Below are 72,089 nucleotides of genomic sequence, written 5' to 3'. Positions count from 1 at the left end.
CAAGATTTTATTAATGACAGACAACGTTGAAATTGGTCGGTAGTTCGATCTATTGAGAAATGCTCGAGTTATAAGCGTTCCAAATCTTGCATTTTTTCCTACTTGTTCAGTGCCTAGATTTCCATTTCACCCCCCTATATCTTCCGGTTAGACGTAGTCCTACGTCAAAACGTGACCTGTTTTCTGATTGGCACCCTTAATGAAAGACGTGGTTCTACGTCAAAAATAACATCTTTAATAAGTTTCATTGCAACATTTCACGTATTCGATCCTAAACGTTGCTGAATGTATTCGGTTGAATGACAAACACTAGAATTACCTTAGCTGTTAGCTGAAAAATACGCCCTGAGGCAATCGATAGTGTAATTTTTCCGAAACCTTCTGATCCGTCTACTGATCAATTAGTCACCCATATTTTGTATTCCGATTGAGTCAGAATTACCAGAACGGATCTTGTTCAGTCCACCGCTCAGTGCATTGCACTGAAGGGTCGAGCGACATGATGGCGGAGGAAGGAAAGCAACAAGAGGACAACGAGCGCAAGGATACGATCAAAAGGAAGGATACAAATACCAACATACGCCCCACCCGTGGGGAGAGTGTATGCGAGTCCAAGCATCCTACACTGCGTGCAGGGAGAAAGACTTGAGTTTCAACCGCCGCCTTGGAAAGAAGTTATGTTTATCTGCTGAACTCATAGAATCAAAGAGCTAATAAAAGAAAGTTTAATGTATAATCTTGTAAATGTTGTGTAAATATAAAATGTGTAAAAAGAATTAAGTGACTTATTTGCTATCAACCGATTAGTCCCTCATTCAGTCCGTGGTGTAGTTGTGTTTGGGAATTGGTCCATTACAGGACCAAAGAGGTATGGAATTTTCCATACCTCACATTGCACGCGGCACTGAGCCGCTCGGAATCATTCCGTGGAAGCGCACTCTTCTAAGTAGCTTAACTGCTACTTTGGTTGAGATTTCCACATTCGTTGATCTTGCGTGTCAGCCGCATGGGCGGCTGTGGAAATTTGGATCGAACACGCACAGACATGATCGCAGCAAAATACAGTCCACTGCTTGGTGAAACACCAGATCTCAATTTTGCATTCTGTAATCCGTGGACTCAATTCCAATCGAGTTATGAAAATGTAGCAACCTTTCCACGCTTTTAAAACAAAAATTAGCTCTGCCGTATCAAATATGTGTTCTATGTAACAGAGTATCTATAAAATAAAATCATATTCACATATATACAGTTTTTATTCAAGATTTTTCTCTACATGCACACATTCTTTGCATGTGGGGAAAAATCTTGAATGAAAACTGTATATATGTGAATATGATTTTATTTTATGGATAAAGTTTTAACAGATTTGCAAGGAAATTTATAGATAAATAGTTATGTTAGTGTGAGGACCATGTCTTCCAAGTATTTGAATACTTTGAATAATACTTGCACAACTCAATTGAATGTGAGTCAAACGGATTACAGAATGCAAAATTTCTGTCCGTTCGAGTGATATGTTTTTTTTATTTGATTTTTTTTACATTTCACATTTTACATTTTTTACATACATTGAATTGAGAAAATGATTTTTTTTAATAATTTTTATCGGTCTATAGCACTCCATTCTTCTTTATGTCATAAATCTGCTCCCTAAATATCCGTTTGATATTCATCAAATAATGGACCATCATCATACATGGGTTTGGGAAGGTACCAATTGAAATGCTTGGTTGCACTGATATTTCTAAATTGCTCCGCAAGGATAGAGCGCTGCGACGTTTTTCTTCTTAAGAGAACACAAGAGTCACGAACGTTTCACGCTTTTAATCGAATGGCAATTTCCGGCACCATGAACATCAAACACATTTTTGATCAAATCGTTTCATTCGTTCTATCACAGTCACATTCGATTAATTTTATAGATCGTTAAACATTCAAACATACTTACGATACATTAGTTATTTTTTATTTAACAACTAAAATGTGCACTAGATAAAAAATTTAATGACAAAGTGTTGTCAGTTGGTTATCGAGGCCAAAAGGAATCATATTAACTATTAATTATTTGTTTTCATTTGTTTTATATTATTTTTTTAGAATAAACCATGAAGTGGATTAATTTATGCCATACCCTAAAAGTGCTCGTTTAGGAACAAAGACAATTTTTGTTTTTCCAAAAAAATAAATCAACAATACAGAAATAGCAAAATAGTCTACTAATTACCTACTTTTACGTAGTATTGACTAGAATACCGGAAAGTTTGAAAAAAAAATTTATATAAAAACACTATGATATCGAATGGGGCTGGTTTGTTTCGCTCCCATCACTGTACAGGGTAACTTCGATATAACGTCACTTGATAACGTACATTTTACCTCGATATAACATACACATTTTCAATGTGTAGAAATTCACTTCAGAATCGATACTTAGAGTATCATTAACAATCCTGTTAATTAAAATAATCCTGTCAGTCTTACAGTTTCATAGAGGTCATTTAGTAACCTTTGGGCATTGGAATTTTCAGAAAAATAATATCGTGTTTTGCATGTTTTACAATATGTGTACACTCGTATTATTGATTTGTTGTTAAATTGTTATTTCAAAATTCAACGCCAATATTTTGTTTCATTGTTAGATGTTGGTAGCACTGCATTGTTTATGATATATTGATTTAAGTTCAATATTGATATGAAATGTTTTCAATGAAAATGGCTTCGAAGGACAGTTGTTCTTTGGATCGTTTTTTTAGAAATTTACAGTGCAGAGAAACTACGAACAAGTGATGGAGCCATATTTATAAGTTTTTCCTCCCGACTCCACCAACCGATCCTCATTACAAGAAGGCTGAAGAGCATTGCGAATGAAATTAACCAACTGGATATACAGGGGAGGTTATGTTTCCATTTATCATTTCTACGAATTGGTTTGCAGACTTCAATCTAACATTCTCAAAGAAAACTGTTTTACTTTTTTTTATTTGATAAATGGAATTGATTTTAATTTCAAGGTGTTTTTTTAAATTTATTTTTTGGTTATTTATCCATTTACCTTCAATCAACTGTATGAAGAAAAAATGACGAGAAAAGTTGGCTTCACCTACTAGTTCAATTTTATCACCATCATTTACTAACCATACTCAAACAACAACAAAATAAAGTAATCTAAGCCATATTTTTGAATTATTTGTTACGCTTCGATATAACGTACAATTTTGAAAGTGAAATGCACGTTATATCGAAGTTTCCTTGTATATCGCTTTCTTTAAAAAAAAAGTTTCACCTTTTCAGAATACACTACACTATTTTACACTATCCATGAAAACATAAGGCAAAGTTGCCTACTATTTCAATTCCTCATCCATAAAGTTTAAATGAAGGTTGGCGAGCTGGGGCGAAATCCCTCGTTTATGAATGATCATGCGTGCGTCAATCGGCATGGCAACCGCAGTGCAACACTCAGTCAGAAGCTGACAAGTAGATGATATTTTTGACGTGCAGTGGACCACTTTCGCCAACATTCTCTTGACCTTTTGCCCAACCGCTCGGCGCTGACGGTGCGTTTTTGATCTGTTCGTAGCGAATCTGGATCATCAAGGCCCCGCTACTAGCCCAGTGTGCGTACTCTCCGAAACCTGCGTAATCGTACAGACCTCAACCTGATGCTCATCTCAACAAACAATGTTTATGTAATTTTGTTGTTCTCTTGCGTTTTTCTCCTGATTTCTTTCTCTGGCTCAGGGTACATGCAGGGTCATACGAAACAAGCCACACAGGACCTGGTGCTATTGCGCACAAAAAGATTACTATGCCTCAATAAAAATTTAATGTACATTATTTGCGATTACACTCCGCACACCGACCCGGTCATGTCAGGGCAAAATTATGCCGGCGTTATGTTGCCCCACCGGGTCGAATACTATATGTCCACATAGGGTGAGTACGAGCGTCCAAAACGGAGGCTCGTTGTTTTCGTTTTATAAAGACATTATAAATTTCTGGAACTTTTTTTTTCTCTCGCACTTGCACCACGAAAGGTCAGCGCCAAAATTTCTCGTTCAGTGCAAAGGTAATGCAATAAAAGTAAACAGAGCATAGTTGAGCTGATCGAATGGCGGCACGCAGTCCGAGGTTCAATCATCACTAAGCGTGAACATAGCCAGTTTAGAAATTATGGCTAATGCGCGATAAGAAAACTAAATCATTCGATTGCTATATCCATATCGGTAAACCGTAGCTAAGTGTAGTAATAGAGTTATTAGGCATTAAACGATCGATTTCAGAAGAAACACTTTCAAATTCAATATCGATATGGAAGAAAAAACACTTGTAAATCAGGTACAATATGTATTGATTATCACGAATAACAACCTGATTCGAAATCCTAAATCTTGTCAACCTTGGAATACAATCAAGGAAATTGGCACAAAGAGAAATTCTCAATTTGATTGAATTCAGTTCATTTTAAAAATATTACTAATCGATTAGTAAGAAAAAGCTGTTTTACATGTCACCAGAACACATATCATCTTTTCAAAATTATTCTATCAGGTATACTGCGACCAAAATTCGTATAGACCAATTGATATCCTGCAGCCTATAATTACTGATAAAAATAATTCATCCTCATTTAGTCAAATGAATTAGAAAGGAACAATTGGCTTTCAGATACGCTGTTTGGGTTAAGAAGAAGCAAAGGAACGAATGATTGTGTAGCGTTACTTCCGTCTCGAATGCAAAACATAGGGGTAGTGAGGGCAAATCGGTCATGGGGGGCAAAGTGGTCACCAGCTTGTTTGATAGTATAACTATTGACTATTGACAACGTATTGATAGTCACCTTATGTTTGAAAAATTCAATGACTTTTAAGTCACCCTGTACTTCAGTAGTACTGTCACATGTCAAAATATAAATAAAAACAGAAATTGCTCTCACGATAGCCATTCGGTCGTAGTTCTGTGCGGATGGTATCTAAGGAATTTCTCGTGAAATTTAATTTATTCAATCTGAAATGTTGGACAAACCATCAGTTTGAACGACTGTTACCATATTCTAGGAGAGGTGAACACACATTTTGTTCTTCTTCTTGAATGGCGTTAACGTTCCCTGTGGAACTTTTGCCGTCTCAACATATGCATTAACTAGCGTCATTCATTAATACTTAGTTGAGATTTCTTAAGCTAAATAACACGCCTTGAATGTATTCCGAGGGACAAGCTCTAGAATACGCGTGACCACAGTGCAAGTCGAAGGAAATTTCTTTGACGAAAAATCCTCCGGCCAGAACGAGAATCGAACCCGAACACCCGGCATGATAATGTGAGACGCTAACCACTCGGCCACGGGTGCACTAGTTCTAGCATATTTGCACTAGTAGCATATTTTGTTCAATCTTAGCGATTAATTAGCATAGAAATTAGTTTGATGTTTGGGGACAAAGTGGTCATAGGTGCCTAACGACTTACAATGTTCTATTTACTAAAGCTAATATACCATCACATTCTGCTCTTGAAGAGGTTCCTTTTGTGGCTTTGACCCTGGAAAAATATGCTACCCCAACTAAACCAAGCCTCATTTTGCGGAACGTTATGTGTTTCTTTCAACGTTTTTGTATGCGTCAGAAAATTTAAATTGAGACTCTAGGTGAATAGACCAAGTTTATATACATACATGTAAATATCGAATATGATTTGAACAAATTTGGACGAAAAAACGCATAAATCTATCACATTTAGCTTAATATGTGCAAGTGACCACTTTGCCCCCACTTTACCACCAAGCAAAAAAAAAGATCGATTTTTAAACTTTTTTTTCTAATGATGAAAAATGTACTATTTTGAATTTTATTAAAGAATTATATTAAAAGCCGAATGCTATCTTGAACAACAATGCGTTGAACTATAATATTCTAAGAAAAACGGGAATTGTAGCGGTATGTGGACGCTGGAAATGGGCATATCCCTTAGGGTGACCACTATACTAAAGGGTATGTCACATCAAATTGCATCACGGAAAAACGCTGTAGAAATTCGCCCAGTAGACCGATCCTTTTGAAAATTTTAGACAGTAAAATAAAAACTATTAAACAACTTTTGGCATTTTCTTTTTATTCATACTTCGAGCCCAAGCCCGTATGCTCGCACCTTCCTCTTTACTACGTCCATAAGGTTCTGTACAACGTCAGGTTGTAGTTTTTTTTTGAACAGAAATCCATTTTCTCTTGAAGTCCGCCTCCGATTTGACAACTTTTGGGTTCTTCCGGAGGGCCTGCTTCATAATCGCCCAATATTTCTCTATTGGGCGAAGCTCCGGCGCGTTGGACGGGTTTATTTCCTTTGGCACGAAGGTGACCTCGTTGGCTTCGTACCACTCCAACACGTCCTTTGAATAGTGGCACGAAGTGAGATCCGGCCAGAAGATGGTCGGGCCCTCGTGCTGCTTCAATAGTGGTAGTAAACGCTTCTGTAGGCACTCCTAAGGTAAACCTGCCCGTTTACCGTGCCGGTCATCACGAAGGGGGCGCTCCGCTTTCCGCAAGACCAGATCGCTTGCCACACCATGTACTTTTTGGCAAACTTGGATAGTTTCTGCTTGCGAATCTCCTCCGGAACGCTGAATTTGTCCTCTGCGGAGAAGAACAAAAGGCCCGGCAGCTGACGAAAGTCCGCTTTGACGTAGGTTTCGTCGTCCATTACCAGGCAATGCGGCTTCGTCAGCATTTCGGTGTACAGCTTCCGGGCTCGCGTCTTCCCCACCATGTTTTGCCTTTCGTCGCGGTTAGGAGCCTTCTGAACCTTGTATGTACGCAGGCCCTCCCGCTGCTTGGTCCGCTGGACGAATGAACTTGACAAATTCAGCTTATTGGCGACATCCCGGACCGAACTTCTCGGATCACGTCTAAACTGCTTAACTACGCGCTTGTGATCTTTTTCACTGACGGAGCATCCATTTTTGCCGTTCTTCACCTTCCGGTCGATGGTTAGGTTCTCGAAGTATCGTTTTAGTACTCTGCTGACCGTGGATTGGACGATTCCCAGCATCTTACCGATGTCCCGATGTGACAACTCCGGATTCTGAGTGCACAGGATTAATTCACGACGCTCTTTTTCGTTCGACGACATTTTTCCAAATTTACGAAAAATTGACAGTGAAGCATGGCCAACGTGATCTATACACTCTTATCTGATTATAAGCGAAAGCTGAAGATATAGTTCCTAAAAATTAAATTTCTACAGCGTTTTTTCCGTGATGCAATTTGATGTGACACACCCTTTATCACGAATAACAACCTGATTCGAAATCCTAAATCTTGTCAACCTTGGAATACAATCAAGGAAATTGGCACAAAGAGAAATTCTCAATTTGATTGAATTCAGTTCATTTTATAAATATTACTATTCGATTAGTAAGAAAAAGCTGTTTTACATGTCACCAGAACACATATCATCTTTTCAAAATTATTCTATCAGGTATACTGCGACCAAAATTCGTATAGACCAATTGATATCCTGCAGCCGATAATTACTGATGAAAATAATTCATCCTCATTTAGTCAAATGAATTTGAAACGAACAATTGGCTTTCAGATACGCTGTTTGGGTTAAGAAGAAGCAAAGTAACGAATGATTGTGTAGCGTTACTTCCGTCTCGAATGCAAAACATAGGGGTAGTGAGGGCAAATCGGTCATGGGGGGCAAAGTGGTCACCAGCTTGTTTGATAGTATAACTATTGACTATTGACAACGTATTGATAGTCACCTTATGTTTGAAAAATTCAATGACTTTTAAGTCACCCTGTACTTCAGTAGTACTGTCACATGTCAAAATATAAATAAAAACAGAAATTGCTCTCACGATAGCCATTCGGCCGTAGTTCTGTGCGCATGGTATCTAAGGAATTTCTCGTGAAATTTAATTTATTCAATCTGAAATGTTGGACAAATCATCAGTTTGAACGACTGTTACCATATTCTAGGAGAGGTGAACACATATTTTGTTCTTCTTCTTGAATGGCGTTAACGTTCCCTGTGGAACTTTCGCCGTCTCAACATATGCATTAACTAGCGTCATTCATTAAAACTTAGTTGAGATTTCTTAAGCCAAATAACACGCCTTGAATGTATTCCGAGGGACAAGCTCTAGAATACGCGTGACCACAGTGCAAGTCGAAGGAAATTTCTTTGACGAAAAATCCTCCGGCTAGAACGGGAATCGAACCCGAACCCTCGGCATGATAATGTGAAACGCTAACCACTCGGCCACGGGTGCACTAGTTCTAGCATATTTGCACTAGTAGCATATTTTGTTCAATCTTAGCGATTAATTAGCATAGAAATTAGTTTGATGTTTGGGGACAAAGTGGTCATAGGTGCCTAAAGACTTACAATGTTCTATTTACTAAAGCTAATATACCATTACATTCTGCTCTTGAAGAGGTTCCTTTTGTGGCTTTGACCCTGGAAAAATATGCTACCCCAACTAAACCAAGCCTCATTTTGCGGAACGTTATGTGTTTCTTTCAACGTTTTTGTATGCGTCAGAAAATTTAAATTGAGACTCTAGGTGAATATACCAAGTTTATATACATACATGTAAATATCGAATATGATTTGAACAAATTTGGACGAAAAAACGCATAAATCTATCACATTTAGCTTAATATGTGCAAGTGACCACTTTGCCCCCACTTTACCTCCAAGCAAAAAAAAAGATCGATTTTTAAACTTTTTTTTTCTAATGATGAAAAATGTACTATTTTGAATTTTTATAGTAAAAGCCGAATGCTATCTTGAACAACAATGCGTTGAACTATAATATTCTAAGAAAAACGGGAATTGTAGCGGTATGTGGACGCTGGAAATGGGCATATCCCTTAGGGTGACCACTATACCCCCACTTCCCCTATACTCGCAAAGATCAAATGGATTCGACTTTCCTTTATGTCAAAGGGCATTTGATTTTGTTTCCGTTGAAATATGATAAGATATACTTCATAATCGTGGAGTCTCGCCAACTCTATGTTTTGGTCATGGAAACCCGGCATCTCACGACTATGTTATATGGGTCATCCAAAAGGAGTCGTGCACAAATTACGTAACGCGAGTAGGGGGAGGGAGGGGAGTCTAGATTTATTTACTTGATGTGACATAGGGGGGAGGGAAGTAGCGGTGATCGTTACGTAACAAAATTCCATTTTTATTCCTAAATATATTCACGCACTCCTATATGCTTGAGAAGCTAGCCTTCGATTCTGGGACCGAATAGGTGTGTTTCCTGAGACAAAAGGATAAAGTACGTGTTGTAATGGTCAGTAAGCAGGCACCGAATAATGCATTTAGAATATCGCGTTAATCTACCTGATCGTGATTTTGTCCAAGGCGCCTAGAAGTATATCCTAAGGTGGGCCAACTTGCTAAAACAACTCTTCAGCCATCTTGGAAGTCTACTGTGTTTTGTTTGTAAACAAAACACAATACGCTAGTGCCGAAGCTCGCTCGTGATCAGTCTGTCTCTTTCACGCTACAAGCAAATAATTCCCCTTCTGCTTTCTTCCGTACTGTTTTCATATACCGCTCCCCTAACCAACTTAGTGACGAAACGGCCTCACCTTAGGATATACTTCTAGGCGCCTTGATTTTGTCTTGGCTGCTAAACATAAGCTTGTTCCGGCTGTTGTCGTAGAATGCAAAATAAAGCTAGGGCACCTCGGTAATGCTGAAGCAGTTCAATACAGTGGTCCAATGTACATTGTATTTCGTTCTGAAAGGCATTGTTCTTCGAACGCATTTTTTCATGGGCTCGATTTTCAAAGTGTGTGCGAGTTGCCTGAATTCGAAATTATTCGGTATCAAGGCATAATCAAGCCAGTAATCTTAATTAATGTGAATGAAGAACCAAACGATAACCCCCGTTCCAAGAAGGCCATAGATATTTTCGATTTATCATATCAATCAATTGAATATTGATACAATATCAGTTTCTACAGATGCTCCAGCACACAGTGTTTCCAACTGAGTTGAACGTCGGATTCCCGGGTGTTAGCAGGTTCAATACTTCCTCATGATCGTGAGGAATCTCACTTGGATGAAAAACTCAAAACAAGGGACCCGGAACGGGAAACAAAACATTTTGAGTATGCAGGGAATCGTTAGCTGATGTGTGGAACAACCCGTCAAAGCAGAATATATTGTGTCCCCATTCGATGAAGCGGAATTAGTAGGATATTAAGTCGAGTGGTTTGCTCGTCACGTACAGACATCCCAAGACCTTTTGTAAGTAGTGAAGTGTAACGACAGGAACAGTATTGAACGAAAGTTTAGTTACTTTTGTGTATATCAAAACATCAAAACACTAGATGTTTTGAAAGTACCAATTCCAACAGATGTGAGCAAAAAATTTTCGTCTCAGTTTGTTCGCAATTCTATGAACTTGTCGGAAGTCACTACTTACATATGAAAAACTTCCGTATGAACATTTGATTCCGACCTGGGCAGATTTTGATTTTGTTACGTTGATATTCCAATTACTTTAGAAGAGCTACAAAATTTTCAAACGACGTTGACTTTGTGTACAGATTAGCGACCGCACATTTTGGGGCAAACTTGAACGCTTCATTTGTTTGGATTCCACGAATGAGATCGTTTCCTTCGATGTGGATGAGACGAAGGCGAGGCATCGGAGGCCTTGTTAGATTCTTGGGAAACCAAGGATTTAACCTTTCAAGTGTAGAAAACACTGGTTATTTCGTGATCCATCCGTAACAGACGAAACGCGAAATACGAGAAATCTCGTGTGCGGTCCGCAATGTGTTAAGGGGGAGGAGGGTTTGTCTTGCGTTGCTTGCGTTACGTAATTTCTGTACGACGCCTAAGGTTCATATATGAGGCCTCCATTATTTTTAAGTTAATGACATCGATAATTATCTTTCGGGACACTGTGAACCATTCAACAACTTTCAAAAAGGAGAAATGTAATGATTTCCATAGGGGTTCTGTCTTTTTTACGGATCTGCCGGAAACTAGTCCCCATCAGCCAGACTCAAATTGACTTGAGACAAAATAAAATTCTTCATCTTAATCTCAAGAAAATAAATTTTATTTCAAGGTGAACTGATTACAAGTATTTTAGTCTGATAAATAAATGATACAAAAAGTATGTAAAGGAAAAAATTGTAAACGATTGTTTCAACGATTAAAAAAATTGTTATTAACACTAAACCTACCGATTTTTCATGAATAGCTATTCCTACCACAGCGGGTCAAATGACCCTCTATAATTAGTTAGTGAACAATGGCTCTATTTATTAGCTTTTGTTGAGAAACGTGACATACCATATTTCCCCTGTATATTTCGACATTCTGGGATAACAATTATAAGCAAAATATTGAAATTACAATTTTTGACACGCAAAATAGCACTGTAGCTTAGAATGGTTACTGTTAGCTCGCTTGGATAGTCAGCAACACAATTAATTCTGATCATTCACGATCATTCACAAATACAACAAAATATATAAAGCAATATCAAAAAATGTGTAATGCAATGGTTTTGTATCACAACCACACATACAAATCTTTGTGATATTATATAAATGTTCGCAAGGGTCAAATGACCCGTTGCGGTAGTTAGGCCAGATTACATATATTTCTAAGTAAAAAAAACAAGAAAGGAGTAAACACTCGAAAATACATTCGATGTATGTTTTGGGAAAAGTAGTGTAGGCAAATGATGTTGTGACGATGTAATTTGCAAGAAAATTTTGACTAAAAGTTGAAAAAGGGTCATTTGACCCCTCATGGTAGGTTTAGTGTTAATGATATCGTTAAAAATAATGATTTTGGCATTCACTATATGTTTCAAAATCCATCATCATATTTATAAGGTTTCCAATTGATCTGGTTGTACAATCATTTGAAACATGTTACATACCACTATGATTAAAGGTGGTTTTAGTTTTAAGTGCTTACAAACATATACCTTATAATGTATACAGTAGGGCAAAGAATTTTTAAAGGTTTTTTGAGTACCTTAAAAAATTCTAGATATTATAAGATGCCAAAATTGACGGGTTCGGAACAAACAGCGCGGACTTCCCATCGAAAGATTTCCATGGCGAAACTCTATCCGACCCACTCCCTTACTTCAAAAATTCCAGGAAACCGCATGTCTCAACATACAACATTGAAGCAGAAGGAAGCGAACAATGATGTAAATCAATCTTATACAGCCGTTCCATGTCAAACCGATATAGTGGTTCTCAGATTTTCGTCAAAAGTGGTAATTTTGTTCTTTATCGCAAAGCATTAGACCCGTATTTTTTATTTTTTCCTTAGGGAGACCATTTTCATTTTAGGGTGGTCCGAAAAATCAACATTTTCCTCTTTTTCCGAAAATGACTTTTTTGAAAAACTCATAACTTCATAACTCATAACTTGGATTTCGTTTTCATAATTATTGATTGTATTTGTTTTTTATGGTTTTCGTGGTCTCGGGACCAAGAGCGCTATATTTTTTTATATTTTTTCTTGAAAGTTGAGGATTTTCAGCATATCCAAAAATCAGAGAGGCGTTTTTTTTCGTTTTGAAGTTATGATTTTTTAAACTTAACCGATGGTCCCTATTTCCAGAAATGAAATATTCATAACTTTTGAGATACTGGACCGCTTCAAATAGTCTACATAACAAATTGAAGCCATAATCTTCATCGAAAAAATATTACACAGGCAAAAAAAAATTGTTTTTTGGATTTTGTTTTCATGATTATTGATAGTATTTGTTTTTTATACTTTACATGGTTTCGGGACCAAGAGGGCTATATTTTTTATATTTTTTCTTGAAAGCTGAGATTTTTTTACATAACAAAATTTACATTATAAGATAGGCGTTTATTTTCGTTTTTGAGTTATATTTTTTCAAAGTTTAGCTGTGGACCCGTATTTTTTTATTTTTTCGTTAGGGTGACCATTTCCATTTTAGAGAGGTCCGCAAAATCATTTTTATCATCTTTTTCCCAAAAATGATTTTTTCAAAAATTCATAACTTTTGTATCACTGAACCGATTGAGATCGACATATCAAATTGAAGCTTCAGTTTGAATTGTCGATCATCTGAATCGGTCCAGTAGTTCAGAAGTTATGAATTTTTGTAATGGAAAAATGTGAAAAATTTGTTTTTTCGAACCATCGGTTAACTTTGGAAAATCATATGTTACAAATAAAACAAAAAATAGCATCTCTGATATTGAGATATGTTATGTAAAAAAATCCTCAGCTTTAAAAAAATATATATAAAAAAACATAGCGTCCTCTAGTCCAAAGCCATGAATACAACAAAAAACGACTACAATCAATAATAACGAAAACAAAATTAGTTTTTTTGCCGTTTCAATATTTTTTAATAAGGCTAAGTTCGTTGGCTTAAATTTAATATGTCGATCATCTAAATCGGTTCAGTAGTTCAAAAGTTTTGAATTTTTGAAAAAAGTCATTTTTGGGAAAAAGATAAAAAAAGTTCTCTGACCACCCTAAAATGGAAATGGGCACCCTAAAATAAACTGCAGCGTGCCCGAGCGGTCTTGTGCACTTTCTTTCTCTAATAAATAAAAAAAATACTCTTTTCTTTCTGTTCGAGAGGCACAACCGTCCACGTCCCTGGCTGACGATCGACTCTTCGACTTTATTTTTCTCTCTTATCCTAATCCTTCACTGAGGATGTACATCTCTCTAAAAACTAAAACTATGATATTTGCTACCTTCTCCAGTTTTGGAATTTTCCATTAGTATGGAAAATTTCAACAATCCTATTCGAAAATCGTTAGTTGGATTTTCCCCTATCTCTGGTTGGAATCTTTCCCATTAAAATAATCAATTCTTATTAAACTTTATCTTAAGGCTTCTGTCGTAAAAATCTACCTCGGTAGAGCAATACCCGCCTGTCGTTATGAGAAGCACTGCAAAACCAAAACATATGGGTCTAACGTTTTGCGATAGAGTACAAAATTACCACTTTTGACGAAAATCTGAGAACCACTATATCGGTTTGACATGGAATGGCTGTATAGGGGAAGTGGGGGCATAGTGGTCACCCTAAGGAATATGCCCATTTCCAGCGTCCACATACCGCTTCGATTCCCGTTTCTCGAAGAATATTTTAGTTCAACTCATTGTTGTTCAACATAGCATTCGGCTTTTACTATAAAAATTCAAAATAGTACATTTTTCATCAGTAGAAAAAAAAGTGAAAATTAAACTTTTTTTCCTTAGGGGTAACGTGGTCACCTAGTGGGGGCAAAGTGGTCACTCACACATGTCAAGCTAAATGGGATAGATTTAGGCGTTTTTTTCGTCAGGATTTGTTCAAAACATTTTTAATATAGTAGGTACATGTTTGATATAAGCTTGGCCTATTCACCTAGAGTCTCAATTTAAATTTTCTCATGCATACAAAAACCTAATAAGAAAAACATTACGTTCCGTATAATGAGGCTTGGTTTAGTGGTTAGTAGCATATTTTTTCAGTGTCAAAGCCACAAAAAGAACCTCTTCTATATCAGCTTTAGTAAACAAAACATAGTAAGTCGTTATTCACCTATGACCAATTTGCTCCCATTTGTTCAAATAAATTTCTATGTTAATTAATCGCTGAGATTAAACAAAATATCTGTTCACCTCTCCTAGAATATGTGAACAGTCGTCCAAACTGATGATTTGTCCAACATATCAGAATGAATAAACTAAATTCAACGAGTTTTCATGATTATTGATAGTATTTGTTTTTTATACTTTACATGGTTTCGGGACCAAGAGGGCTAAATTTTTTTATATTTTTTCTTGAAAGCTGAGATTTTTTTACATAACAAAATTTACATTATAAGATAGGCGTTTATTTTCGTTTTTGAGTTATATTTTTTCAAAGTTTAGCTGTGGACCCGTATTTTTTTATTTTTTCGTTAGTGTGACCATTTCCATTTTAGAGAGGTCCGCAAAATCATTTTTATCATCTTTTTCCCAAAAATGATTTTTTCAAAAATTCATAACTTTTGTATCACTGAACCGATTGAGATCGACATATCAAATTGAAGCTTCAGTTTGAATTGTCGATCATCTGAATCGGTCCAGTAGTTCAGAAGTTATGAATTTTTGTAATGGAAAAATGTGAAAAATTTGTTTTTTCGAACCATCGGTTAACTTTGGAAAATCATATGTTACAAATAAAACAAAAAATAGCATCTCTGATATTGAGATATGTTATGTAAAAAAATCCTCAGCTTTAAAAAAATATATATAAAAAAACATAGCGTCCTCTAGTCCAAAGCCATGAATACAACAAAAAACGACTACAATCAATAATAACGAAAACAAAATTAGTTTTTTTGCCGTTTCAATATTTTTTAATAAGGCTAAGTTCGTTGGCTTAAATTTAATATGTCGATCATCTAAATCGGTTCAGTAGTTCAGAAGTTTTGAATTTTTGAAAAAAGTCATTTTTGGGAAAAAGATAAAAAAAGTTCTCTGACCACCCTAAAATGGAAATGGGCACCCTAAAATAAACTGCAGCGTGCCCGAGCGGTCTTGGGCACTTTCTTTCTCTAATAAATAAAAAAAATACTTTTTTCTTTCTGTTCGAGAGGCACAACCGTCCACGTCCCTGGCTGACGATCGACTCTTCGACTTTATTTTTCTCTCTTATCCTAATCCTTCACTGAGGATGTACATCTCTCTAAAAAACTAAAACTATGATATTTGCTACCTTCTCCAGTTTTGGAATTTTCCATTAGTATGGAAAATTTCAACAATCCTATTCGAAAGTCGTTAGTTGGATTTTCCCCTATCTCTGGTTGGAATCTTTCCCATTAAAATAATCAATTCTTATTAAACTTTATCTTAAGGCTTCTGTCGTAAAAATCTACCTCGGGAGAGCAATACCCGCCTGTCGTTATGAGAAGCACTGCAAAACCAAAACATATGGGTCTAACGTTTTGCGATAGAGTACAAAATTACCACTTTTGACGAAAATCTGAGAACCACTATATCGGTTTGACATGGAATGGCTGTATAGGGGAAGTGGGGGCATAGTGGTCACCCTAAGGAATATGCCCATTTCCAGCGTCCACATACCGCTTCGATTCCCGTTTCTCGAAGAATATTTTAGTTCAACTCATTGTTGTTCAACATAGCATTCGGCTTTTACTATAAAAATTCAAAATAGTACATTTTTCATCAGTAGAAAAAAAAAGTGAAAATTAAACTTTTTTTTTCCTTAGAGGTAAAGTGGTCACCTAGTGGGGGCAAAGTGGTCACTCACACATGTCAAGCTAAATGGGATAGATTTAGGCGTTTTTTTCGTCAGGATTTGTTCAAAACATTTTTAATATAGTAGGTACATGTTTGATATAAGCTTGGCCTATTCACCTAGAGTCTCAATTTAAATTTTCTCATGCATACAAAAACCTAATAAGAAAAACATTACGTTCCGTATAATGAGGCTTGGTTTAGTGGTTAGTAGCATATTTTTTCAGTGTCAAAGCCACAAAAAGAACCTCTTCTATATCAGCTTTAGTAAACAAAACATAGTAAGTCGTTATTAACCTATGACCAATTTGCTCCCATTTGCTCAAATAAATTTCTATGTTAATTAATCGCTGAGATTAAACAAAATATCTGTTCACCTCTCCTAGAATATGTGAACAGTCGTCCAAACTGATGATTTGTCCAACATATCAGAATGAATAAACTAAATTCAACGAGAAATTCCTTAAATACCATTGCCACGGAACAACGGCCGAATTGCAATCGAGAGAGCAATTTATGTTTTTATTTATCATTTGACATGCAACAGCTCTACTGGAGTACAGGGTGACTAAAAAGACATTAAATTCATCAAACATAAGGTGAATATCAATACGGCATCTATAGTCAATAGTTATACTACCAAACAAGCAGCTGACCACTTTGCCCCCAGTGACCAATTTGCCCCCACTACCCCTATATATATATATTAGGGTGGCAGCGAAAATGGTCATGTCAAATTTCAAAAACCGACCATGTACATTTTGTTTATTGGCCCAAAAAATGACCTGAGCAAAGTTTCAGCTCAATCGGATATGATTTAGGGGTGCCTCAAAGCGCTCAATGTTTTGATTTTTTGATACTCGAAAATCTTCCGAGGAGCAAATTTGGAAAATCGAAAAAAAAATTTCGATGCCAAATGAATTAAAAATGCATAAAACGTCGAGATCTGGTGTTATGCCGAAGAAAAATTTTTGGTCGAAAATCGATTTTTTGGAACTTAGCCTGAGTGGCAAAAAAATCAAAACTTTGAGTGCTTTGAGTCCCAAAAGGTCGACTTTCGGCCAAATTTTTTTCGAGATGAGCCGAGTAAAGCGACGTTGCCGCCGTTTTGACCGTCTCGAGTTTCCGTGCTTCCGCAGAAGAAACGTTAGCGTTAAGCTTAGTCCTAATTATGGTTTGTTCCTTCAGAAATACAAGGCAACTTCTGCTGTTTGAGCATTGGCCGTTGCTTCTGGAATTCCTACAGAACAAATCATTTTCGCAATTCCCGATCACTGAGTGCTTTTGCGAGTACTTCCAGCAAATCGCTTCTTTCTTGCACTTGCCAGCGATATGCCCGAAATGGTAGCAAAATTGTGTTGGTTTAGGGATATATTTTATTTTAATGACTAGAAAACCCAATCTAGCACTTTCAGGCAGTATTGTCGTGTTGAACGTCAGAATTAGTAGATGAGTGTTCACAACTACTTCCCCAACTTTTTTGTAACCCTCTTTACTTTAACGACTTGTGATTTTAATTCTCTCTCCCGACATATGTCGGATCACGACAGAAAACCAACCTCCATGACGTATTCAGGGTAGGATGGAATGAACAATTAACCTCCGTATTATCGATGGGTTTACCAATTTTCGCAAGCTTTTCTGCTTGATTCCTGTTGGAAACTTCAACGATGTATTTCCGCCCACGAACACAGGTCCTGGGCTCCGATACTCTTTGAAGTGGGCCACTGATTTACTAATCGTGAAGGGGTTCCGAGGATGCTGCTCCCCATTCTTGGCTTCTAGGACCAGAAAGGTATTACCGCCCACCGCACTTCTCTGTATCCTTTGGGGATATATTGTCTTCTTCTTTTTTAAATTTTAATAGTAGCACCAGGGCTCCGTATAGTCATAGTCAACTGAGGATAGTCAGCTGACTATCTGACTGACTATATCCGTATTCAGTTAGTAATGACTTTTGGCTTCTTCACGCAGTTTCTCCGCCAAAACGACTAAACAGTCAGTCGGGTGTTTAGACGCTATCTCCTTCTACCGACTCGACTATATCATTTCATTCTTCCCAGTCAAATTGTGCTCATTGCATTTTGAAGTGACTTCCCCCAAAACGAATTCGTTCCCCTCTTTCTCTCTCTCCCATGTACGTGTGCATGCATCGATGTTTGAGTTTATCGCGGTTTGACATAGGCTACAGGTGAGCTAGATTTTTTTGTAGCGTACACGAAAACTACTCACACGTATAAAATAGCGTGCAGTGTGTGTGCGCTATTTTGCACGCTATTTACTAATACTAACGCGAGGACCTTTATAGCACATTTGATAAATGTCTAAGTTCGTTGGTTTGAATTCACGATGGGTAGACATTAAACCGTCCATTAATGGGGTAACTTTTTTTTTGCATCAGAAATCATGTTTTCGTTCCTCTTTATATGGACGTAAAAATAAGATTGCGAACGCGGCTATAAAATTAGTGCCAGGGGAAAATGGAAGTGAGGATTGAAGTCAGTTGAATGAAGAAGCAGATTTGTATTCAATAGTCGCGTCAGTTAAAATAACCTAAGATAAGATCAGACAATAGGGGGTCTTTTACGGACCAAATTTCTGTCAGATACGGACCAAATTTCTGTCAGTCGTTCTGATTTCTGATTGGTCGATTTCGATAAATTTTGTAAACAAAGTCGATTTTTCCAGTGTTGCCAATAAAAATAAATTACGTTGGGTTTGTATTGAATTTAGAAAAAAAATGAATTTAATTGATATTACGATACTTAGTTTAGAGGAAATGTGAAGGAATTGTATACACGTTTTACCTAATTATTTTGTTACTATATTTTGATTGAATTGAAAAATTTATATATATATATATATATATATATATATATATATATATATATATATATATATATATATACATCCATTTCATGTCAAACCGATATAGTGCTCCTCAGATTTCCATGAAAAGTGGTAGTTTCTTTCTTTATTGCAAAATATTAGACCCGTATTTTTTATTTTTTCGTTAGGGTGACCTTTTCTTATTTTAGGGTGGTCCGAAAAATCATTTTTTTCAACTTTTTCCTAAAAGTGCCTTTTTTAAAAATTCATAACTTTTGAATCACTGAACCGATTTAGATGATCGATATATCAAATTGAAGCCAATTAATATTTTTTGGAAAAATATTAGGCTTGCCAAGAAATCGAATTTTGTTTTCGTAACTATTGATTGTAGTTGTTTTTTGTTATTTTTATGTTTTTTGTTTTTATGTTTTTATATTTTATGTTTTTTCTTGAAAGCTGAGGATTTATTACATAACATATCTCGATATCAGAAAGGCTTTTTTGTGTTTTTGAGTGACTTTTCAAAGTTAACCGGTCGTCCGTAAAATCATTTTTCCACTCTTATCCAAAAATAATTTTTTGCAAAAATTTATTACATTTGAACTACTGAACTGATTGAGATGATCGACATATTAAATTGAAGCCAATAAGCCAATCTTTTTTGAAAAAATATCACACTTACCGGAAAGATAGGATTCTAGTCGCATAGGTCTAGTCTAGTCACATAAGAATATTGAACGAAGACTTAAAACATGTTAAATTTACAAAATAATGACTCTAAAACGAAAAAAACACCTCTCTAGAACCCTCTTTCCAAGTTCAATACTTTTTTCAATATTTTTTCTATTAAAAATCTACCTCATTGGCTTCAATTAGATTTATTGATCATCTGAATCGGTTCAGAGGTTCAAAAGTTATGATTTTTTGAAAAAGTCATTTTTGGGAAAAAGTGGAAAAAATGAGTTTTCGGACAACACTAAAATGGAAATGGACATAAGTTTAGTTTAATAATAATCTATTTGGTTTCTGATACTAATATATTTTATTTCTACCATGCCATGCTCCTGCTATCAAATTTTCGTTTCCTTGTTTTTTTGTTTTCTCCGCTTTTTAAACGAAAAGATATAAATTTTTTTATAATGTCATTCCTTGTTTTTTCACAATGGAATAAAGTGGATGGCAAAACATACATTTCTCCTGCCATTTTCTTCGGCAAATCAGCTTCGTTAGGTTCCAAATGCGATTTCATATTTCGGAATAGAATTTCCATTGCTAAGAAGAAATTAAAAGTCTCATCATTCACTATGCAAATGGGAGAGTTAGAAGCTGTAGCTCGCAAATATGAAAAAAGAGACGGTTGATACAATCTAGGTTGTGTTTTGCTGACTACCAATCTCTTGTTACACTGCTGACATGTTCTTTCCCGCTGAATAATTTTTTTGATGATGAAACCAGCTATATAGAACAACGAATTTTGTTCTGTTCTGTCGAGAAAAGTTTTCGCTTCATCGACGGTGTACTCATAGTCGAATTCAATATTCATATCATCCACATTATCACTAGAATTAGATGAAGCTGAAATTCGATATGATGTCGATGCTGCTTCATTGTCCATCAATTTCTGGGCTGAACATTCTTCACGCCGCTTTGATAGCAAATCTATCAATCCAATAAGATGTTGTTGTGTATCGGCTGTATACGAAGCATTCGGTACTACGGTCATGTATTGCGAAAGAGTCACAATTTTCAAGTTATTGCTGAATTGCAATGGAGTTGGGCGTCGTTGCTTTGCACGAATCAATGAGAAAAGACTCTCCAGACAATCTTGGACGAACCGCGATGTAAATATTTGTGGGTGTCCTTCATGCAAAAGCCGATCTGTCAACCTCACAATTGCATTCGTGCAAACGATTACACTTGTTTGCCATGGTTTCCAATGTCCGTGTCCTACTTGGAGATCATACATTAACCGCACCATGGTCTTCAGATGAGCGATATCCTCGTCATATTTCATAGGATCATTCAAACAAAATACTTTTTCTTCTGCCCTATTATTGATAAGCTCGAACCATCGAGCAAAGTCTTCTATGAAGCATGCGGTAGTAAGAAGCTCCGGTAATTCTCGTATTTCCGCATGAAACTTCAATGCTGCAGCCACCGTCCTGTTGCAATATTTTGTTGCGTTGCATACTTTCATTTTATCTATTGAAGATGTTCTGTTGTCAAAGCACACATCCGAGGCCGTTAGTCTGTGACAAAGCCGCAACGTGTTGTTTATTTCGGAGTTCACGATTGTGGTTAAATGGTCCCGATGAACAATATTGGATGTTTTTTTCACGAACATACCAATCCGGAACTTTCAGGTAGACATTGTTCAACCAGCCATGTACTGTATTTTTAAATACGTGTACGGGATCGGGTATGATCTCTGGCATTCTGTTCTCAGCGTTTGGATGAGGTATCGCAGCATTTAATGTCTCATTTTTGCGACGAATATCGATCCCCAAATCCTTCCACATGCGCTGGTTTTCGGACCCGGAATCTGTTGTTATAAAATGGACACGCAAACTGATTCCCTCTGCTCTTGAAACTGCAGACAATACAGCATTCTTCAAAAACTCTTTTTGTATAGAGTTGCCGGTGTACTCGAAAGCAACCACCTGTTTCCAGCGCGCTGCGATTCCAACTAGCATGAATACCAAAGCTTTACAGGCTAAAGTTTGGGACATAGGAAGCGTTGTTGTTCCAACAAACTGCTTCGTATTTTGGCAAAACTCATTTGCCTCGTCTATGCTCATTTCGTCTAGAACCAATCCGCAGTCCTTTTCATCAACCGACATTGTGGAGACTTTATGTTGTAGCAGCTCGAATATATCTTCAAGAATACCTACAAAATATCATTTCATATATTAACATGCGATGAGACATATGATTATAATTACATACCAGGACTGAAACGAACTCCTTCAATTTGGCGTAGTAGAGTCCTCGTGGATGGGAACGGGAAGCCTTTTTGAATAAGCTTGTCGTATCCACCTTGACATGCAAACCGAATTTGTAAATTTTCCGTAATCGTTTCATTGGACCAACGTTTCACTTTTTTAACCTCTCCTGTTAATAGCTTAATTTGATCTTCTCTGAAAAGCTTCTTCAAGGGTTGTTTTCCACGAATTCTCGAGGTCAGATATCCGCATTTTTTCTTCCATTGTTTTACAATTCTATTAACGGTTACATCAATATAAAATATTAGAAAATAACATATTTTTTGACACACTACCTTTTCAGCTTGGAAATTTGATGTTTCAAACGAAATATTTCTTCCTGTAGTTGTTTATCTCCTTCATATACGTCAACCAAATCATAATTGTTCTCAATACTTTGTATCTCTTCCCATTCCTCATTCGCGGATGCAGCTAAGGTCGGAATTTTCGTAACTCCATTTTCATTGTATTTCCCATCAACAAAATGAGCCTGTATATATACTAGTATTAGGATATGTTTTAGAATTAGTTTTTAATACTTACGCTACATATTCTTGTGCTTGATTTGATTTCAAAGAATGGAACTTCTAATTCACTGTTCACGCAAAATCGAATCCATTCTTTCCGAATATTTTTGTCTTGAGGGAACCGATAAAATTTATACTCAGGATGAGTATCCGTCCTTCGCTCACAATTTAAGGCTTTACACTTCATTTTTATTTTTGAATTACGTTTTGTATGAATAAAATGGCTTCCTAACGTTGTTTTGGTTGTATTCCTGCTCATATAATAAGATAGAATGTTTTGGTTCAGACAATGAGAATCTACATAACGCTGTAACGGTTGTCAGATTAGATTTATTTGCTAAAAAAAATCCCAAATTTGTTTTTGAAACGATTATATTATAGATATGGGTATTTAAAAGACTTATTTTATCTTTTTAAAGCATATTTTTGAGATTGTCTATTTGAAAATATGCAATAATCATTGAATTCGCACCAACCAAATGTTACGATTCATTAAAATAGAAATTTGAAAAATCCGATATTTTATAATATTTGGCAGCTCTGGCATCTTCATGTCATGGCTTCGTTTTTGGACGACGAAGAAGAGTAAGAAGCCAGTTGTCTGGTCTTGTCTTAGAAAATAACCACTGACTGGACTAGTTCATCAGTCATCCTCGCTAGTCAATTCATGTTCTAGTCAAGCCACTTTTTGTTGGCGGCGACTGCCGAAGCAGTTCTAGTCGAAGCAAGCTACGAAGAGTAGAGTCGGTCTTCATTTTTCACCTCCGAAGATTTCGGGCCCTGAGTAGCACTCACAAATAATTGTTTTTTAAAGTTGCTAGGGAAACAACGGTCAGCTGTGCCAGAGCCCTGCGGTAGCACAGTGAGGGCAGCATTACTGCAAGGGTGACCTGGTACCCCATAGATACCGCTCACGACTTCATACCTATATCGCCCTTCATTTGCATCCCAGACTAAGAATATAACGGTCCTCTATGTCAGGGCACTGCTGTGACAAAGTGAGGGCACAGTGATACTGTGAAAGTTGCTCTGGCCCCATCGATCGTGGATATAGCCGATCCGGTTTTTATCACATCCGTTCCCTTCTGGGCAAGACCGACGATGCCTGAGCAGCAGAGAATCACCCCAAATGAACGGCTGAAGGTACAGTCAAAACACATCTTCCCGACAAAGCACTACGACGTGGTCATTATGGATGACGAAACCTACTTATCACTGACGCCGGACCTTAAATCAACCCATTATCAAGAGGAGAAGGACTGATTTAAGATAAACGTTGTACCGAAGATACCAACGTCCCCCAGCTGCGACAAATAGAAAAAAAGTTGGAAGATCAACACCATTGATTTCATGGCCAAAACGGAGAAGCAGCTAACAATGCCACAAAAAAATTGAAGAACATGCCGACATTCATCTTTTGATCGGTCATGACTAAGTTTCCGACCAACGGCCGTACTTTGTGTAATATTTGTGTCAGATAGTTGCTGAAATTTGTTGAAGTTTATCTTTATTTTCACTTTTATGTACGACCTGTGGTTTATTAACGCACCAACGTAAAAACGACCAGCAAAAAAACCATAATTGACCCGAAACACCGAAAAATAAGCGAAAGCTTGAATTAAATTAAAAACAACCCAGAACATCATCATTACATAATGATGTGAAAAATCGATCATTTTCATACACATTTTCGCCGAGGTATGTACCCGTCCCATCATTAGCGGCACCGTAGTTTCATGGTTCGCGTTTTGGGGATTTTATTTTGTTATGTACAGCCCCGGGAAAACGGGCACAACATACTGCCCGATACGAATCACGATCTTGATTCGGGAGATCGCGATTGGTTACGCTGTCGACCTCGAGTCAACCCTTACGAGCTTATTTCCGAAGATCCCCAACGCCAAGGCCTTTCCGGGCCCACGGATGCGCGCACCGCATCACACGAATCATTTATCACGTTTCAGCAGACAGAAAGGTGCGCTCGCTGCCAGAGGTGCAGGCAATGAGATCTTAAAAATGCGATCAAATTTGTACCCTATAAAGATGAACGTTGGACAGGGTAAAAAATAAACCAAGGCATGCAGCCAAGAAATATTGAATGATATGTCAATAAATTTATGATAGTTTATCGGTTCGATTACTCTACGACAGGTTGTGGCGAAGTGAAAGAATCGATGGTCTGGTACCAAGTTTTACTTGTCTCCCTAAATGTGTTTACGATAACGGAGTTGCATCCGCTAGTGCAGCAAGCACCCAGTGACGTGGCTATATAGTACCAAACAACATTATGAAGCGGAGTTTTATTTTTAAATTATCACGCCCCTAAGGGGAAATGAAATTTGTTTTGGTTCACTCCGTTCGTACTTAAGTCTGACCGTCTGAGTAGGGACAAAATGGGACTCAATCAAGTTTGATTAAATCATGTCAAAATATTCCAACGCCGTTGTAGTCCTTGGATTTTATTATTATGTATGAACGCTACATATTCTGTAGGAATTTATGTTTTGAAAATGGAAATGAGGTGTTTCTGAAAGCCAGAGTGCGGTACCACAATATTTCATGTAGCCAGGGTGATCTGGTAATTATTTTTTGCAATCTTAGAAAATAGAACTTACGTCGTGTCAAGCAGTACTTATATCGTACTTCTTGATAAATGTTATCCGACTACTTGTCAGCTTGTACATCCGATGTTAATCACCCTAGAACACGTGCAAGTTCGCCTGTGATCCTGACAAATCCGTACCGCACCACAATGCCGAGTCCATGGAACCATGTAACATTGGATTGCTTCTTCTGCCGATTCCGTCATGTCTAACCAGGACGAGTAGCATTTGCGGCGGAGGTCGCTGCAAAAATCACACGTTCAATGTTCGTTAATTAATCAATGCCAAGCAAACCTCTTGACATATGAATAAAAGATGCAATTGAACAAACTGTGCCGCAGTTTCTCTAACCAAACAGACGAGCATATGCACGGATAATAGGGGCCACAAACGGAACTGAAAAACAGCATGAAATGAATGTGAAAAAAAAGTGCATCAGCGACAGGACAGAGCAAGAAATTAATCTTCAGCAAATGGATGAGGAGGGCTTGCATTACTAAGCCATCCAATCCTATCCGATCCGACTTGTAGAATAGTCGATCTCATGCATAAATAAATATTAGGATTACAATCACTGCCGGAACGAAGGGCGGAAAGGCAGCCATTGAGTTGCTTCTCACACAAATTAGATCCCAGTGTTGCAACAGTTTGAGAAGAAAATTGAACGAAGAGAATAAGAAAAGAGGGGTAAAATCTGATTCCGAGGTATAAGCGGCTGGAGAGCATTAATCATGATCCCGTTCCAAGTAATTGCTCAATTTTACACCAACGACTAACAACCATCCGGCAATACACAAACACCCCTTCTATGTGCATAAGCATAATGATCTCAATTCATGTGCCAAAATTAATTTGTTAAACCGAACTGACATCACAATCTGCATGGCCAGACACAGGTGCGCCATTTCACTTAGCGCCGATAAAAAGTAGAGTAAATGGATCACTTAGCTGCACTGCTACCACAATCAACGGATGCAGCGAGCACGGGGAATTCAAATTTTCACACGAGAGTGGTCAAGTTATGCTGATTGCAGGCCTATCAGGGGAACATGTACATTGCATAAACTGTGTGCAATTTGCGCGGAAAAAATAGGAAGTGGGTTATATCTGTGGTATAACCGCAATGTTGACGTAGGACTATCGTTGATTTAGTGATCATTTGTTTGAAGTTGATTCTGAACCCATTCTGAATGAATGAATAAATGAATATTTGGGGCAATTCGAAAACGAGAGCGTTACGGTGGAGTAACAAGGTTTTATGCATCCAATATTGGATACGAAAATATTCTACTGATGAGGAAGAAAAATCTTCAGGAGTTTTCCTGTTATTTGCAGTTGATTGAAAAATCACTAAACGAAATACATTTGAACGGAGTAATATATGAATAGAAAACATTAAAATAAACTCTTTCGCTTGAATGTAATTTTCAATTCCAAGGAGAACTGGCAGATTATTTTTCAGCAACGATAACATCTTTCCCTTTGCAGCCTAAGACAACTTGCAGATGATGGAGTGGTGTCTGTCGTAGGATCAAACGAATCCGACCTGCAAGAACCCTTACAAGATACTTTGAACAATTTTTCAACCTGGGCCATTGGGCTAGGGATCGAATTCTCCACGGAGAAAACAGAGATGGTGGTTTTTTCTAGGAAGCATAGATCAGCAAAACCAAAGCTTCAACTTTTGGGTAAACCGATCACTCATGCTATGTCATTCAAGTATCTTGGGGTCTGGTTCGACTCCAAATGTTGGGGGGCCCATATTAGGTATCTGAGTAAAAAATGCCAACAAAGAATAAACTTTCTCCGTACAATTACCGGCACATGGTGGGGATATATTGCTGAATTGGCAGCAATACACTGGGCGCTGGACAGCGTCGCCTCACGACCTGTTGAACACTATTACATTGTAACGGATAGTCTGAGCTCTGTCGAAGCTATCCGTTCAGTGAGGCCGGAAAAGCACTCGCCGTACTTCCTTGAGAGAATACGAGAAATTTTGAGTGCTTTATCCAGACGCTGTTATGTCATTACCTTTGTCTGGGTCCCTTCACATTGCTCAATTCCGGGTAATGAGAGGGCTGACTCATTAGCAAAGGTAGGTGCAATTGAAGGCGAAATTTATCAGCGTCAAATCGCCTTCAATGAATTTTATTCTTTAGTCCGTAAAAATACCATCGCTAATTGGCAACGCAAATGGAACGAAGATGAATTGGGCCGGTGGTTCCACTCAATTATCCCTAAGGTTAGCTTCAAACCATGGTTCAAAAGTCTGGACTTGAGTCGAGACTTTATTCGCACCTTCTCCCGACTCATGTCCAACCACTGTTCGTTAGACGCGCTACTCTTTCGTATTAATCTTGCCGACAGCAATCTTTGTGTTTGTGGCCACGGTTACCACGACATCGAGCACGTTGTTTGGTCGTGCGAGTTGTATCTTGTCGCCAGATCGAATTTAGAAAACTCCCTCAGTGCTAGAGGAAGACAGCCCAATGTGCCGGTGAGAGATGTGTTGGCTCGGTTAGACCTTGATTACATGTCCCAAATCTATATTTTCCTTAAAGCTATCGATGTTCGTGTGTGATTATCCTTATATCCTTTGCGTGCAATTGGTCCCCTTGCTACAAACAGTAGAATAAGTTGAAATGTAAATACACAATAGATATACGAATAGATTTAAGAATTGAGTGTGTGAGATTATCATTATTGTAACAATTTCCTTATATCCCATCCTTTTCCTGAACAAATATGTCACCCTACTAAACTCGAGTAGACCGCGAGTAATCGGTTTTCTACCTTACTTACCTTAGATTTAGAAAATGTTTATGTATAGTAATAAAAATATAATTAAGAATTCGGCTCCTTTAAACTTATGTAACTGAGCCTGTAAAAATAAACGAATTTAATAAAAAAAAAACATCTTTCCGGATTCTTCTCGATGCTCGATGCTCGCCAGTGGTTGATGCTAACTCGATAACCACGAAACGCTGCGTGCAAGTATGTGTGTGTATGGCGGCTACTCCGATGCATCAAACGGAACCAATTTTCGATGGTGGTATTCTCTTGGTCGCCTTCTCTTCTCCACCCGATGGATTCCCTTTTTGGCCTAAGGGGGAATTTTAACGATCCCAACGTAAAAATCGGCCCTTCTGTGCTCCCTCACAGTTCGAAACATACTGAATGCGTTTCACCACCAGAATATCGCCTCAGTGAGCTTTTTGTCCGTTAATGAATCCAGAGAAGGTGTGGTTTACTATTGCAATTTGGAAGACAAACTAGGGTGAATAAACTCTTTCACTTGAATGTAATTTACAGTCCCAAGGGACAACTGGTAGATTATTTTTCAGCAACGACGCCCGCCAGAGTTTGATGCTAACTCGATAACCACCTATTAATTGCACTTGATTGAAAAATCACAAAACAAAATGTTTTTGGTCGCTCTATTACATGGATAAATAAACATTAAAATAAACTCCTTCGCTTGAATGTAATTTTCAATTCCAAGGGGAACTGGCAGAATATTTTTCAGCAACGATGACATCTTTCCGGATTCTTCTCGATGCTCGATAAAAAGTTGCGCGCGTGTATGTGCGTGGTGGCGGCTGCTCCGATGCCTCAAGCGGAACCAATGTTCGATGTTGTTACTTTCTTGGTCGCCTTTTCAGTGGCATCACTCTCCTCCCGATGGATTCCCGCGTAGACATTTCATCTTTCGAATGAAGTGTTTATCATACCATTTCGTTCAGTTATTTAAGAGCCATTAACGCTCGAAATCTCGTTATCCGGCGTAACGCTTTCGTTTTCGAAACTTTGAATTTGAAAAAATAGAAATTGAAAAAAATCGACGTCTCGATGCTTTTCTTAGATATTTTCAATCCTAAGAATATAAACTTTCAAAAAAAACGAAAAATCTGTAAATTCTGTATGAAACCCAAAAAATCTGTAATCTTTATCTACAGATTCTTGGTTTAAAAAAGTCTAAAAAATCTGTAGAAATGGAGATAATTTTATAAATATGGTAACGCTGATCACAAGGCGCTAAGACATTACTTATTGTTGACCCATCGAAGCGTTCGCATTTGGTCCGCTTTTTTGAAAATTCCATCGCACGCTAACGCGTGGTTGACACGATATCTACGTCCATGATTCAAAACTTCATACGCGTTTTTCTCGGAACTACTTTTTTCGAAACTGGCGTACACGATATCTCAAATTTTACTGAACCGATTCATTTCAAATTCGGTATGTAGCCATTCCAATAAGATACATATGAGGTGGAGGAGGAGGCACAGTATACTTGAATTGGTAAACAAAACATTCTGTCGTCATTATTTGCATTCAATATGGAATGTATATGGAAAAAAACAAAACAATATTTCAACAACCAAACAATGCAATGGCCAAACAATGCAAGCCAGCATGCGCCATTGCCGTTGAACCAATCGACACGGATATGGGACGAGCACAAAAGATACGTCTTACCTTCTCAAGAGACTGTACTGAATGGCCCGATGGTGCAATAACTGTCATATAAACGTTCGCTGTAATGCAGTGTTTGGATTTCGATCAAAATCGAATGATACACAATGTGTCATGCAAGTAAACTCTCACGAACATATAACCGAATATGAGAGGATCATTCAGATACTTGTATGAATGTCAGTAATCACTTGTGTAATATTTAGTGATTAAACTGAGAGAGGAACGAAGACTGTTGATTGCATATCCGATCTGTATCAAACATCGCATACCATTTTCGAAGCCTGCATACAAGTTTGAACCGCATATATCGTCCCGCTCTACTATAGTGAAACCCACTGCACAGGCAAGTGCAAAGCAATAAATGATACAAGAAAAATTACGTCATCATTCGGTCACCATTTGCGGAGAGCAACAAATGGGGAAAGAGAGCGGTGTTGCTAGTAAAAATATGCGGTCTATATGAATATACACATTTCAAGGGATAGAGGCGTTAAAAAAGGAAAATATAATCTGACTACCCTTCCCTTAGTCTCTATCGAGCTAAATAATCATATAGTTTGCACTCTCTGAGACTTAAAAATCAGGATCGGCTACATTAGCTGAATATGAATCTCTCGCTTTGCGTTGTCCGTACGATCCTGCTGTTTCATGATGCATGGAGAGGTCGGTATGCATATGTTAGATGCAAAGAAGAAAATAAGCTTTCTGCACCGAAAGCGTATATGATAGCTTTGCTTGCATGCTGGTGTGCAATGAAGTGCGAGCCGATTCAGAGTTGTCTCGTTCTCTTTTGTGTCGTGATTTGCAGCACATAACAACAATAGAATACCGCTGGGGGAAATGTTTCCTGAAAGATCATATTTGAACGAACGAAAGCGATTTTTCCAATGAGTGGATCATTTGGCAAACACTGCTGTAATGTGTTGCCGAAACATCACGTCAGTCGAACCATCAATACATGACAATGTTAATGAGAGTAAGGAATCTACAATTGTTGCACCATACAGTTATGAGCAAAATTGCTCATGAAATTTTATAACTGACTTTTTTAAATAGATGACAATTGTATTGCAACTAATTTCCATAATTTAAGGAGTAAAAAGGTCTAGAAAACAGTCATTTTCTCAGTCCTCTGGAATAGTAACATTTTCAATGAAATGTTGCTCAATTGTACTTTTTTTTTCTCAAATCATATACACTTTAAATAAATGATGATGATGTCCCGCCACCTTCCGCTACAGAGGTTTGAGCAAAACAAGTTATCTGGAAGATATTTTTTTTCTCAGCTTTGAAATCAGTTTAACAAAAAAAACGAACTGATTTTACCTACAGATATAAATTCAAAAAAAATTATTTTATTACATTATCAAAAGAGAAGCCAATACTCAGTCTTGTCCTCAACAGAGCTTCCGACAAGGCCCTTGCAGCCAATTGGTCCACCAGAGCACAAGTCCGACCGCCAGCCTAGTTTTGGATAGACCTAGGCCGGCTCTCACAAAAACTTTTATTTTATATCTTTCACATCCGCGACGCGTGCGAGGCTCAAACTTTTGTAGACTACTTTTTGACGTAGGACTACGTCTAACCGGAAGATATAGGGGGTGAAATGGAAATCCAGGCACTGAACAAGTAGGAAAAAATGCAAGATTTGGAACGCTTATAACTCGAGCATTTCTCAATAGATCGCAAAGGTTTTTGCATCAATTGATAGGAAATATATCTACGCATCTATCATAACGAATAACATTTCATTTTTCTTGAGATAAATAATTGAATAATTGTGAAATATCAAGCATTGTCAAAATGCACTATGTGCCCATTTTTGATTGGTCCATTTTGTGCTCCTCAAATCGTACCGACCAAAACGGGCAACCAGAGCAGCAGCGAAATAGAATGAAGCACGATTGGAAAGGAAAAAGAAAAAAATGAACGAAACATTGGTCGCAGTCTCACACATGCGTAATTCTCGAGCCAGCCAGTCAGCTTAAAAATCCCCGCTCTGCTGCCGTAACGATCCATTCTTTGTGTGGACACCGACTGGACAACATCGTTGCTGGACGGGCTGGACGGCGAGGGATCGAGTGCCTTTCTCAAGGCAAGAGGGCGGAGGTGGTAGCGCTGGAGTAAAGTAGAGTAGAGTTTTCAAAGGGCCTTTCTCAAGGCTAGAGACGAATGAACTGCAAAAGTTTAAAGTCTCTATAATACAATACCTTCCTTCCGTAACGATCATTCTCATTCAAACCGTACACCACATCGGTTCGCATCACAACACATCAACAAACCAACCCAAGCAGCCATGTCTGGACATGGTAAAGGAGGAAAAGTGAAGGGAAAGGCAAAATCCCGCTCGAACCGTGTTGATCTGGAGTTCCCCGCAAGGGTAGCTAAGCCGAGCGCGTTAGTACCAGGGCACCAGTCCACCTAGCCGGCGTTATATAGTTTCGGCCGCCGAAGTGATCTAGTTAGCTGGCAAAGATGCTCGCGACGATAAGAAAACCCGCATTCAGAACAGAACACATTCGGTTCGGTGGACATCAAGACAACAGGCAGTTGCAGCGAGTGGCGAGTGGCAAACGCAATCGCAAAACGGCATCAGGTAACAGAAGAAAAAAGTTTGTTCTTTATACAAACTGCTTTGGTGGCAAATCCAGAACAAGGCGGCATCGAGGGCGTTCGAAATGGTTTTCTTCAATACCACGAGTACTAAGTTTTCTAAATTGGAACCATTCCATAAAACAAGACGCTTTTCAGGGCCATTAAACCTTCCAAAAAAGAGTTTAGGAAATACAGTTCAATGCTTTCTAAAACATTATCCAAAATAATAATAAAACACAAATTGATTTTTTCATAATTTGTTTGCCAGGATTCTGATGAGTATGTGAATTTGGCAGTTGTTCTGAGCTTATTGATAGTTGGGGACTTTCCTGATTATTCAATTTTCACCAATTCTTAAATTGTTTCCAGATTGAAAGTACAGCAATTTACAATTAGTTCGACATTCAGCTAATTGGACGGACATGTAATGCGACTTATTTAGTTGGAAATTTTTGTAAACATAGAGATCCAAATTATGACCCCACATTGAAAGTCGACACTGTACCACTGTCATCGCAAATGTTCAATTACAGGTTGAAATCACCTCCAATGCGATACTGAGTGGCGCTTCGGCACGTCGCATTGAATGTAATTTACTGTACAACATGTGACAAAGCTGGATGGGAAGAAATTTTCCAACTGTGAAAGCTGTGGCGAGTGGTAACAAATCTCTAAACAAGAAGGTTTAGCCGAACAAGATGAGGATATCGAGTGATAACAAAACAATAAACTCTTTAGATTGAAGATAATTTTGTGATCCTGAAAAGGACCCTTTTTAGCCTTCATGTGAATCCAACGAGCGAACAAATCGTAATGAATGTATTTTTTTGCCATCGCTCCCTTTTAACACTCATTCGTTCGCCTCGTTGGACTCGTCCCTCTGGCTAAGTCTACCGATTTGTCTCTATCCTGTGAGTGTGTACCGCTAGAGTATAAAACACGCGGACCCCAAAAAATATCTTATTTTCTTTCAAACCGTAAACCCGTGTGGTTGTACGGCATCGGCATCGTGGACGTAACAAAGGAGGACAAGTTAAGGGAAAGGCAAAGTCTCACTCGAACCGTGCAGGGCTCCAGTTCCCTGTTGGTCGCATTCACTGAGCTTAACAGGAATGTTTAACCGAACAAGATGGGAATATCGAGTGATAACAAAAACACAACACCAAAGGTTCTTTTCAGAACCATCAACATATTCATAAAGAGTAAACAGTAAACTAATCCATTTTTCAGGTAGATAGGTAGGTATTCACGTAGGAGAAGAAAATGAAACAATATATTTAAAATATATATTTAACAAAAGCTGTCCCCTGTGTATAGTCCTACGTCACTCCGGTTATGTCCCCGACATTACCCACCCGTCTTTTTTTTAAACTAATACAAATAAAAACAACAAAACAAAAAATTAAAATAGTCCACCATCACCAAGATCATGACAGATATAATACTGATAAATACAAATTAAAAAAAATAAATAATAATAAAAAAAAAACAAATTCTACACCCTATAACCCGTAAAAGCTTCGTCAGGTAAAGTATTCATTGAAAAAAAATATAAATAAAATCTGCAATAAACTGTCCACACAAAATTATCCGTTCGTAAAAATCTTCGTCAGTTACTATATTTCGTCAAAAATTTTAAAAAACATTAATTCAGCTAATGAGCTAGTCTTCTTCGATAAAAATATGACATTTGCGAAAGAAATGTTTTTTTTTATATTTTTCATGATCTCGGGACCAAGGGGGCTGTATTGTTTTATATTTTTTGTGGAAAGCTGAGGGGTTTTCACGCTCATTGGCTTTAATTTGATATGTCAATAGTCTGAATCGGTTCAGAAGTTGAAAGGGTATAACTTTTTGAAAAATAATAATAAAAAATAAAAATGGGAAAAATTGATTTTTCGAACCATCCTAAAATGGCATCCTAATGAAAAAAAAATACGGGTCTAATATTTTGCGATGGGGAACAAAAATACCACTTTTCAAGAAAATCTGTGAACCATTATATTGGTTTGGCATGGAATGGCTGTATGAACATTTTTTATACATCGCATGAACCATTAAACAATGTTTTTTCTAGTTTTAATATAATATATTTAATATAATATATTTTCTAGTTTTAATATAAAACGAAATCGTCATAAAATACGAGCTAAAAACTTGTTTCAAAATGCCGCAATTTTACCTAAAATAATTGTTTGACCTGTCCGAGGTTCAAACCATAACGGCGCCTTTACTGATTAAGAATCTACTGCATTGTTTTGTTTCGGATAAACAGAATTGCAAAGAAACAAGAAGCAGAATTTACACTTTTTAACTTAACTATTTTAATTTTTATTTTTTTATCGGTTAATTATTTTGGTATTTAAAAAAAATTATAAACCAAAAAATCAAGATTCACAACTTTTCGCCAATAAACTCGATTCATGACTGCAGTACTCCAACTCCCGGCTGCACCGATTCTTGCCAAGTCCTGCTCCACCTGGTCCATCCACCTCGCTCGCTGGGCTCCTCTCTTTCTTGTTCCTACTAGATTCGATGCGAACACCATCTTTGCAGGACTGCTGTACGGCAATCTTGCAACATGCCCTGCCCATCACACTCGTCCAGCCTTGGCGACATTCTGGATGCTGGATTCACCGTAGAGTTCGCCGGTTCGTGGTCCATTCTGCTTCTCCATACTCCGTTTTCCGGTACACCACCGTATATTGTTCTGAGCACTCGGCGTTCGAAAACACCAAGCGTTTGTGAGTCCTCTCCAAGCAGCGTCCATGCTTCGTTCCCGTAGAAAACAACAAGTCAAATAAGGGATTTGTAAACCGTACACTTCGTACGGGGTCGGAGTTTGTTGGACCTCAAGGATTTGCGAAGCCCATAGTAGGCACGACTTCCATTGACTATGCGTCTTCGAATTTCACGGCTATTGTTGTTGTCAGTTGTTATCAACGAACCAAGGTAGATAAATTCCTCTACCACCTCGTGCTCGTCGCCGTCGATCACAAAACTACTACCAAGAAGTACTCTGTTGCGATCTGTCCCTCCTGCTAGCATTTATTCAGTCTTAAGGCCGTTTTATATTATCAGGCACGTAGCGTAAACGGCACGTACCGACACCGGCAGACAAATACATGATGTATTCATATCATCAGGCATAGCAACTTCTCTGTACGGACCGGCAGCGCAGACGGAGCGGAGAAATGCTACTGGTGATTGAACCGATGTCGTACCGAAGAGCGACGAACGCACCCACACCACGAACTTCGACGTTGGGTTTGAATGTATGGTGCTACTCGCCCATGTAGTTCGTGCCCGGCACCGGCAAAATATTCTTTTCGAGAATTCCTTCATGCATTTGTCTGAAACGTGCTGTGTATGTCCGGAGCCGTTCCGCTATATATACGCATACACATTTGAAACACACGCAATAATATTTGTCTTGCATGAAACGTGCCGTGCCGGTTACGCTACGTGCCTGATAATATAATATTACCTTTAGATGCATTGATCCCAAGCCCAACCAGCCCTGCTTCGTGTTTCAGTCGGGTAAACAAGTCCGCTACCGTCGCATGTGTTCTTCCGAGTATGTCCAAGTTTCGCAAATGCTGCAAATTGTACGAGCTAATCAACCAGAAGGTTTATCAGATAATTAGGATACAGTACAGTTAGCTTCCTAGCTTCCAGTCTCAATTCAGTTTCAAGATAATCCATCTTTAGCTGTTAGCTGATGTTAGATATTAGCTGATCGGTGTGAGTCAGATCTGGTCAGATCTGGGTCGTCGAATCTACAGACACAGATAAGTGGTTGGCGCATTCAATTTCATTAGGATGACATTTTCAGCCCTTTTTGCCATTAGAAATAAAAACTCCTGATGCACGGTGGAGGACTGATACGATTCCTTCCCACATCTAAAGCGGATCAAATTGAGCGATCAGTTGAATTATGCCCAGGAAGTTACCGTTGTGTTTAGAGCCAATTATCTCATCTGATCCTCTGAATGTCAAACCCCTTTCCGCCAAAAAGATAATTACAGCAACAACACGACGCAGAATGCTGCGCTTCCAGTTCCCTATCGACGTGGCTGGACTCTGAACCTCGCTAGTTATACTTCAGAACTGCTTATCGGTGTTGTTGTCCTTGTTCATGTGATTTCATCTTTTCGTCCAATTTCTTCCAATGGTTGAAACCATCTTCTTTGGAAATTGCGTCCCGATCTGGTGTCATAACCGTGCAATTGAAACAAAACACGGAACCTTATGACCCAATTTAGTTAATTTTGAGAGATCGGCGTTCGTCGTTGAAGTTTTAGATTCACCAATGTCTTTATGTCTTAGATGTCTTTCTTTTCTTTTTTGAGCATAGTTCGAGGCATTATCAGAACAGAGTCCAAAGGTCCTTTTACACGGGGAAACTTACTAACTTTGTTTTAATCATTCTCCCTTAGTGAATGACCATGTGACATTTTTATGATTTCGATAAAAACGAGCTTGAATGTTATTCCTGCTGTACGCGTGATTTTCCAAATCTGATGAATCTGGTATGTAGCTTACGAAATGCTTAACCTAATGCAATCAATAACTCTAAATGTTTCATTTTGCGACTCTTACTTAACATCGACCAATTGGTAGACTATGAATTTTTATGCTTTAATTTTTACTAACACGCAATGATCTTCAATATCGACGTTTTAAATTTCATGAAAAAAATGAAGATGCAATGAAAAATGAACCACATGACATATTGATGTTGATGTTCATTCCACTGGTGTTCGTTGATAGTGTTGTTTCATATTTATCGACTGTCGCTTGAGCAATAAGTTATCAAATTCTGGAATTCGCCATATTTGAATATCGTGAAAGTGAATACTTTCGGCGCTGATCACAACTTAAAAGATAAGGAAATTCTGATCTACTAAATGATTTTAAAAATTTGATTTGAACAAGAAAACAATTTAATCACAATATATTCTCCTTTATTAAAAAAAAACTTGACGGCAAATCATTTATATATTCCATGTTCACATAAAATCAACAAAGAAAAAATTTAAACAAAATCAATTTAAATTGCACAGGGCGGAACTTTTCTTCAAACAATGACATCCACAGCCAGTAGCACACTCGTCGTGCTTCTCGAACCATATCCGCATGTGCTCCGTATGGCCACCATGGCCACAGTTAATGCAGGCATTTGCCGCTCCACGAACCGGAAGTCTGCAGAGCGTACAATATAAGACAGGTTTTTTGCAGCTTATACACGCCGGAGATCCAATCCGACAGCAGTGCGGACATTCCGTAACGAATTCCACACAGCGTGAAGAATCCGTGTAAACGGAAAGGTACTTCAGCACCTTGGCGCGCGTGACCAGCAATCCCCACCGATAGAGCATTTCGGCGTAAGCTCGTTTGAAGTTGTCGTACAAATAGCGGTTGCTGTCACCCAACAAGCTACGATTGATGTCTCCCACGCCTACTACTCGGCAATCATCTTGTGAATCCGACCACGAGTTACTACGCAAGTGCTTCAACTGCTGCGCCAAATTCCAAACGTTGCTTGAGCTTGTGTTGTCCACGGGCAGGATTGTATGGTAGGGTGAACCACTCGGCTATTTAAAATAGAGCAAAGTGCAATCAAATCAATACTACCCGCCCAGAAATCAACCTAAAATTATTCTATTCTGTTATAAAGGCATGCAGAAACAATTCACATGTGCCGAAACGTGCAAATGAGTGATGTGGTTCTTACGCTGTTCTCTCCGTTAACTCACCAAACCGATTCAACAACAAAAATACGATACGCTAAAAAATAAAACGAAATAAACCAATTACCTTTATTTTGCGCAGACCACTAAGAAAGTGCTAAAAGAATGAGGGAGAAAATAAATCCAATGTGAGAGGAAAGAAATAAATACATGAAATTAGTACAACAGGAACGCGCTTGGCTCAGCAACTACCAAAGTGAATTTAAAAATAAAAGAAAAAACACAAATATAACGCTCAACAAACCGGAGCGAATCTGTTGGCTTATGACTCTTAAGATCGAACATCCCATGATTTGTTTGAAACCCATTTACTATTCGAGAAAAGTCGGGAAAGACGGACATCCCTGTATAATTGATAAATTACATTTATATTTTAAATTTAAATGATGTATAAACTTGTAATATAGTGTACCAATACCTTTGACACTTACTGTGTGCACCTAGCTGGCTTTTTGTTAAAATTGTAAATAAAAACAAAAACAGTAATCGACAATGAGCAGCTCGATGTAAATTTTCGTCTGCAGAAAATAAGGTTCTAATTGTTATCGAGTAATTTTTTGAGGTTTTTTCATTACGTGAGTGTTCTACCATCACTTTTCTTCCAGTTTATCGAATCAGCGGTGAAGTTTTCTCATTTTTACTCCAGAAATATAGACGAAAATAAAATACTAATCAAGTCGGGTAAGGCCACGGTGATACTGCCTGCAGCTGCACGAAACGCATACAATCGTGAGAAGTAAACAACTACAAAGAATTGTATTGGTGTGGTTACATTGCTTCCCACTTGCTTCGTTCGAATTCGCAAGCTTCTATCGAATAAAATTGTTTGTTTCTCTTCGTCAGTTATCGCACAATCAAGTTTTCGTGCGTACTCCGATCCAGTGTCACCTCGGCCTAAGACGGACACTCCACCGACAAAAGACAAACAACCCTTCTTTTATTAACGAATCAGCAGAGCAGTTTTTGAAACGATATCCGAATATGTCATTCCGAATGCTGGAAGCTATTTTAGACATGAAAAAATGTGAAAAATTACAAGCCCTTCTAGGTGGCCTTAGTCTAGCCTTTTTGTTAGATCATTTATCGAGTACATAAACTTGTATTTTCAGTTAGTGTCCATCTTTCCCGCCAAGTGTCCGTCTTTCCCGACTCAATCATATTTTTTCAAAGATGCCGGGCACATTTATTTTCCAAAATTTGTGTCTCAAAGATAAATTTTATTATAATAAGTGACCTAGACTATCAATTTGTGGTAAGAGTTATATTTTTTTTGACCCATCCAAAATCCAATATTTTTCATCCCGTTTCATCTTGACAAGAATGTTTTCATCGCCATATCACAGGTAGAGTGTTGGCTTCTACCAACACGGTTTCACGGTTTAGTTCGCGTGAAGGTACTACAGTAGATCCGCGATTATCCGCGTAATAGTCTAGCTAGTTTACCGTGAATAACGAAAATCGCGAATAACGCAATAAAGAACTAAACATGAGTTCCAAACACCAAAAAGCTTGAAAGCGCTCCGCGGATAATCGGGGTTCTACTGTATCTGATTAGCGAGCTAGAAGGCAATTTCAAACTGCTGAAAATTGAATGAAAATTATCTCTTGATGTTTCTTCAAATTATTAAACACGAAGACCTGAGCCTTACTGAATCTTCTGGAACCCGAAAGCGCGATCTAGATCGAACGGCTTATCGTTTTCATGATGGCAAGTAATGGTTACTGAAACACGCAACTCACTTGTCAACACAAATATGACAAATATGAGAGCTAGTCCCTGTCCGAAGAAGAAAAATAGCAGTTTTTTATTTGTTTTTCAGAGATGACAACAATTATGTTCAGACAGTTTTACGAATGTGCTACGGAATAATCGTCGATAGCGTTTGAAAGATGTTGAAATGAAAATTATTGAACATTTTTTTTGCTCTTACATGATATACTAATTAAAGTTGAATTCTTATATAAAAAATATTAGTAATGAGCTTGAAAAATCCCTTAGAACCAATAGGATTGAATACAAAACAGAATGTAGAACCAAACATTGTAAGGGTGGGTTCAGTTAAAATCCGGAATCACTGTTCATTTTATAGCAGCGGCCGTAGTAAGCGTATCTGCAACCTTTGGCAGCAAATAGGAAAACCTGTAATGTGCAGGAACAAGGAATAAAGCATCTCGACGAACGAACACGAAGTGATCGAATAATGGCGGCAGCACCACTATGAACACCTTAACAGCGCAAATAGGAGACCAAGACGGCGTTGATGAAGACTACACCGGTACAGTGAACAGTGACGATGTGCCACCCCCGACGATGGGTGAAGTTAAGAAGGTCATTAACCAGCTTAAGAACCACAAGGTATTTGGTAAGAATAGCCTCGTAGCGGAGCTTTTCAAGGGAGGTCCGGGAAAACTTGTAGAGTGTATGCGCCGGTTGATAGTCAGGATCTAGAACACAGAACAGCCACCGGAGCGGTGAGCTGATCTCAAGCGATCTGTCGGAGACTCACAGAGGACTTCGACAAGGCGATGGACTCCCCTGTCTACTCTTCAACGTGGAGCTAGGTGTTATACGGAGAGCGGGCTTCAACCTAAACAACCTAAACATCGTAACAGAATTCTTCTTGGTTGTAGTGTTATCGACGACGACGACGAGCTCGATGTGGTGAAAGAATTAGTCTACCTTGGCTCGTTGATAACAACTTGATAACAAGTCGCGCCTACTATGGGCTCCGCAAATCCCTAAGTTTCAATAAACTCCAACCCCGTGCGAAGTGTAGCATGTACAAATCCCTAATTCGACCGGTTGTTCTCTATGGGCACGAAGCATGGACGATGCTCGAAGAGGACTCACAAGCACATGGTATTTTCAAACGCCTACGTTTGTCTTGTAGCGTCACCTGATTTTCTTCAAATTCTCACTCGTTTTTCGATCTCAAAATTCGATTCGTCGATCCACAAAACAGGTTACCAGAAAGATACCAGCTTGATGTGACATGTTTTATGAACTCCGGCCATGCTTTTTTATTTTTGGGACTGATGAATGGTTTACGAGCGAACTTGTTCTGCAATCCATGTTCCCTGATCCTGTGGCTAATTGTACGGTCGGATACTGAAAGCTGACGGTTTTCCTTGATAGATCCAATGGTTACCGATGGATTTTGACCTAGGACTATGTCTTTCATTTCTATACTGGGATGTAAGTTGAAAGTTTCGAAAAAGAAAGCGTTACACTAGAACAACCAGATTTTGAGCGTTAATACCTCCTAAACAACTGAACGAAATGGTACGATAAACACTTCATCCGAAAGATGAAATGTCTACGCGTTACATGCTTGTTGCTTTTTGATCCAAAAACTTTTTTCAATAGCCCTAAAATTGCTATCAAAACAGGCTATTGAAATTACACCAATCGCTATATAGACGAGTGCCGCTCGGAAATCCACTCAGTTATGATTGCGCAACGATCGCTGGAATGAATGGATGTTTCCCTAACACAGACTTCAAAACCATGAATTATATTGCAAGGAAATCGACATTGCAAAACAAATTCAAGTTGCGGGTTCTTTTGTACTCGCTTGCGTTTTTTGCAAATTGGAATGTTTCCTAACACAGATTTCAAAACCATGGAGCCTGGGGAAATCGGCATTGCAGATACATGCAAGTCGGCAGTACTTTTATACCCTCATGCATTTTTACACTCCGGAATTCGTTTTGCTAACACAGCCTACAAAAGCGGGTACAAATGCAACGCTTTGGCTCGGTCTTCCCTTCATGTCGCGAGCTCACTGAACTTCTACGCATACCGTTTGATGATTAGGCAAAATGTTGATAACTATTTGCTGCGATATCTACTATCATAATGCAAGAATTGACCTAAATTGGGATTTGTTTGCAATCGAAATTGTAAATTGTTTCATTCATTGATTAGTTTAATCAATAATTCAATCAATACACACAAAAGATAGCTGTGCAGCGGCGATATCACACCCAATGGTGAACATCCAAGGTGCGATTAATGCTAATTGAAGAAACAAAAATGATTACTAAGCCAACGGCAGTCCTACTTCAACCTTGCGGTTATATCATAGGAATAACCCATACATAGTTTTTCTTGATTTCCTGGATGATCATTGAATCAGTGCGACGGTCTGTTTTACGCACCCCTTCTCTACGCGTTCTGTCAACCACAAATCCGAGCTTCTGGTACTTTGCCCAAATTTCCTGCCCAGCACCATGACTGATACTATACTTTGCAGCAATTTTCCGTTGTGATAGATTGTTCTTACAGTCTTTTAGCACCACATTTCAGATGGGAATTGAAATTTGTTTACAATAAGCAACTGAAGCACACCTTGAATCGAACGTAAATGGCGCATACAAATAGTCTTGACATAAGGTAATACCAAAAAAAGGGGTGCGTCAATGTTTTGTTACAAGATATTGTGAAATTTTCCAGTGGATGTCATACCTGTTTTAACCAAACATTATCAAATTTGCAGAGGTAACCTTAATAACCATCTACATATTTCTAATCTTTCAGCTATGAAAAAGTTTATGAATTCGGGTGGATTCTTTTCGTTGCGGGTCACTGTATGCTAGTGGATGACGAAACGTACGTGAACATAAGTTTTGGACAGCTCCCAGGACTGAAATTCAATAAAGCCACTGCCAGAGGTGATGTCCTCAACAAATTTAAATTTGTTCTCCAATTCTGGTAAAGTTTTGACAAGATTTGGCAAGCTGCAACTACAGTCCAGAGTAGTGATCCCCGATAATCGTTCGATTAATCGATTAATCGAATACTTCCTACAGAAATCGATTATTGATCGAACGAATATTACACAACCAGTAATCGAAGCGAACAAATAATTTACGTCGATTAATCGATCCAAACCCAGAGCAAAAAACGTACGGCTGCTGTGGTTTTATCTTGAAATTATTTTTCATTATTTTTCATTATCATTATTTTTGACGCTGCCCTAAACTCCTAAACAAAGATCAGTGCCGTCAACGCGAATTGAGCTTCGTTTACGAGTTTAGGGAAGTGTAGAGGATAATAATTTTTATAATTTTTTTTTTAATAAATTTTTGATTCCAAATGACTTACTAACAAATGAGAAATATTCTTCTAACTAATTATTTCTCTCAGTGTGACGATTAATCGATTATTTATTTTTTTATCGATTAATTCTATTTGAATAACAAATTACTGAAAAGTATTCGATTAGTGGATGAACGATTAATTTCGAAAATCGGGGATCACTAGTCGAGAGATGCTTCAGTGGTATCGTGACAACGGGGTCGATTACATTCAGAACGGGCTCAATCGTCCCAATTGACCCAATCCCGTCCAATCGAAAAATATTGGGCTATTGTCCAGCGAAAATTGAAAAAGGGCGCCAAAGCGACTTGAGATGCTGCAGACATGAAAAGATCTTGGAATAAAATGGCCACTAAGGTTGACCAACAGAGAGTTTCAACATTGTTGAAGGGTAACCGGAATGGCAATTTGATACGAAAACATTGTTTGTACCTTTAACCCGAGATACAATTAGTTTTGTGATTCCGGATTCCAAAGGAATCAAACTTTATTAGCTATGTGTTTTTTTATTAGTAATGATTCGAGACATAACAGAAAAACGTTCTAAACATGTTACTGGTCCAAGGACCAGTTAAAAAGTAGAATTTCGTATACGATCGACGTTTTTGACGTTTAGCATGCCGACCAGTTAAAACGCGAATGTCGATAACTGGTCTTCCCTTTTCACCCAGTTAGTGAATGTTTACTGTACTGCAGTACGAACCGAAAGTCCACAAACTTGTTAAAAAATATTTGAACGAAACTAGCGCTACCTAGCCCACATTATTTCTAGTCTACAAAATATAAACTAACGTTACGTAAAAATATTAACCGGAACTTCAACCGAAAGCAGTATTATCTGCAAACCAAACATCCCTCCCCTACTTACGCTTTGATTGACCGATTTGCTACTCGAGCTTGAGCTACGGGACAGCTCGTACATCGACGGACAGTGGCGGCCGAAAGCGCAGCACAGCATGGCCGCCGTCTGGATGTCATAGATTCGCGCAAAGTGGCTGATGCTTAAAATATGAAACGCGTATGTCAAGATTCGTTCATCAAGAACACAACCGAAAGACGTACAGTGATTCAAGTAAACTCTTCGCGAATGGATTCTGTGAGCAAAGCATATCATCATCCGCCTCGAAATCTGAGTTCGGTTGAGCTATCATCTGTACCAGCGACCAACACTGCACTAAATCCGGCCGTCCATGCTTCTCGGCAACCTCCTTGTTGTGGCGACACATCTCTGAAACTCGAATCATGTTGCGTATATTAGCCTCGCAAGAGTCGCGCTAAATACCTGTCACGTTGGAAGTGTTGATCACGTAGTTCTGTGCGAGCTCTTTACTCACGTATAAAATTTTTGATGTATCATATACATTTACTATGGCAACGTTAACCTTCGGGGCATGGCCTCTGCTTCTTGACGATTTCTGAAAACGAAAATCCAAGTTTAAAAATCAAAAACGAAAATGAACAGCTTGCAAAGCTACCCTGTCATGGACGTAAAATGAGGAAGTGCTCGGATCCCGGTGGGCATACAAAATTGGTTGCGATCCCATAACGTTGCCCAAGTAACCTCCACTCAGTGCCGACAAAGCTCTCGGTGTCGTGTTCTGATGCTTGAGACTGATTCGTTTTGTGTTGAGGGGTCTCGAAAATGTGACCAGTATTCCAACCTGGCTAAACCTTGCTCCGGAAGTCTTCGGAAATGGAACACAAGCATCATGCAGTGTACTGCTCAAGGCACCTTCCAAGCGGGGCGATTGTAGTTTCAAGTGTTTGTCTCCATTGTTAGTGGATTTCTTCAGCTGAGTAATCAACGCTCGTAGGCACTGCTCGAGACACGTACGACCTTTCTTAACTCTTTGGCTTGCAGTTGCTCTGAGCACCTTCATTAGAGTCACGGAAAGATTATCATCCAACGAAGTTCCCTGGCAATAATTGAACTCCGGGCCAATTCCATTGTTTGGATATTGTTGGGGGAAGTTAACTTGCAACATGATAACATATCCATTGACGGAGATTCGAACAATTGCTGTTCTTTTAACCGGATCCAACACCTCGATATCAATGTGAGGGATGTTTGGATTAAGTAGCGAAAATTCATGCTGTAGCGAAACCGACGGTTGCTGCCTCTCACGTGTAGGACTTTTCATGCTATTACCCGAACTAACTTTACTCAAAACCGAACCTTCCTCTATGATCAAACCATCATCATCCTCTTGTGGATAACGTTCGCAAAGCTTCCGAATCTCCTCGTCCACACGCCAAATTCTAATCGTTTGATCCCGTGACCACGTGATAAGTTCCGGGTCAGCGCCAGCCAAACTGTTGCGTCTCCAGGCGAAATCCAACACGACATCGGTATGACCCGTCAATGAACAAATGGGAGTATCCTGCTTCGAATTGTTCCACATCAACAAACTGTGCTCACCCCTGCCCTGATGCGGAACACTTATAGTGACTAGACCATCGGCGAATGGCGTATAACGAGCTCTCCAAACCGGACACGATGTGGTTATGATCTTCTCTGCTCTTCTAGGATTATTGATATCAAAATATTTCACGGTGCCGTCCTGGCTAGCCGTGGACAAACTTGTCTCATGATCATGACTCCAGTTAATACCGTGAATCCTCGACAAATGAGCCGTGATATATTGAATTGGACACGAACCTTTCCGCTGATCCCAAATTCGCAAATCACCATCATGAGCTGTGGCAACCAGGTTGCCCGAAACCCTATTGAATCCAACCTGACTGGCCCCCGACATGCACACGGCGTTCAGTGATAGCACTGGCTTCCTCGGATCCCTCAAATCCCACAAATGGGTGTACGTATCAATCGAGCAACTCGCCAACAAGTGGGGAACCTTCGAGTGCCAATCGATGTCCGTTATCATCCTAGTGTGTGCCCTCAGCGAGTCTTTCAACGTCGGCTGACCTGACTTCCAAGTCACCACCTCGATCGTTTGGCTTGTCGCAATCGCACAGTACTCCTGACTGTTTTGGCATATTGCCCATTCTGCCGCCGATACCTCATACTTCCACGGTCTCGAGAACTTACTCAGCCCACCAGGACTGCCACCATTGTTGTCCTCCCTTACCACCATTAACGAGGAATCATTCATATCGTAATCTCGCAGCGACTGTAAAGCTAGCAGTCTCCGTCCAGCCAACAAAATCCAAGATCCGCTCCAGTCCACCGACATAACGTTTGCCTGCAGGTCACGGTACTCGCGAACCCAGGCACTTCGTCTCGACAGACAACCGCTCGACTCCATTCCGTTTGCACCGACCGTCGAAAGTCCACTCGCGCCTGGACGAGTTTCGTTGAACGATAGTTGCATTATTCTCCGACCATTTAAATGGGCTATCACTAAATAACTTCAATAATTGATCTATTATTTTGCTGAGTCTCAATCGTTGCGTGTGTTGATTTGACCTACTGATTGTTATGGAAAATTTCGTCATTGTTGCATATCAATGAGTACATATTGAGGTGGAGCAGTAGGCGAAGTATATCTGTATTGGAAAGCAAAATATCGTGTCGAGATTATTTGCATTCGATATGGAACGTATATGGAAAAAACAAAACAATGTTCAAAGTACTCACGGTTGCATGATAATTTGAGCCGAAATTCCCATGAAATCATTCAACTTTTTGTTTTTTAACAGATGATAATTGTATTGTGGCTTATTTCGATTATTTATGTAGTAAAAAGGTCCAAAGAGCAGTCGTATACTTAGGGTGCTCATACACTGTTTGACCGAAGCCAAATATTTGACTCTTTTTGACAGATGAAATTTGGTCAACGTGTACTGATCAAATATATTCTACACAAAACACGACAAGCAAATATTCAATTATTGGATGCCTAAAATATTTTTTTCAGTCTGTTCTTCGAACCTGTCGGTACATGGTTAGGTTACCTTGGATATTTCAGTTGATTTTTTTCCATGTTCGGTGTTTGATATTGTTTACTACTGTTTAAAATTGAAGAGTGGCAAACAAAATAGTGTTAGTACAAATATCAAATCAAACCTTATCTGTCAAAAAATATCAAATATTTGACCTCCGGGCAAATATTTGACAACATATACACCGACACTGAAAGCCTTCCAAACATCAACTTCGTAACGTTAAAATAATGAAATTTCTTTCGTTTCTATGAACGTGGGGGAGTGAATATGGCACATGGAAATATCACTTTTAACCGTCTTTTTCGTTGTGAATTCACAAATAATCACTGTCACATTAGCTTCATATTCAGCGGGAACTCTAACAAAGTGTACGTTTTTAATTGATAAAACACTTCCCGAAAATAGCATTTTCACATGGATGTGGTGAAAAATTTCTCTATTGAAAGAAAAATTTTAACGCTTTCGCGTGAGTTCTGTTACAATACTAAAAAATTTATTCAAAAGTTTCACAATATATACATGGTTCCTTAAACTAAGATTGACGAGGAACATCTCCTCTCTCTCTCTTGAAAACCGATAACATATCGGTTTCGTTTAGATCATCTACCTTCCTTGTCCCTTCTTCTAGCGTATGGTAACGTGCAGTCTGAGACGGCTGCACTACCCTAAGAAAATACCTTAAGTTTATAGCACCTCGTCGGTGCGCCTATCTTATTCTTGGATTTCCCCTTTCCATCCTTCGCTCTAAATAACATCCTTTTATTTTATTACACCCTGCTGGTGTATCTGGCTGAGCGCAGCTAGGGATGGAAAAGGGTAATAAAAATGCATCCTAAATGATGCATGCATTAAATTGTTTACCGGACGCTATTTAAATATTCGTCCATTCTGAATTTATGACCGGCAATAATTTCGAACTACAAGCGTTTTCTAGCCTAACAAAACACTTGAGCTCTTACATCTTTTAATTGCCTTACATTGGTCCTTTCTAAACGTTTCTATACCTCGCTTGGAGGTCTTTTCTAAATATAATCTCAAATATTGCTTATCTTATGGATCTGTAACTCGATCCGCGATAAGCCTCAGCTGTCCGTAACATTCCGGACTCCGTAAATCTACTACATAGATTTACTCAATTATAGACAACTATCACGGTTTAAAATAATAGGAATATTTCTTGATTCTTCCTGAACTCTATTTAGCCGTATCATGTCTAATAACGAAGGCGGATCATCATTTCTTCTATTATTTTGTCTATTACTTCTTCTCTTTAATTTTATGTATACGTAAATTCCTACTATTATAATCATTGAAATAACAGTTATGGTACCTCCAAATGTATATACGTGTTTCTTTTTTATAAAATCGTCTTCAGGTATTACTGTATCCTTTATATCTACCTTTTCATATGGATTTCTACTCGAGATAGTTGTATTCAAATTTTCATTTATGTTTGGTTTTTCTAGTACATATGGTAGTTTCTGAATAGGTTTAAAAAATATTCTAGCTTCCCCGTTATGTCCAGATATTTGGGCATAACGAATAGTTTTTTCTGTTAGGATCTTACAATCTGGGAACAGTTCTATGATCGCGTTCTTATAAGGCGGTGACATGGCTACATTATTACAATGGATTATTATCTTGCTAGGGTCGCTCGTTGTGTACAATATAGAGTTGATCTTATTCAATTTTGTTAACATGGTGTATGGTTCTTCCATCATCTTTGTTGAGCATTTTTGTTTTATCGTTTCATGAAGTAATGCTCCAGCTATGCAATCTGGAACTCTGGTTAATTCTGGCTGATTTACCACATAATGACTTTCATTAAGCTTTATTAAATTTCCATCTGGGTAAAAAAATTCATGTTTATTATTAATTGCTATTACATGGTGATCTATTTTTATAACACTTCCATTTTCAGGAATAGGGATTACATTGAATACTTCGAAGTTTTCCTTATTAATAATTACATTTTCCATTATTATATTTACTGTTCCATTTTCAATTTTAATGTTGTATTTAACTGCAAGTGGGTCTCTAAGGATTGAGTATCCTTCTGGTAATTGCTTCTTTATATTTTGAATTGCCTTTTGCATTTCATTTTCGGCTAAAGGGTGAGTCTTAATTATCCTGTATTTTCGAGTTATGCCATCAATCAATTGCAAAGCTAACGTTGTGGTCTCAAAACATTTTCTTGCGAATATATTAGTTCTTTCTTCGGAATACTTTCCCTTCAAAGATAACATTCCTTCATTTAGTCTACGAATTCTTACGCTTAATTCATCTCCCATATTTTTGCTTCTTTGATTCAATAGTCTCATGGTTTGTGAGATATCATGAAGTTTTTGCTCTTCGTGAATACGCAAAGACTGTACTTCGTCTTCCACATCATTACTCCCAAATAACAGGTCTTTCAAAAACCCAAGTATTCCACGACTCCTTTTTGATCGTGATAAAAAATTTATTTCTTGTTTTGCATTGTTACATTGTCGTTCTATCGACATTACAAGTTCTGTCAAAGCGCTGTCTTGAGTTACATTCCCCATGAACTTCAAGGTTCTTTCTAAGTTCGAATGAATAGAGTCTAGCATAGAAATATCGTCGTTAGGAATTAAGTTGGATACAATATTTGTCCTCCAAATTCCTCGCTTTACTATACATGACCCAACATGATCAAACATTAAACCCCCTTCCTCAATAGGCTGGATGTTGACGGCATTTGTCAAATTTACCAGTACTAGAATTGCCATTGCGGTTACGATAGCCTTTTGTATCGTGCCGGTATATGGTCTTATTTTACCTATGACTTTCTTTTTTGTTTGTGGCTTCGGTTTCAATTTTGACGCCAGCTCTTTTACATGCTCGATGTTAACCGTTTTTCTTACTCCCCATTCTTGAGGATTTCGCGGTCCCTTAATTTCCTCTTTACTCCCTGGGGCACTTTTAATTACTCCAACAAAGTTAAGAGGTGGTGAGGAAATAGTGGTATCTTTTGAGCTCTCGATTTCATTGTTCTTACTTACATCTAATACTGCTAATTTTACAGCTGGTCTAGTAATTTCACCTTTAATTGTTTCCACGGTAGCGGATCTAACTTGCCCATCCATATTAGTTGTTGTTCTTATCACCTTGCCCTTATGCCATTTACCTTTCTTTTCTTCATCGGCAAAAACCACGATATCCCCTACCTTTATAGGTTTAGTCTTCTCCAACCATTTATTTCTTTTAGTTAGGGTTGGGAGGTATTCTTTTATCCACCGATTCCAATATCCCTTAACAATTGATTGCGCTCTTTTCCAGTGTTGACGAGTTGCTTCTGCTTTGGAAACGTCGTCGATCGTAATGACAGCTTCACCAGCGCAACCTAACAGAAAGTGATTAGGAGTTAAAACCTCATCGTCTTCTGTATCTAAAGGAATATGCGTTAACGGGCGATTGTTAATGAGGAATTCAACTTCGGTTAGTATGGTTCTAAGTTCATACTCTGGTATGGTTTCTTGTTTTTGAGGTAAAAGGCTTTTAACTTCTCTCACCATTCTTTCCCATACTCCACCGAAATGCGGTGAAGCGGGAGGATTAAAATGCCATTTGACTCCGTCGTCTGATAGCCTTCTAAGAATTTTCTCAAATTCGTTTCTTGCTCCAATGAAATTAGTTCCATTGTCGCTGAACAACTCTTGCACTTTACCTCTACGATATTGTAAATTTCGGAAACATATAATAAAAGAGTCTGAGCTCATATCTTGTGCTAATTCGAGATGTACTGCTCTTGTTGTCATACAAGTAAACAAACATCCCCAACGTTTTTCAGTGCGTCTTCCAATAGACACGCCATAAGGGCCGAAATAATCTGTGCCTGTATACGTGAATGGCTTACAATATGGTGTAGTTCTAGAACGTGGTAGGGCTGCCATCATTGGAGGAATTGGCTCCGCAGACATATTTTTACAAAATTGGCACTTCCTTCTAACTGTCTTAATAGCAACTCTGATGTTTGTTATCCAGAATTTTTGTCGCACTGCCGCTATGGCAGTCTCCAGGTTTTTATGTCGATATTTTTCGTGATAATGACGTAATATCAAAGTGCTCACATAATGCTTGTAGGACAGAATGATAGGTGTTCTGGCTGAAGTTGGTAAACAGTTAGCGTTCTCAATACGTCCCTTTGATCTCATTATTCCATCCGTGCAAATTTCCGGGCTAAGTGCTCGAATTTCACTTCCCTTATGAATTTTCATTTTATTTTGTAAGAGTTCCATTTCTTTGGGATATGACTCCCATTGAGCCTTATATATTAAAACGAGCTCAGCATAATCCAGGTCCTCCTTGTCAATATTTTTATTGAAGCTTTGGTTCCTGCATTTTGATTTCAGCCAATCGATATATTTGAATGCAATTGCAACAGAACGCTTCAATCTCACAAAATCCGAACACCAATTTATGTGAATGCTTTTCAGACCACTAAACTTTTTCGATTGAATAGTGTGCAGTGGTCTTAATTCTTCGTCAGTGTCGCTTCTCTGAACTTCATTTGGCCAGTTTTCTTCATTATCATATAAGAACTGTGGGCCTGTAAACCAGATTGAATTACTATTTGATAATTTCGTAGCTTCATCCGCTGGATTATTCCTACTATTCACCCATTTCCACTGGTTTACGTATGTGGTTTCTAATATTTCTCCTATCCGTAAGGCAACAAACTGTTTGTACTTGCGTGGTTCTGAACGAATCCATGCTAATACAGTTTTGGAATCTGACCAAAATACTACTCTATCTATTGATAGACGTAGCTCGTTTTTTACTGTCTTAGCCAATCTGCTTCCTAATACAGCGGCTTGTAATTCGAGTCGTGGTATGGAAAGCATTTTAGTTGGTGCGACTCTTGCCTTGGCAGCCACGATATTGACATCAATGTGTGACTCATATACACTCCTTAAGTATACTGCTGCTGCATAAGCATTCTCAGATGCATCAACGAAGACATGTAGTTCTCGTTCTTTTGGGTGAGAAGAATTGGCATATGAACGTGGTATTCTTATTGCTCTTGCTTCTTCCAGTTTTGTGTGCCAGTTCTCCCATTTTTTCTTTAGTGCTGGGTTTAATTGTTCATCCCATGTTATTCCACTTTTCCAGAGCTCCTGCATTAGAATTCGAGATTGAATTGTTATATGTGATAATAAACCAAGTGGATCGTAAACACTCATGCTTTGTGAAAGCAGTTTTCGTTTCGTAAACTCCTGTGTAACAGGAATATCCACCTTGTAGCGAATAAAATCCTTTTTTGTATCCCAATACACTCCGAGTACTTTTTCATATGATTCCTCAAATTTTCCTAATAAGTCTTCTTTAACTTCCGTTCTATTTTCTTCCGGGATTTGTCCCAATAGCTCATTACTGTTGGATATAAAATTTCTGATATTGAAGTGCCCATATTTGTGAATGGTAATAACTTCGTTCACAATTTTTGAGGCATTTTCTAAATCGTCGAAACTATCTAGGTAGTCATCCACGTAATGGTTGTTTTGAATGGCCTCTACTGCCTGAAGATGACTTTCTCTGAATTTCTCAGCATTTGTGTTTTTAACAAACTGTGCGCATGCGGGCGAGCAGGTAGCTCCAAAGGTCATCACTTGCATCACATACACGTCGGGATCTTCCTTTCTTATTTTAACTTGATGAAACATTTCTTTGATGTCTCCAGTTATCGCAAATTTTCCTTCTCTAAATCGTATTAACACTCCAAATAGCGACGTCGTTGCATCCGGGCCTTGTAATAAATTCGTGTTTAGGGACTCTCCCTTAACCTTAGCAGCGGCATCAAAAACAAGCCGTGGCTTTATGGGCTGTTTATTTAGGTTCACAACTGTAAAGTGCGGTAAGTAAAATATTTTTGGATCACGTTGCTGCTGTTCTGTGGGAGTGAGTTTTCTAGCGTATCCCTTGGTTTCATATTCCTTTATTTTCTCAACATACCATTTACGTAGACATTGATTTTTACGCATTTTTGATTCTTGACCACGTAGTCTGTTCATGGCTGATTGATAGCTATGCGGAAATTGTACATCCTCCTGTTTCCAAAGCAGCCCAATTTCATAACTTCCTTCTTCATATTTCAAAGTGGAATTCATGATATCAATCGATCTTTTTTCATCGTTAGACATCAAGGTTTTTACAGGTACTTTTATCCCGAAATCTTCTAGGCTAAAATAATTTTCCATCATTTTATTGAAATAATCTGATGAATCAATTTCGTCGTTCATCAGCACGTGTCCTTTCAATTTTTTATGTTCGTTAGTTTGCCCGAACAAAACCCATCCGAGTTTAGTGTTCTGTGCGACTGGTTCATTAAATTTACCTGATCGCGTCTCCCTACCGCTTATCAAAAACGAATGCGGTAAACCTAACAGTATTTTTGGCATAGCATTTTCATATCCTTCGAGAGTTATATCTTCTAAGTGATTGTATTCTCGTCGTAATTCATGAATATTCATTGACTGTGAGGGAAGAGATAATTCCGACACAGTCCTCAAATTATGTATGTTATAACGTTGATTATTGCATCCTTGTATACTTAGGGAAATTTCTTCACTATCTAGTTCTTGCTGAGTTTCGCCATTAGTCCAAACCAGCGTTAAGGGGTTGTTACGCCCTTGTGTTCCAAGTTTATTTTTAATATCAGCGTGAATCAAACTTACTGATGACCCAGGGTCTAAAAATGCGAAAGTTTTAATTTCCTTTTTTCCGCAGCCCAATGTAACTGGAAGGATTTGATACAGTATTTTGTTCTCTTTATTTACATGACAATTAACGCTTTCTGTATTATTAAGGTTAGCATCTCTCTGAGTTGCTCTATGCAGTAATGCGTGGTGTCTAAGTTTGCATCCATCGATTCCACAAGGCTTTGCGATCCTGCAATCTTTTGCCATGTGGTTTGTATAATTACAACATGCTAAACATAGCCTGTGTTTAAAAATAAAATCACTCCTTTGTTGAACGTTCATATTTTTAAAAATTGAACATTCTGATGTCTTATGCTCGTTTCGGCATGCGAAACACTTTGGTAGGCGCTTCGGCCTATATTTTTGTTCCTTTACAGCATGTGTATTCAAATATCCGCTCTTATGAGGTTTTTCTTTCCTCTCCGACTGTAGCATCGTGGCCAACTCTTCTTGAGGTTTTAACCAATTATAAAGGTCCTCTAGCGTCGGTATAAATGGATCAATTATATCTCTTGTTTTCTTTGTATCAGCTACAAACTTGATCCATTGATGATGCAAGTCGTTTGGAAGTTTTAAAACTAAATCACGAATCAATCTAGGATCATTGAGATATTCATCGTGTTTTAGTATTTTTATATTTGTCACGAAACAATCAAGCGATGTTACAAAATCAATCATTGTTTGGGGTGATCCAAAATGTGGATTCCTCGCATTTAGCATTTCCTTCAATAAATTCGAATAAATGGTTTCGGGATTTCCGAACCGTAGATTTAGTTTTTCCATTATTTTTGGAACATTAGCTTTATCGATTAAAAGAGCGCTCACTAATTTCAGCGCGTCTCCTTTGAGATATTTCTGTAAACGATTTATATTTTCTAAATCGGAAAAGTTTCCTTGAAGGGTAGTTTCTTCGAACGTTATTTTAAATCTAGGCCATATCTTATATGACCCATCAAAATAGGGGAGGTCTAAGAGAGATTGCCGGTGTAACAGTCTATTTGAATCAGGGGTTTCTTCTCTACCCTCGTTCTTAATTTTAAGAGTTTCTACTAGAGCCCGCATAGATTCTCTATGGATATTCATCATCTCTTCTATTGGTGTTGGTTGTGTTTTTTGAAGTCTTAACAATTCGTTCTCTATGGTCTTGCATTTGGGGCATATCCATCTTTCTGTTTGTTTAGGTTTTTTATTTAGGCCTGCGCATGTCAAATGGAACCATCGGTCACATTCATCGCACGCGACTAAATCGTCCCTAGAATCAGGCTCATTGCACAAGCGGCAATTGCCATTCTTATTCCTAATGAATTGATAAGACATGACTAAACTAAAATGGAAAAATCACACCTTTTTTGTTGATCCGGTCCTATCTCCGTCTTTCCGTGTTGGTGCTTGGGCGATTCTCTCCTTGTCCTGGGAGGCCTTCTGGCTCGGATGTTGTTGTCACCTCTGGTGGTGCTACTGCTGGTGCTGCTGCGTCTACTGCTGCTTAAGGTTTTTGCTGGTTAATTCACTTATATTTGTCTCCGTTTGAAAGGAACACTTTTGGCATCCACTGCCGGTTTCTTAATCAATTCACAATGTTTATTTCGGTTGAAAGAAACACTTTTGGCATCCACTGCCGATTGAAGAGTTCGCAAATTATCTTTGAAAAAGACTTTTTATTCGCGATTAACACTGTTGGCATCCACTGCCGATAAATTTTCGCGAATTATCACTTCTCGCATCCACTGCTGAGAAGAGTTCGCGAGTTAACTTTGAAAAAGACTTTTTATTCGCGATTAACACTGTTGGCATCCACTGCCGATGAATATTCGCGAATTATCACTTCTCGCATCCACTGTCGAGAAGAGTTCGCGAGTTTCACTTTTTTCCACTTTGGAAATCTTCACTGCTCCTCTCTGGAGCCACCATGAAAAATTTCTCTATTGAAAGAAAAATTTTAACGCTTTCGCGTGAGTTCTGTTACAATACTAAAAAATTTATTCAAAAGTTTCACAATATATACATGGTTCCTTAAACTAAGATTGACGAGGAACATCTCCTCTCTCTCTCTTGAAAACCGATAACATATCGGTTTCGTTTAGATCATCTACCTTCCTTGTCCCTTCTTCTAGCGTATGGTAACGTGCAGTCTGAGACGGCTGCACTACCCTAAGAAAATACCTTAAGTTTATAGCACCTCGTCGGTGCGCCTATCTTATTCTTGGATTTCCCCTTTCCATCCTTCGCTCTAAATAACATCCTTTTATTTTATTACACCCTGCTGGTGTATCTGGCTGAGCGCAGCTAGGGATGGAAAAGGGTAATAAAAATGCATCCTAAATGATGCATGCATTAAATTGTTTACCGGACGCTATTTAAATATTCGTCCATTCTGAATTTATGACCGGCAATAATTTCGAACTACAAGCGTTTTCTAGCCTAACAAAACACTTGAGCTCTTACATCTTTTAATTGCCTTACATTGGTCCTTTCTAAACGTTTCTATACCTCGCTTGGAGGTCTTTTCTAAATATAATCTCAAATATTGCTTATCTTATGGATCTGTAACTCGATCCGCGATAAGCCTCAGCTGTCCGTAACATGTGGTATGCAATCAAATATAAACACAACGACTGACGTCACTATTTGAGAAATAGTTATGGCAGCGCATGCTATGTCGCTTAAAAAACCACCATCTTCTTTACCTTTTTTTCCAGAACATTGGTTGCATATCGAGTATATGACGTTTATTACACTGAATTAAAAAATGTCCTGAAAACCGGGGCTCTGGCAACCCTATCCCAACCAAGCAAATTGAGCGTAGGCAGCACAATACAGGGCTCACGCTCAGGGGGCTTACGTATTGTTTAATTTTTGGAGTCATATATGTCAATATTTGATTAAGTTGGATAGTTTCCTTTGGCAAGCGATGTGTGGATACCTACCGGAAGCTTTCTTGACGATTTGCAATTAAATTCACTGCTGAAGAATCGCGCGGAGCACTTTATTTTCAATGATTTTCCTGTTTTAACTTATTTTTTATGTTGTGTTTGTTGATGTGTCTCTGACTACAGGATTTTATATATGTATGATGTAAATCTAACAAAGGCCGTGTTTTCCACTGCACATTGAATGTCATTTTTTCATTAATTCTACTTAGGAATCTACATTAGACTGACGACCAGGACTCTGTTGCATAATCAGCCTAATAATATTAGTTATAAGTCTAGAAGCTACAAGTTCGAATATTTTGCGTTACATAATAATCATAATCGGACTAGTAATATTAGTACTTGGTTTATTAGTAACACTTCATAATTTTTTTAGTAACGCCTCATTTATCTGTCAAAGTCAAAGTTTGTATATGGATATTATGGTTTTTTTCCACTGTTGATAATTGAATTCCCTCACATAACCCAGTATCATTGCCGTCATCGTCCCGTTAACTATTCTCTTGGACTTTTTTTTTGCCGACGTCAAGGTTACCGGTGATGGTGTATGTGAATACTACCATACGATTTCCACGGAAGAATATTTCACATTTCATTCCTTAACGTTGACTTCACGGTGACGGGACGTTGTATGTGTAGCGCACTTTACTCGCAAAATTTGCTCTACCTACACAGGAATCAACTGGAATCAGCTGGAAAAATCAAGCTTTATGATGAAAAGTGAAATTTATTTTCGGTGCATAATATTTCACTCTACGGCATTTTTGTTTTTAAAAACAACTGTTTTCGTTATATGAGTCTAATACGTTGAAACAGTATATTTCCGTACTCAAAAAATTCAAACAAAAAATCGATCATTTAAAAAAACAAACTTGTAAATGAAATTACGTGTCGACTCGAAGTTGTATATAATATTTGCTGTTGCATTTTGTTTATGCAACATTCACTTGTAATATGTGATATGTGACACTAATAATATAAGTGTAAACAACTTGTAATATTAGACTTGTAGATTTGTACTTCTAGATTCATTATGCAACAGGAATCTGCAAGTTACAAGACTAATATTATTAGTGAAATTTCGATTTTGAAACAGGGCCCAGATGGCGCAGCGGGTGAAATTATGATTTTGGTTTGAAATTCGTTTGGATTTTCGAGAAAAATCTAAATTTTTCTTCAAATTTCCCGATTTCAAGTATTTCTTCTACGTTTAAAAGGTTATAAAATCATCATTTTACATTGTTTTATTCATAACATATGAAGAATGACTTAGTATGAGTGTTGTAATTTACATTTTTTAATAGCAAATGATGGGTGGCATATGTTGTGCCCCAGCAAACATTAAATCACATAACAAGCGAACATATAACATCATATGCCCTTAATTTTGGTTGGCGTATAAGGCGGCGGTGACACTGGATGCAGAAAAGTGGTCGTACGAATTGTATGCAATAGTGAAAGTAAACAACCACATTGAGTTGTATTGGTGTGGTTACATTGCTTCCCCCTTGCTTCATTCGAGTTCGTCAGCTTCTATCGAACAAAATTGTTTGTTTCTATTCGTACAATCAAATGTTCGTGCGTACTCCGAACCAATGTAACCTTACCCTAATGCGCCTACCCAGCAAACATTAAATCGTATAATTTTGCACATGCCAAGTCTTACAAGAAACCCGAATAAATCATAATCGCATATAATATCAATCAAAGTATGTATCGTGTATATTTGAAATCGCATTAAATGTAAAAACTCGATTTTAAATACCATTATCAAATTAAGTCGCAATTCGGTATAATAAACATCAATTTTATGATGCACATTGTCGTAAAATATATTTAATCCGCATCATATGCGTATATTACGCAGATGCAGTTTGTGTGTCGTATAAGCGTATAATTTAAATCGATTTAGTACTCTAGTGAATCATGTTGCATGCTGAAGAAAATCATGAAACAGTGAATCATATTAGATCCTAATAAAGAACATATTACATCATATTGAAATGTCAATAAAATGCTGATGCACTCGAAAGTTTTACCCGCTGTTGAATTAAATTTCAGATAGTCGCGCGAGATAGCTGGTGGATGATAATCCAGACGACCGGAGTTCGAACCCACATCGGAGCAGTTTTCACCAAACATCAATATGTGCCATTTCAAACATTCATATTCCACTCCCAACACAAGTCAATCAAACAATTATTATTTCTACAAACATAAATACTCATATATAAAAATAGCGATTCGTGAGGCTATAATAAACATTTCACAAAAATATTTTGCGCCATTTGTTTTTTTTTCTATGTCTGTAATAAATCGTATATGAGTATGGCAAAAGTCGCTATTATAGCCGGTCAAAGTTGCATATTCATCCAAACAAATTCGGTAAGCATTTGCCATGTATGTATATGGCCTCCACTTTTGCATGCATATGCCAGTTAGGCGCATTATATGCCAACCAAATTTTAGGGCATATGATGTTATATATATACGCTTGTTATGCGATTTAATGTTTGCTGGGTACTTATAGACTATATGCAGTGGCGTCGAGTGATGCTTTCGCACCCGGGGCGGAGTTGATTTGCACCCCTCCGCCAGAAAAGTCGAAACATTTTTGGTGTAGCACCCGGGGTGGAAGAGTCGATTTGCATCACTTTTGTAATGATGTAGGTGTTGCATGAGCTGATGCAGCTTTGCGTAGATTCGTCAACTACAGTTTATGGAAGAAACAAATACGTCGTGTTAAAGTGGAGTTTACTAAAGCGATAATCACTTCATAAACCTTTTTTTATTTTTTGATACTCAATACAGAATCGAGTAAGTGTACCCTCTTCCAGGTTAGCATTGAATGAGAATAGTTTTTCAATCTTGATTGCATGCTCAGGACGCATAGTCCTGATCATTATGTATTCATTACTAAAAGAATTCCTAAATATTTTCAAAAGAATCTACGGAAAATGAACCTGAAAAGTTGGCTAATTGCCCTAACAATAATAACGAATTCGTTTTTGAACCTGGGTTACTTCCAACCTGACTCTGTAATTAAAAAACGTTTTGGTGTTCACGGATGATCATCAGACACAGTTTTCATTTAATATGTTTTTGCACTTTTGATAAAAAAAAACTCTTATTTCATCACATAGATTACATATTCGATACGAAAAATGAAATTTTCATTCATGATTTTTGTTTTGAAGGTATGATTTTTGTTTTGAAAGCATGTCATATTCAACTGAGGATAGTCTGAAGACTATGATTAAATTCGCCTTCGTATTCAGTTGAAAATGAGTTTTGGCTTCTTCCGTCAACATGACTTAACAGTCATTCGGGCGTTTAGTTGCTGTTTCACTCCACGACTCGACTTTCTCATTTCATTCTTTCCCGTCAAATGGACTTCTTTGCATTTTACTCACGATTTCTGAACCACTTGTTGAAAACTCGTTACACTTTCACCTAAAACATTAATTTGATACGAAGAATTTGATGTTCATTAATTTTTTTCTACCCATATATTATACAGCAGAAAAAAAAAGTTTCTAACGTTGCTCATTTATATATTTATATATTAGGCTGTCAAAAAAGTCCTGCGGTATTTTTTTTAAATTTTCATTTGTTCATAAAATTAGTTACAATCATCTGTTTTAAGTCAAATATGCGCCGTTTTGTTCGATGACTTGTTCCCAACGAGATGCCAACTTCATAATACCCCTGTTATAGAAGCTCGCTTCCTTATTGGCAAAAAACTCGGATAGCCAATTTTCACAGGCCTCTTTTGTGGCTAACTTCTGACTACCTAGCTCGTTCGCCATGGACAAAAACAGGTGGTAGTCACTTGGTGCAAGGTCCGGACTATACGGCGGATGCAAAAGAACCTTCCATCCGAGCTCCCGGAGCTTCTGGGGCTTCACCAAAGAAGTGTGTGGCCTGGCGTTGTCCTGATGGAAGACAATGCGGCCTCTGTTTATCAAAGATGGCCTCTTCTTCATGAGTGCTACCTTCAAGCGGTCCAGTTGTTGGTAGTACAGGTCCGAATTGAGCGTTTGGCCATAGGGAAGCAGCTCATAATAGATTATTCCTTGACAATCCCACCAAACACACAGCAGAACCTTCCTGGCCGTTAATGAGGGCTTGGCCACCGTCTGAGCCGCTTCAGGGGGCTTCGACCACGACCGTTTGCGCTTCACGTTGTCGTAAGTGACCCACTTTTCATCGCCAGTCACCATCCGCTTCAGAAACGGGTCGATTTTGTTGCGATTCAACATAGCGCGCAATACCTTTCCAACAAGCTATAGTATGACTCGATACAATGAATACAACTAGAACTACGCGCTTACAACGACACCTCGCGGAAATACCGCAGGACTTTTTTGAAGCCTAATATTATAAACATCAATTTAATTACTCTTTTATAGTTTATTGTTTAAATTCACCTATTACGACTGTGTTAAAATTATTATTATAGAATATCATTATAAAAATATTATTTTTTATTGCGCAACTGCGAACTCAAATTTATGATTTTTTCTTATCACATTTTCGGTCAATAGTATGAATTTCGAATAGGAAATATATATAATAGGAAATAATATCTCCTAAAAATCCACATACACTATCATACTGAAATGTCATCACATATTTCATAACATGTTTCATAGTCTTCAAAATGTCTTCACGAAATCAAATGTCTTTACATAAGTAAAGTTTCTTGAAAATGACGACGTCTCTAAACCAAGGCGCTTATATAATTGTAGCAGTCGTAACAGTTTGTAGAGAGTCGCCGGTAACTGTTTGTAAACAATACCGACAGCAATTCCAATGTGGCTGAAAGTGCATTTCATATGATTTTTTCACCTGGTATATATAGAGGTGCCTTGCTTTAAACGTCTCAGCCTTAAACCTGGCATCGCTGCCCACTCCTAGTTTTTCATGGTGGTATGAAAATATCGTTTGGTGACGGTGCATCGTGAGATTGTATCTGCATTTCAAGCAAAAGTTATTTACTGTGTATACTGGTCGGCCAGAGAAATGCATATCTCTTCATTGTTTTTGTTGACGTTCTTCCATCTTACCTATCGAGGTGTAAATTTAATTTTAATTCTGGATAAAATCAACACAATATGATTGTGTATTAGAACAACAATTGTAATCAATGTAAATTGTTAGCAAGCACATAACAGCGTGAAATCTAGCCGAAGCAAAGTGTTTTGAAATTACTTGTGAAAACAACACGAAGAAAGTGTGGCGTTTTCCATTTACATTAGTCAGAAAACAACAACAACAAAAAACTATTTGTGTTTGAACGCTTTTGGATCCAATAGAGCGAGTGCGAATCGTTTGAGCTGGTGACCAGGTCTGAGTAGATTACTGTTACTATGACCGTTGTGTATCCGAGGAAAATGCTTTCCCGTTTCCATCCCTACCATGGTCAAAACATTATCCTGTTCGACGAGAATACAGTGGCATACCGGAAGGCTAGTTTCGGCAATGCGCTAACTTTCAGCGAGAAGCCGTTGCAACCTGGGGAAATTTTTCTCCTGGAAATCGAGAAGAATGAACGTGGATGGAGCGGACATATGAGGCTTGGTTTGTTGTGTTTTGGTAGTTTATGAGCGTATTCTTAGTTTCCAATATTTTCAAGGTCTGACACAACTTGATATAAAACCCGCATCTTCGTTGCAATATGCACTTCCGGATCTGGCCAATCTCGGATCGAGTTGGGTGTTTCCGATAACGCGAACCGTGGGAAACGCAGCGTCCAAAAGTAGCATTCTAGGCGATGGAATCAATGTGAAAACATCCCGCGGTGTGTTTCCGCGAAGCTTATTGCGACCAATGTCCCAGGATGGTGCCAGTGCGGATATTCTTCCCACGGATACGAACTCCCGCATCGGGATCGTCTTTGTACCAACAGCAAACGAGGTGGACAAAGCGGAAATGCACTTCATCATCAATGGGGAGGATCAAGGGCCTTGCACTCAGGACATTCCATACACCAAGGGTGCCCTCCATGTGGTGATAGATGTTTATGGCACAACTAAGCAGGTTAAGATCATTCAACTGTACGGAATATCCACGCTTCAAAGCGCGTGTCGGGATGCTATACTTTCTCAGGTGGCAAAGTCCGCCATTCGTTTTCTACCGTTGCCGGAAAGCTTGAAAGAGTATCTGCTGCAATACGGGCCGTAGGTGGAAGCGGTAAATTGTCGGGGTAAATATTTTCACAAGACTGTGGGTTCGGTGCTTGTTTTCATTTGAAATGCTGTAGAAATTGTTTCAACAACGCTATTATTCCTTTCAATAGTGTATTTTTCATTATTCTGCGTCGAATCTGTGTCCTCTTGTTTAATTGTAATCTAGGACTTACTGATTTAGTGTTCTGTTGAACGTTGTTTTCTGTTGTGCAAGGATTTGTGTATAATAGTTATAATTAATCGACAAGGGACTATTTTATTTCCTTTGTGCCCGAGAAGTGTATAACGCAAAAAAAATGAAACAGAGCTATGTATAACATGTATCCTAAAGTTCTAACATGATGGGTCGTTCGTTTGTTTGGCGATGGCGACAAATTGAGTTAGAACTTTACGAATTAGGATTAGGAAGGATAATATATGTAAATTGAATGATAGCCGTTGTTTGATCTTTTGCAAAGGTTGGGTTCAACCTCGATCGAGAATTCCCAAGTAGAAATACTTTGTTTTATTCGAACAGATTAACAAATTATATAGTAATCAGTGCTTTCACCATTCATTCAAATTTAAATGAAGCAGCGACTACGTTGTCTACAGTAGGTCTATATATTTAACAAAATAGAACACCAGCTTGTTTGGGTCAGGTTTGTCAAGTTGTGCCTTTCATCAAACTCTACCATACCTAAAAGAAGAATAAGTATGAATGGTTTTGGTCTAACACAATATTTAGAGCAATTCCACGCCAAATGACTGACCCGACCTTCTCGTATTTTTTCTAAACTAGGTACTTATGATGGAAGCTTTCTAAAAATTCAATTTTCATTATCATATAACCAATTTAAATTACGACTGACTTCGAAAAGGGGGTAATCGAAATCATCGATCTTTCTTTCAAAAAATCGCAACTCAAAATCCAGATGTCTGATTGAAATATGATGTTCAACAAAGTTGTTGGAGAATCAATGAACACTTTAGGAAAAATAACATTTCAAATGCACTATTAAAAAATCTTACTCAAAAGTTGAATTTAATATTAAAAACTTTTATATCTCAAAACACCCCCACTGTACATCAAACTTTGTTAAATTGGGAGGGCTTTCTAATAAAAACATTGAAAAAAAACAGGAAGTGGGTTATATCTATGGTATAACCGCAAGGGTGACGTAGGACTATCGTTGATTTAGAGATCATTTGTTTGAAGTTGAATCTGAATTCATTCTGAATGAATGAATATTTGGGGGACTTCGAAAACGAGAGCGTTACGTTGGAGGCACAAGGTTTTATGCATCCAATATTGGATACGGAAATATCCTACTGATGGGGAAGAATAATCTTCAGAAGCTATCCTGTTAATTGCGATTGATTGAAAAATCACAAAACCAAATGTATTTGGTCACAGTGTTAAATGGATAGAAAACATTAAAATAAACTCTTTCACATGAATGTAATTTTAATTTCCCAGAGGAACTGGCAGATTATTTTCCAGCAATGATTAGATATTTCCACATTTTCCTCGATACTGGAAGCCCACCAGTGGTTAATGCTAATTCGATAACCACCTGTTAATAGTACTTGATTGAAAAATATTTGGTCACAGTGTTACATGGATAGAAAACATTCAAATAAACTCTTTCACATGAATGTATTTTTAAATTCCCAGAGGAACTGGCAGATTATTTTCCGGATCTTCCTCGATGCTGAATGGCATCCAAACGGAAAGAATTCCGTGCGTGTATGTGTGTGTGTGTAGCGGCTGCTTCGATGGTCACCTTCTCTTCTCCTGAAGGATAGGCTTCTCTGTGTTCCCTCACAGTTTCAAACAAACTGCTTGCGTTTCAGGGCAGATCTCGATCCTTCGCCGACCAGCACCCTCAGCAACGATGTTGTCTTGTCGATGTCCTCAAGAAAAATGAATGCGTCTCACCACCAGAATATCGCTTAAGTATGCTTTTTGTGCGTGATTGAATCGAGAGAAGGCGTGGTTTACGATGGCAATTTGGAAGGCAAACTATAGGGGAATGAACTCTCTGAGCTCGGAACTTTCGGCGACTGAGCAATAATCGATTGCGGGCGCATACAATATTGGATTCGGAAATATCCTACTGATGGGGAAGAATAATCTTCAGAAGCTATCCTGTTAATTGCGATTGATTGAAAAATCACAAAACCAAATGTATTTGGTCACAGTGTTACATGGATAGAAAACATTAAAATAAACTCTTTCACATGAATGTATTTATAAATTCTCAGAGGAACTGGCAGATTATTTTCAGTAACGATTAGATATTTCCACATTTTCCTCGATACTGGAAGCCCACCAGTGGTTAATACTAACTCGATAACCACCTGTTAATAGCACTTGATTGAAACATATTTGGTCACAGTGTTACATGGATAGAAAACATTCAAATAAACTCTTTCACATGAATGTATTTTTAAATTCCCAGAGGAACTGGCAGATTATTTTCCGGATCTTCCTCGATGCTGAATGGCATCCAAACGGAAAGAATTCCGTGCGTGTATGTGTGTGTGTGTAGCGGCTGCTTCGATGGTCACCTTCTCTTCTCCTGAAGGATAGGCTTCTCTGTGTTCCCTCACAGTTTCAAACAAACTGCTTGCGTTTCAGGGCAGATCTCGATCCTTCGCCGACCAGCACCCTCAGCAACGATGTTGTCTTGTCGATGTCCTCAAGAAAAATGAATGCGTCTCACCACCAGAATATCGCTTAAGTATGCTTTTTGTGCGTGATTGAATCGAGAGAAGGCGTGGTTTACGATGGCAATTTGGAAGGCAAACTAGAGGGGAATGAACTCTCTGAGCTCGGAACTTTCGGCGACTGAGCAATAATCGATTGCGGACGCATACAATATTGGATTCGGAAATATCCTACTTATGGGGAAGAATAATCTTCAGAAGCTATCCTGTTAATTGCGATTGATTGAAAAATCACAAAACCAAATGTATTTGGTCACAGTGTTACATGGATAGAAAACATTAAAATAAACTCTTTCACATGAATGTATTTATAAATTCTCAGAGGAACTGGCAGATTATTTTCAGTAACGATTAGATATTTCCACATTTTCCTCGATACTGGAAGCCCACCAGTGGTTAATACTAACTCGATAACCACCTGTTAATAGCACTTGATTGAAACATATTTGGTCACAGTGTTACATGGATAGAAAACCTTCAAATAAACTCTTTCACATGAATGTATTTTTAAATTCCCAGAGGAACTGGCAGATTATTTTCAGGCAATGATTAGATCTTTCTGGAACTTTCTCGATGCTGAATGGCATCCAAACGGAAAGAATTATGTGTCGATCCTTCGCCGTCCACCTCCTCCAGCATGTTAGGCAACGATGTTGTCTTGTCGATGTCCTCACGAAAAATGAATGTGTCTCAGAAAAAGGAAGGTCTTGTATTATAGAGACTTTAAACTTTTGCAGTTCATTCGTCTCTAGCCTTGAGAAAGGCCCTTTGAAAACTCTACTCTACTCTATTACTCTACTCCAGCGCTACCACCTCCGCCCTCTTGCCTTGAGAAAGGCACTCGATCCCTCGCCGTCCAGCTCGTCCAGCAACGATGTTGTCCAGTCGGTGTCCACACAAAGAAAGAATGTGTCTCACCACCAGAATATCGCTTAAGTATGCTTTTTGACGTAGGACTACGTCTAACCGGAATATATAGGGGGTGAAATGGAAATCTAGGCACTGAACAAGTAGGAAAAAATGCAACATTTGGAACGCTTATAACTCGAGCATTTCTCAATAGATCGCAAAGGTTTTTGCATCAATTGATAGGAAATATATCTACGCATCTATCGTAACGAATAACATTTCATTTTTCTTGAGATAAATAATTGAATAATTGTGAAATATCAAGCATTGTCAAAATGCACTATGTGCCCATTTTTGATTGGTCCATTTTGTGCTCCTCAAATCGTACTGACCAAAACGGGCAACCAGAGCAGCAGCGAAATAGAATGAAGCACGATTGGAAAGGAAAAAGAAAAAAATGAACGAAACATTAGTCGCAGTCCCACACATGCGTAATTCTCGAGCCAGCCAGTCAGCTTAAAAATCCCCGCTCCGCTGCCGTAACGATCATTCTCATTCAAACCGTACACCACATCGGTTCGCATCACAACACATCAACAAACCAACCCAAGCAGCCATGTCTGGACATGGTAAAGGAGGAAAAGTGAAGGGAAAGGCAAAATCCCGCTCGAACCGTGTTGATCTGGAGTTCCCCGCAAGGGTAGCTAGGCCGAGCGCGTTAGTACCAGTGCACCAGTCCACCTAGCCGGCGTTATATAGTTTCGGCCGCCGAAGTGATCGAGTTGGCTGGTAAAGCTGCTCGCGACGATAAGAAAACACGCATTCAGAACAGAACACATCAAGACAACAACAGGCAGTTGTAGCGAGTGGCGAGTGGCAAACGCAATCGCAAAACGACATCAGGTAGCAGAAGAAAAAAGTTTGTTCTTCATACAAACTGCTTTGGTGGCAAATCCAGAACAAGGCGGCATCGAGGGCGTCCGAAATGGTTTTTTTCAAAACCACGAGTACTAAGTTTTCTAAATTGGAACCATTCCATAAAACAAGGCGCCTTCCAAAAAAGAGTTTAGGAAATACAGTTCAATGTTTTGTAAAACATTATCCAAAATAATAATAAAACACAAATTGATTTTTTATAATTTTTCTGCCAGGATCTGATGAGTATGTGAATTTGACAGTTGTTCTGAGCTTATTGATAGTTGGGGACTTTCCTGATTATTCAATTTTCACCAATTCTTAAATTGTTTCCAGATTGAAAGTACAGTAATTTACAATTAGTTCGACATTTAGCTAATTGGACCGACATGTAATGCGAATTATTTAGTTGGACATTTTTGTAAATATAGAGATCCAAATTATGACCCCACATTGAAAGTCGACACTGAACCACTGTCATCGCAAATGTTCAATTACAGGTTAAAATCGCCTCCAATGCGACACTGAGTGGCGCTTCGACACGTCGCATTGAATGTAATTTACTGTACAACATGTCACAAAACTGGATGGGAAGAAATTTTCCAACTGTGAAAGTTGTGGCGAGTGGCAAACGCAATCGCTAAACAGAAAGGTTTAGCCGAACAAGATGGGGATATCGAGAGATAACAAAACAATAAACTCTTTAGATTGAAGATAATTTGGTGATCCTGAAAAGGACCCTTTTTAGCCTGCATGTGAATCCAACGAGCGAACAAATCGTAATGAATGTATTTTTTTGCCATCGCTGCCTTTTAACGCTCATTCATTCGTCTCATTGGAATCGCCCCTCTGGCTGAGTCTGCCGATTTGTCTCTATCCTGTGAGTGTGTACCGCTAGAGTATAAAACACGCGGACCCCAAGAAAATATCTTATTTATTTCAAACCGTAAACCCGTGTGGTTGTACGGCATCGGCATCGTGGACGTAACAAAGGAGGACAAGTGAGGGGAAAAGCAAAGTCTCACTCGAACCGTGCAGGTCTCCAGTTCCCTGTTGGTCGCATTCACTGATTGCTCCGCAAGGGTAACTAGGCCGAACGAATTGGTGCCGGAGCACCAGTATACCTAACAGCGATTATAGAGTTTCGGCCGTCGGAGTGCTCGAGTTGGCTTGCAAAGCTGCTCACGACAATCAGAAAACCCGCATCAAGAACAGAGCAGCTTCGGTTCGGCGCTCATCAAGGCAACAATTAGTTTCAGTGAGTGGCAAAGTGTTTCTCCGGCACGTCGCATTAAGTGTAATTTACTGAACAATATGTCACAAGCTGGATGGGAAGAAATTTTCCAACTGTGAAAGCTGTGGCGAGTGGCAAACGCAATAGCTAAACAGGAAGGTTTAACCGAACAAGATGGGAATATCGAGTGATAACAAAAACACAACACCATAGGTTCTTTTCAGAACCATCAACATATTCATAAAGAGTAAACAGTAAACTAATCCATTTTTCAGGTAGATAGGTAGGTATTCACGTAGGAGAAGAAAATAAAACCATATATTTAAAATATATATTTAACAAAAGCTGTCCCCTTTGTATAGTCCTACGTCACTCCGGTTATGTCCCTGACATTACCCACCCGTCTTTTGTGTGTGATCGAATCGAGAGAAGGTGTGGTTCACGATGGCAATTTGGAAGGCAAACTAGAGGGGAATGAACTCTCTGAGCTAGGAACTTTCGGCGACTGAGCAATAATCGATTGCGGGCGCATACAATATTGGATACGGAAATATCCTACTGATGGGGAAGAATAATCTTCAGAAGCTATCCTGTTAATTGCGATTGATTGAAAAATCACAAAACCAAATGTATTTGGTAACAGTGTTACATGGATAGAAAACATTCAAATAAACTCTTTCACATGAATGTATTTTTAAATTCCCAGAGGAACTGGCAGATTATTTTCAGTAACGATTAGATATTTCCACATTTTCCTCGATACTGGAAGCCCACCAGTGGTTAATACTAACTCGATAACCACCTGTTAATAGTACTTGATTGAGAAATATTTGGTCACAGTGTTACATGGATAGAAAACATTCAAATAAACTCTTTCACATGAATGTATTTTTAAATTCCCAGAGGAACTGGCAGATTATTTTCCAGAAATGATTAGATCTTTCCGGATCTTTCTCGATGCTGAATGGCATCCAAACGGAAAGAATTCCGCGCGTGTATGTGTGTGTGTGTAGCGGCTGCTTCGAGATCTTCCCGGGGAGCCGTTTGTGGCATCACTCTCCTCCTGATGGATTCCCTTCTGGCCTAGGGTGCACAAACAGGCTCTTGGTGACACCGTTCATCCGCGCTTTCATGATAAACGAAGAGCTTCACCACAACAGCGACAACATGCTCCAATCGCTGTTCAATTAGAACTGAGTGGATTTCCGAGCGGCGCTCGCTTATATACCGATTGATGATTTCAATAGCCTGTTTTGAAAGCAATTTTATTACTATTGAAACAAGTTTTTGGATCAAAAAGTAACAAGTATAAAACGCGTAGACATTTTATCTTTCGAATGAAGTGTTTATCATACCATTTCGTTCAGTTGTTTAGGAGCTATTAACGCTCAAAATCTCGGTCTCCGGCGTAACGCTTTCGTTTTCGAAACTTTGATTTTACACCCCGGTATAGAAATGATAGACGTAGTCCTACGTCAAAAAATCGAAGGGGAGGGGGGGTGGTGTTTTGAGATATAAAAGTTTTTAATATTAAATTCAACTTTTGAGTAAGATTCTCTAATAGTGCATTTGAAATGTTATTTTTCCTAAATAGTTCATTGATTTTCCAACAACTTTGTCGAACATAATATTTAAACCAGACATTCGGATTTTGAGTTACGATTTTTTGAAAGAAAGACCAATGACTTCGATTACGCCTTTTTCAAAAATCAGTCGTAATTTAAATTGGTCATGATAATGAAAATTGTATTTTTGGGAAGCTTCCATCATAAGTACCAAGTTTAAAAAATTATAGGAGGTTGTGTCCAAGATACGACCACATTGTTGACGTAGAACTGCACTGTTATTTTTATAAGTCTCTTGTTTTGTTGAAAATTTACGTCGAACGCTATTCCGGTGTCCTTTTTCGCAATTGACATAGACTCAGCTACAGTCCATTATATACATGTTGCACCAGCACCATTATTCCACATCAATATATCTTTGGCACCGCATGGAAACCACAACAATGACAACACTTGCAAGTATCAAATATCATGCTACATGTTATTTAGTATTGCCTCAAAGGAATCGCACCTCTGGCCTCGACTCAAACTTACTGGCCTCGAAAAAAGTTGCATTACTTTCTCATGCTCGAGAGAAGCGCAGCTATCATCCTTAGTGGAGGAAGTTTTGCTACTGGCAATCGAAACCTAATCATATACAAAATTCCAGAACAACATTTACTTTCTTGGTGACTAAACAAGCAAAATAAACTCTTTTCGCTAATATCAACAACCTCGAAAACAGTAGCAATGCTTCATTATGATCAATATTAGCGCAAATGCAATCCTAGTTGAAGGCAGTTTTGCGACTGGTACGTGAACCCAGATAACTTATAACATTCCAGTAAGACATTCAAGATGCTTGGTATTCCCCAAATATTTTTTTGGCGCACAACCTTAACGCCTGCTTCGCCATAACGTCAGTTTAATCCATTGATGCATTCTCAAAGGCACCAACGAAGCCCTTATGATGACGGAAAACAAACAATGTTAACTGCTTGGAAAAAGACTGAATTATGCCACACAGCTTTTACTCTGCTGTAACACTCATCGATGCGAATTCGCTGCTGAGTTTGTCAAGAGCGACCGCCTTCACCACCAGCGGGGGGAACTTGATTTTGGTTGCTGCCTGAGTAACGGCGTTTACATTTTCGACCGACGCTCCGAAATCGCCTACTTCGCTGTTGTTTGATGCGGTGTCACACTCGCGAATGCTCGGTTCAGTGCGAGCGCTTTTCACTGCATCAACATCGCGTGCATTATTAGATGACGCTTGCCTCGGAATTATTGCCCCTGGCAATGCGTCCGTTTTTTTGCAGGGCTCGAGCCTGCCTTCCTCTTCTTCTTGCTCATGACACACTACGCGATCCGTCCAATTTATGATGCGAAAAGAAAAACACACGATACGAATAACGCGAAAAACGAACAGAAACACCAAACGACGATATCCAAGTTGGATTACCATTGGTGGGGTCCAGTCTTAGATCGAAGCACAGTGAAAGCAAAGTGAATTGGATTGCTCAACAGTCCGATGCCGAATGAAAGTTTGCCTTCGTCTTTCTTTCTTTCTTTGTTTTTAAGAGGCTTTAAACTTTGAAGTTCATTCGCCTCTGAGTTTGCCTCAGCGAGATTCACTGTTTATACTCTAGGCAAGTATTCCCCTTCATTATTCTACTTTTCCTAAGATTTCCCCTTCGTTTGTCGTCGTTAAGTTGCTCGTTATTGACAGCTTTCTTCGGGAAAACACACAAATGGACAGAACAAATGTATGAGAAAATGGAAACGCTTTAAGTTTTCATGTATTTTAACCATTTACAAACCAGGGGATTCTAATGTATAGCATATTGCCAAAATCCGTTCGTGGCAAAAATAGTTATTAACGTTAACTTTATTTCATAAAAACGTGACCTGTTTTCTGA

At 38.4% G+C, this 72,089-nt stretch overlaps 2 protein-coding genes across 3 annotated transcripts; one reads left to right on the top strand and one right to left on the bottom strand.

Moving 5' to 3' along the window:
• Positions 1–37,258: 37,258 nt before the first annotated feature.
• Positions 37,259–46,632, bottom strand: LOC129777654 (GATOR complex protein Wdr59). Of its 2 annotated transcripts, XM_055784054.1 has the most exons (6): positions 44,643–46,632; positions 44,450–44,582; positions 44,230–44,395; positions 44,036–44,168; positions 38,134–38,163; positions 37,259–37,910 (listed from the first exon to the last, which is right to left on the bottom strand). In XM_055784054.1, the coding sequence occupies exons 1-6, from the start codon at positions 46,497–46,499 to the stop codon at positions 37,362–37,364; spliced, it is 2,868 nt and encodes a 955-aa protein (XP_055640029.1). In that variant the 5' UTR covers positions 46,500–46,632; the 3' UTR covers positions 37,259–37,361. The 2 variants fall into 2 exon arrangements, with proteins under 2 accessions (XP_055640029.1, XP_055640030.1); XM_055784055.1 differs by lacking the exon at positions 38,134–38,163.
• Positions 46,633–61,731: 15,099 nt separating this feature from the next.
• On the top strand, positions 61,732–63,350 carry LOC129776879 (neuralized-like protein 2). Its single transcript, XM_055782787.1, has 2 exons — positions 61,732–62,308; positions 62,364–63,350. The coding sequence occupies exons 1-2, from the start codon at positions 62,098–62,100 to the stop codon at positions 62,909–62,911; spliced, it is 759 nt and encodes a 252-aa protein (XP_055638762.1). The 5' UTR covers positions 61,732–62,097; the 3' UTR covers positions 62,912–63,350.
• The last annotated feature ends 8,739 nt before the right edge of the window (positions 63,351–72,089 follow it).

Source organism: Toxorhynchites rutilus, chromosome 3 (genome assembly GCF_029784135.1).
Source record: "Toxorhynchites rutilus septentrionalis strain SRP chromosome 3, ASM2978413v1, whole genome shotgun sequence".
NCBI lineage: Eukaryota > Metazoa > Arthropoda > Insecta > Diptera > Culicidae > Toxorhynchites > Toxorhynchites rutilus.
Note: the sequence above shows the minus strand (reverse complement) of the source record. Positions and strands in the feature narration are given on the sequence as shown.

Coding starts and splice junctions, on each gene's coding strand:
- LOC129777654 (XM_055784054.1), bottom strand. CDS start 46,499: ATGCAACTATCGTTCAACGAAACTCGTCCAGGCGCGAGTGGACTTTCG. Junction 44,169..44,229: donor AAGAGTTTACTTGAATCACT/GTACGTCTTTCG, acceptor TCATATTTTAAG/CATCAGCCACTTTGCGCGAA. Junction 37,911..38,133: donor GTGGTCTGCGCAAAATAAAG/GTAATTGGTTTA, acceptor TATTTTAAATAG/CCGAGTGGTTCACCCTACCA.
- LOC129776879 (XM_055782787.1), top strand. CDS start 62,098: ATGACCGTTGTGTATCCGAGGAAAATGCTTTCCCGTTTCCATCCCTAC. Junction 62,309..62,363: donor GAGCGGACATATGAGGCTTG/GTTTGTTGTGTT, acceptor AATATTTTCAAG/GTCTGACACAACTTGATATA.